At 53.3% G+C, this 64942-nt stretch overlaps 1 long non-coding RNA gene across 3 annotated transcripts; it reads left to right on the forward strand.

Moving 5' to 3' along the window:
- The first annotated feature begins 17680 nt into the window (after window positions 1-17680).
- On the forward strand, window positions 17681-52132 carry LOC131421102 (uncharacterized). Of its 3 annotated transcripts, none has more exons than XR_009223740.1 (6): window positions 17681-17763; window positions 20303-20408; window positions 20622-21338; window positions 27588-27755; window positions 36476-36551; window positions 51758-52132. It is a non-coding gene; the product is annotated as an uncharacterized LOC131421102 (long non-coding RNA). The 3 variants fall into 3 exon arrangements; XR_009223741.1 differs by having other exon boundaries at window positions 20303-20381; XR_009223742.1 differs by lacking the exon at window positions 51758-52132 and adding an exon at window positions 36887-38977.
- The last annotated feature ends 12810 nt before the right edge of the window (window positions 52133-64942 follow it).

The raw sequence follows: 64942 nt of genomic DNA on the forward strand, positions 1-64942 counted from the left end.
CAGGGACTGCCATGAGATTCAATGAAACAAATGCCAAGTAAAGACCCCTGAGATCACAGCAAATTGACAAGGAGGCAGGAACCAGGCGCCCAGGGTCCCTGAAGAGCCCTTCTTAGAGTGGCGCTGGAGCTGGAGCAGGGCTGCCCGCCCCGGGCCCCAGGAGGCAGGCGGAACCTGCCCAGCTCTCAGCCCGGAGATCCGCGGCCCCTGTCCCAGCCTGCGGCGAGGGCGGGGGCTTAGCCCAGGAAGTGAATGGAATTAAACGCCCCCAGGGGATTGCGGTCTTTTGTCCGAGGGGCTGCTCCCTGCTGCTCCTTTAAGAAGGGGAAGAACTCAGGAGTACTGGCTGGAGCTTCCGACAAACAGAATTCAAGTTTTCTGGCCCCTACCTGGTCGTGCTCAATAGAAAATGTCTGATGGGGGTTGGGGAGGGTGGGGGTAGGACTGGAGACATGCGAAGCCCCAGGACTGGGGAATCGGGCTGTAGGTACATACAGGGGCCACGCCAAGGCTACCCGACGCCACTTGGGTGCTTCTTGCCCACTACGCTTACCCTTTGAGCAAACAGAGGGGTCTTGATGCCCAAATGTGTGGGAGGCTGCCTGGTGGCACTGGGGATAAGATGCACTGAAGGCCCCAGGCTCCCAAGCAGCAGCTTCCGTCATTAGGAAGATTGCGAGAAGTGGCTCAACCTGGCCTTGCCGTGGTTTGCTGCCGCGTGCCGCGGTACTCCTGGTCCCTGGGCCATGGGCACTGGCCGCACTGGTCTGGCATGCATTGTCCTGCATTTGTGGTGCCATGGTCACCTGGTTCCCATCACTGGCTGTGCTCCAGTACCCATGCTCTCGCGGTCCATGGGGGGCCCTGTGACCTTGCACGGCCGCGTGCCGCGGTTCCTGCATGGGAGTCCCGCGCCCTCTATGGCACTACCACTGCCATCCTAGCAGCTGCACGGTGCCCCACGCATTTGCTAAGTGGCAGGGAGGGGGGCCTGGAAATTGCTCTAGGCCAATGCCCTGAAACCGTCTGCAGAGGAGATCCTGGCTGTGACGTCCAACCGTTTTCCCCGGGTTTGTATAGCCCAGCCTTCCCCATGCAATAGAGGGACCAGTTTGGGATTCTATAAAACTGGAGACTAGAAGACCCATTTCTTAGGTCTGTGTGTTAAATAAATGTACAGCCCAATAAAGCACTATATGTTGTAAGAGTGTGCAGGAACCAGACCCCCCTGAGGACCCCCGAAATCTCTGATACGCAGAGTGGAGTGTAGGGAGGGAAGGAGGGAGGAACATCGCACTGGCCTCTCCCCAGACAGGAGAAAAGGATTATTTAGCTAGAATGACTTAGTCAGTGTCACTACAAAAATGTGTGGATCCCACTCTGTGGGTCCCCTTAAGGGAGAGAGCACCATGAATTCGTGCACCGCCCACTCCCAGGCTGAACTCGGTCATTTCAATCTTAAATGGCTCCTTTAAACTGCCTGGAGATACTCTACTCCTTTGAGAAGACCTGCTGGGTTGGAAAAGACCACACCACCCAAAGAATTACTGTATTCCTGTATTCTGCTCTGCCCTCCTGCTGCTTGGTAAATGGCTCTGTCTGCCTGAAGCCAGAGTACTGGGATGGGCAAAGTGCCCCCAAAGAATGAGAACAGACTCACCTCTTAGTCAAAGACAGCACAACTCCCCTTTTTTCAACCCTGGGGGCTGTAGAATTGAACTTTGGTATTCCTGATGAGGTTAGGCACCTGCAGAGTTCCCCAGACCTCGAGAGCACTCAGCCCGGGTGCAGGACTGGGCTGCTAGTGGTTAGGAAGTGAAGAGAATTTTCATGCCCCAGGCCCTAAATAGAGATTGCAAAGTTTGCCGGCCTGTGAGAAGCAACTTCCCATGGGCTGTGGTTCGCCAGTGGCCCGTGGCCCAGGGTCCACCAGCACCCAGCACTGTAACCCTGCACACAGGCTGAGGTTCGCTGTGGTTCCTCTGGTCTCCTCGCCCTACCCCACCAGACTGTGGTTTGTGCCCACAGTTCACCATGATTTGCCAGGATTCACTGGCATTTGCTCAAATCTCTGATACTTAGGGTGGCAAGTGACCATTCCCCAGGTCGAGGGGACTGGTTTCCAGTCACACCAAAATGCCCAGGGTCTGCTCTGTGCATCTCTGGCCTAGGGTGACATTGGTAAATTTCTCCCTTTGAGCAGCTCCTTAAAGCCTGTTGGGGATGTCCTGTTCCTTTAAGAAAAGGAAACTCAAAAGCCAACTGAATTCCGGAGGAGACTCTGCACTCCTTTTACTGTTTTGCAAATTACTCTCTCCACCGGAGGCCGGTCTACTGCATACTTCTCCACTTTGAGTCCTGGGGTCCAAGGAATTGAGTTTGGGGTCTCTGGAGAGGTTTGGCACTTACAGCTTCACCCCAAGACCATTAGCTACCCCTTCGGGCAAAGGGCACAACCTACTGTTGGGCTGGGGTCCGCCAGTTGCCCGAGGTCCGCCAGTTGCCCGCGGTCCGCCGATTGCCAGCGGTCCGCCAGTTGCCCGAGGTCCGCCAGTTGCCCGCGGTCCACTGTAGTCATCCTACAGCGCTGTAATGGCCACACTGGGTTTGTCCCGACCCCCTGGGCTTCCCAACCTTCTTTGCTTGGAGCTAGATCTCTGCAGCACAGCTCACTGTGTTTCCCCAACATTTACCCTGGTCTGCGACTTCCCAGGTCTCTGTGATTCTCAGGTACGCGGGTTCTCATTGCGAGGTGCCTGCATATCCTCACGCCAACCCCAGTGGTCCTAGGGCAAGTTTGTGCACCCTCTCGAGGACTTGCTGAAATTCTGCAATGGGAAGTGCTTCAGGCTTGCACCGTAACTTAGGGAAACTGTTCCAGGGTCCTAAAGATCCAGTTCTCTTGCTTAGAGCCCATCCGTAGTCCCAATTCTTTTCCTTTATGGTTTGTGTGGTCCTGGTCCCCACCTGCTGAGTGAGAGGAGCCAGTTTGGGATTCTCCCAAACTGGAGGACAAAAGACCCATTTCCTAGCATTGTTGTATTGAATAAATGAATAAGTGTCATGGTATAGTTCCTGAAAACACTGTGAATTGTATGAGTGTGCCCAAACAAACCCCCTCAGGAACCACAAAAATTCCTGATCCACAGAGGGGATGTGGCTGACCACACTGGCTTCTCTCTGCATCTGGGGAGGATGGTGTAAACATAATGGCATTGCCTGGGCTGCTCCTAGATGTCTTGTGTCCACGCTGTGGCCATCTCGCGCGGGGTGAGGGAGAGGACAAGAAGCACGGCAACTGACCTCCTCGCTAAAAGGAACTCAGTGAATTTCATCCTTAGAGCTGCTCCTTACACAGCCCGCCTGAGGACACCCTGTTCATTTAAGATGAGAAAGACTGGCTAGGGTTGAAAAGACCAACTCGTCTCCCAAACTCCAGGGTGGGGCGGCCCCCCACCTGGTCCTGCAGTTTTGCAAATGGCTCTCCCCTGCGGCGGCCTGAGCAGAGAGGGGCTGCCCTGATCTGTCCCGAGAATGAGATCTGTGGCACCCTTCTCTTTCAGGACTGGGGTCCGAGTTACTGAGTTTTGGGGTCTGAGGAGTTTTGGCACCTATAGTTCCACCCATTGAGCAAAGAGAGCACAGGCTGTCCTGAGGGTGGGCTGCGGGGTGGCTTGGGAGCCAGCACGATATTCATGCCCCAGACTGAAATCAAGGGTTGCCAAGAGTTTGCAGGTCTGTGAGAGGAGACTGCACTTGCCGGGCTGGGGTCCGCCATGCCTGTGGTCCGCCAGTTGCCCGAGGTCCACAACTGCCCGTAGTCCGCCATGCCTGCGGTCCGCAATTGCCCCTGGTCCGCCAGTTGCCCGCGGTCCACCGCGACGTAATCCTAAAGCGCTATAATTGCCACACTGGTCTGCCCTGACCCCCTGGCTTCCCGGCCCTTCTCTGCCTAGATGCATTTCTCTGCAGCACAGTTCACTGTGATTCACCTCAATTTGCTATGGTTCGTGATTTCATGGATCTCCACGAGTCTCGGTTCCGCGGGTTATCTATGGTCCTCGGGCAACTTTGTGCCCGGTCTCAAGTATTTGCTGAAAGGCTGCAGCAAAATTGCTCCAGGCCCTTGTTCTGCACCTCCCCCAACTGAAACTCTGCATTTTAAGAGGAATTGAGACGTGACTCTCAGTCGACCCTCCCCCAAGGCTCTTGGTTACCAGTGAATTGCCAGCCCTGGTGGGGGATGGTGGAGTCTGATGGTGGCGCAGCCTCTGCTCTCACTCCTAGGCGGACTTCAGTCCCCTGGATTGTTTGAGCAGAGGTGGTGGAGGCCTGACGGTCCTGTCAGTGACACGCTGGGTGTCATGCTCCCGCAGGCACAAGCTAGAGCTGTGTCGTGTGCTGCAGCCAGCCTCACTCTCACCCCAACACACGTACACACGCGCATACACTCACACCACTCCATCCCTGTGAGATGAATCTCAACTGTTTCCTAGACCCAGAGGTGCAAGGCTCAAGTCCTGCATTATTCTGAGGAGGAGCCCTTCTTGTTCCCCAGCACTGGGCAGAGCTCTGGGTCCTACTTTTCCGGAAGGAAAAGGCTGTCAGGAGACAGAGATGCTGGCCAGGGGGAGCACCAGGGTTCACCAGGAAGGAGTTCTGCGCCCCCCGAAATTCCTCTCTCACTGGGATGAGGTTTTCACAACACTCGTGTCTCTCCTGGTGAAGAACTCACACCGGGAAGAATTCTCTGCCCCTGAATTGCCCCACTACCCGTGGCTCTCTGCAGCCTCAGTCGTGACCCAGGTCGAGCAGGCCTCTGGTCCTACGCACACAGCAAGCACAGGAAGTGCCCCAGCTAGCTGAATGGTGCCCTTTTCCTTTTGACATTTGACCACTGACATTGGCCTGCTGCCAGTGACGCCAGGAGATACTATCCTGCAGGACCCGGTACGGTGGGCCCCAGCGTCCCACGCGATTCCCAGGCCTCCTTATCTCCTGGCATCTCCTTCTCAGGCCAGCGACTTCCTCGGGAGGAGTGAGGGGAGAGGCCTGGCTGTCCGCAGGCTAGCCCTGCTCTGAGTGTTGCTAAATCAGAGCTGAGAATTCGGGCAAGTGTCTGGGCCTCCCGGAATCTCAGCTGAGGCATCTGTAAAAGTGAAGATCTGGTGGGCAGGATTTGGGGGTAAAAACAAGAATACAGGACCATATTGCGATCCCCCAAATCACAATAAATTGTAAGAGGAGGCCTGTGCTGGTTCCGCAGGGACCCCCAAAGATCCTGCCTCACAGTGGTGCTGGGTGGGCTGCCCGCCCCTTCCCAGGCTCCGGGGGACAGCATGGAACCCGCACAGCCTCCGGGATCTGTGGGCTCCTTCCCCCAGCCTGGAGCGAGGGGGTTGCCACTGAGCCCAGGACGTGACTGGACACGAACCTCCCCCGAGGTGTGGTGGTCTTTGGTCTCAGCCTGCTCCTAGCTGGGGTTGCTCTGTTCCTTTAAGAAGGGGAAGAACTCTCCAGTTGGAGTTTTCAGGCCCCCAGCCTGGTCTTGTTAATTTGCAAATGACTGTGTCTGCGATGGGGGAGGGGTGAGGCTGAGGCTGCCCTTCTCCCTTCTCCTGCTCAGCCCCAAGGACAGAGGAATGGGCTTTAGGGTCTGTGAGTCCCAGAGGAGGCTGGCACCTGCAGGGTTCACCCCAAGACTGCCAGAAGCCTCTTGGGTACTTCTTGCTGGACATGCTTATCCTCTGAGAATATGGAAAGGGGACTTTGGGACGTGACAACGCATGCCTGGGCTGCTCGGTGGCTTTGAAAATAGGGTAATTTAAATGCTATAGGCTCCAAATCAGCGACGAGGAACCTTTTGTGGGTCTGCGAGAGGCCAGGTCACCTGGCTGGTGCGCAACGGTCTGCTGGTCGCCCTCCTCACACTGCTGTGCCATGGCTCAGCAGGACTCACCATCGCTGCCCGTGGTCCCACGGTTGGCGGTGCGTGGGCACCTGCTGCAGTCTCTGTGGGGCCTTTGTGTACACTGCCACTCCCTGAGTGCCACGCACCTCACAGCCACTCGGTCAATGACCCCGGGGCGACCACAGGCCCCCTGGTATTTGCTGACGACTTGGGGTGGGAACAGCTGCAGGCCTTTCTCTCAAGTTGGGAAACCGAGAGTCCCAAAGTTCCTCTGTGGAGAGTCAGCTCAGACTGACCTCTGCGTGGGGCTCCATCTCCCACCGTCCAGCCAGGCACAGCGATGCCCCTCTTCCGTGCCAAGTATGGGGGGCCAGTGGGCCTCATCACATCTGGAAGGGGAGAGATGGATAACTCCCAGACTGGAAAGTCATACCCAGATGACCCCCCCAACCTCCTTGGGGTTCTCTGTCACCCACGTGGCCAAGAATGTGGCCAGAACCACGTGGTCCTGAACCTTTGCGTTCTCTGCCCTCCCGGTGAGTGTGGGGCACGGGCGAAATGTGAACGCAACACAACAGGGAGAAAAGGTGCCTCCTGGCACAAACCCAGGTGTGCTTCTCACAAGCTGTATCTCTTTGCCTCGCTTCCCTTATCTGTAAACACGCATATAGAGTACATTCCTCTTGGCTAAAGATTAGATGAGCCATTAATCGGTGCAAACGCCCTTACAACCCTGCCCAGCATGTAGGAAGCGCAGAGTCAGCCTTGTTTTCAGTTTGCTGATGGACCACAGCTCCACGCCAGATAAGCCCTGTTGCTCTGCATCTTTGCGCACTTGCGCAATCATTTCTGCGGGAATCATTTCTAGAAAAAATGGCTGGGCTGAGACCCATGTCCATTTAAATGTTTGGTCTGAACAGCCAGAATGCCTTCCAGAGAAGTGGTACCTGGTTAGACCACAGACGCAGCACAAAGTTGATGAGAGAATCTGTGTGTGGTGGGGTGGGGGCGGTGTTTGTATGGCATGTTTTTCACTAGGTTAGTAAAAGATTGTAGATCTTAAAAAACAAACAAAAATCCTGCAGGGACATTTGAACCTGGTCCAGATCAACCGTTAACCTTTTTACTTCCTGCAGAAGCCCCTGTGGGGTGATGCTGGCCTCTGGGACCCAGAGTCCCACTGGCCATCACACCTGGCTGCTGGTTGGGGTGAGGGGTGCTGGGCTGGATGCTCACAAAGCTGAACTTGGCCAAGCGAGGAAGTAAAGCAAAGACAGCCCCAGCACACGGCCTTGCTGGGGGCAAGTGAATCCTGGTACAGAGCGGGAGGGATGGGATTTTCACTTTATTCAGAGGGAAGAAGCATTTAAGCATGAAATCCTGATCTAGAGGAACACATCTCTGCATCTGGGCTCTGCTCAGTGTGGACTTCTACTTGGGGGGCTGCTGGGTGATCCCAGATCCTGGTTCAGAGACCCCCTACCCCGGCCTGCTAAAAGTGCGGCCTCTGGGGTGAGGCCATCTTGACTTGACTGAAGGGGCTCTGGCAGCAGAAGGTAAAGTCCTTCACATCTCGCTTCTGCCTCATGTGGCCTTCCACTGGGGTTCGAAATGCAGGCCCAGCATGGCCTTTAACATGTGAGAACATGGCACCCACCTCTACCAAGCACCCAGCCCCCCTCCCTGAGACCCGCCTGAGGCTGTGGGCCTGCCCTGGACTGTCCCTGAAAGCCCGCAGGGTGAGCTGCTTCCTGTCTACTGAGTCAACACAGACCCTCACACATTTCTTGGGTAGGAGGGACACAGCAGGCCTTGCCTTTTGGGCTGCCTTCCTGGACCCCAATCCTGCTCTTAATTCACAGACTGTGCAAGGACCCTAGGGAGGCCCGGAGAGACCAGGTTCCTCCAGCTGTGGGGGTCGGGGCTCCTTTCCTCGGTGCTGAGACAGCCTCTATTGGGGTAGATGACCCCAGGCCTGGGACCCCCATTTCTCCCAGCCTGTGTCGCCCACCGGTGGGACGTGGCACATACATGGGGGTAGCGTGTCCACCAGGTTTCTGAGCACCTGTTCCCTCTTCTGCCATATTCATTTGGGGGTGTTTGTTCGCGGGCTTCATCCTCCGGTGAGCCCTGCTTTATGGACCACGAGAACCCAGCAATGACATGTTCTAATACTAGACGGCAGTGATGGGGATGCGGAAACAGAAGGGGCTTCTCTTAAGAGTTAGAACATCACTTCTCGCCCCCTTCTTGGCCCACATTTCCTCAGCCATGGTCACTCCCCGGTGGGACTGGTCAGCCTGTCCTTCTGATGAGGCCCTGGGATGGGGCAGGAAGGAGCCTTCCCATTCCATATGGACATGCTCTTCCCTTGTGGAAACCCCACCCAGGGAGGGGACATCGAGTGGGCTTGCCAGTGAGCGCCGGTCTGCTTGACCACTCTGCCCCCTCCCCTCATCTCCTCTCTCCACCTCCTGCCCCCACCCTCATCCCGGTTTCCTTTCCAGCCCGGTAGGAGAGGGCAGCTCATAAAGGGCCCCCAGCCACTTCCTGACCCCCCTCAGCCCAGATTCATTCATATTTCTCCAAATTAGGGCCCTGATCTGGGCTGCGGAAACCAGCCATAAGTCCAGGCCTGGGTCTGTGCTGGCTGTTCAGGGCATGTGTGAGGGCCCTGTGCGAACCCCCAAAGCAGGGGGCTGGGGTGCACACTGAGGCCTTTCAGGGACAACTCAGGCAGGGCAGCCAGACAGTTTTGCTTGGATCCTGGGGGCGGCCCCGTGGCCATACGTTCAATGCCCTGTGATGTCTATGCCCTCAGCCCGCCCGAAAGTGACTTATAGGCGAAAGCAGGATTTGACCGGCTGCTGCTGCGGGAGGCCCCTCAGAGTAAACAGTGAGAATTTCTGGGAAACGTACAGAAGGCCAGACTGTCGGGAAAGGACGTGGGCCCAGAATTCCTGATACTCAGACCGGATGAGAGGTGCCAGCCTTTCATGGCATCCCAGCCCCCACTGGGCTCTCTCTTCTGGTTCGTGACAATTCTTCACTTGTTGATTCCTCCTCCCAGGGAGGGGCGGAGTGGCTTGCTCATCTCAGGGCCTGGCCTGAGCACGCTGTCCACCTGAGATCCGAGCAGAGGCAGCTGGGGCTGAGCTTGGCACACAGTAGGTGTGCAGCCCAGCTCCCCTGAGCTGTAGGAGGCAGGGAGCTTGTCCATCACTGGTCATCTTATTTCTAGCACCTAAGACAGTGCCAGCCCTGGGCACCCAGTGTTTCTTGAACTGAATGAATGAATGCATGAATAAAACCATCTAGAATTTGCCTTTCAAAATTGATACTCAGGTTAAAGATGCAAAACCTGAGCTGGTGTGTTTGGGGGGCAGCCAGTTGTGAGTGTGCCCAGCCTGGCTCCCCAGCCCATGTGCCACCTACGAGGTGACTGGCTCAGCAAGAGCCTTCACCTCCCCAGCCGTGGACGTTGACCCTCAGGGTCCCTCCAAACAATGTGGGAGGCTTTTTGTTTTGAATAGTCTGTTAGCCTGTCTTACGCTGTGTTCAGAGCAGACCTATAGCCTGAGTACTGGTTTTCACATGTTTGCAAAAGGGAACCAGAGGCTCAGTGGGGTGATGTGGGCAGGACCCTCCTCAAAGGGCCGGTGTCCCAGAGGCCTCCACCCCCGACAGCTCACAAAGGCAAAGGTGTCTCTGGTTGGGAGCCGGAGGGAGCAAGCTGGCCTTTGAAAGGTGGCTTCTGTTTGCTTTTCTTTATCATCAAATGTGCAAGGGCAGCTCCGTTTACCTAAAGGCGGGCGCCTTTGAGCTCATCCTTTCCGCAAACACCTAAAGGGTATGTTGAACATCCGAGCCGTGTCTCAGAGGGTGAGGCGTTTGCAGAGCATAAGCCTCAGCAAGTTGGTAGAAGGGGCCGAGGTACCAAGACCCTCAGTGACCCGCAGTCACCCCCAGCACCCCGGGTGGTGAAGTTACCTCTAACGGGGGAAACAAAGCTCTTCCGTGGGCTGGGGCTGCAAGATGTGTCGGCATCCTGGCTCTAGAAAAGGCACGCAGCAGGGGCTAGTGTGGAGGTGCCTGGCCACCCTCAGAATCTTTGCCACTGTCCCTATCCTGGGATTTCTGGGACCAAGAGGCTGACAGCTCTCCTCTACCAGGCCCAGAGCTGTTCCTCCTGAATTAGGAGGTGGTGGTGAAGACTTCGTGCTCTGCATTCCTGGGGAAAAGGTGGCACTGTTAGATCTGCTGTCCCTGGGGGCAGCGGGGCTGTCTGCATGGGGTGGGAAGATGCCACCTCCTTTACTGAGCATCTCCTGGTACCCAAGTGAGGGTTTCACATGTATTGCCTCATTTAACTTTCTCAACAACCCCGGGAGGTAGGTACTATTACTATTCCCATTTTACAGATGAGGAAATTGAGACACAGAGAGGCATAAGGGACTCACGCAAAGTCAGGCTGCGAGTAAGTGGTGGCATCGGAATTTACCCAGGGTCTCACGTCAGAGCCTCCAGCCTTACCCACCTTGCCTTGCTGCCTCCTTGCCAAATATTTGATGTCAGCGGCACAGTGTCTGTCCTACCAGGTACAGGAGAACAGCAGGAAAGGGGGGGAGGAGGCAGGCCAAGAGTTCTGGGAATATTTTTATCTTATCAGGAAGATCTGTTTTCCCACTGAGCTTGCAAACCGCATCTCACATTCCAGACTCTGAGACAGGAAGTCATACCAAGGAAGAGGGTTGGCACTTGGTGGAGGTGGGGATGGGGGGTACTGGGCCAGACGGCTGCTCGAGGGGGCCGGCCTGGTCCAGAGAGAGCCCCCCGGGGCTCAGCACAGAGGCTGCGAGCTGGGAGGCTTGTTTCTCTGCTCTGACCGATTGTGGGGACTGGCAGAGCCCATCAACAAAACTGTTGGGGGGGGGCAGGAGCCGAGCTCTCAGCATTTTGGAGAGACCAGGCTTCAGGGCTGTTCCACCCACATGAGAAGGGCGTGGACACATCACAGGCAGGGCGACAGGGTGCACACGTCACAGGCCTTTGCTCACTGACCTAGCACGTATATTGGATTTACTTGTTATTTTTTAATTTTTTTGCTGAGGAAGATTTGCCCTGAGCTAACATGTTGCCAATTTTCCTCTCTTTTTGCTTGAGGAAGATTCGCCCTGAGCTAACATCTGTGCCAGTCTTCCTCTAATTTGTATGTAGGACACTACCACAGCATGGCCACTGACAAGTGGTGTATGTCCACGCCCGGGAACTGAACCTGGGCTGCCGATGCGGAGCGCACTAAACTTAACCACTAGGTCATGGGGCTGGCCCCGGATTTACTTTTTTTAAAAATGGGGCCGGCTTGGTGGCATAGTGGTTAAGTTTGAGTGCTCCGCTTCTGGCGCCAGGGGATCGCAGGTTCGGATCCCAGGCGTGGACCTACGCACTGCTCATCAAGCCATGCTGTGGCAGGCGTCCCACATGTAAAATGTAAAGTAGAGGAAGATGGGCACAGATGTTAGCCCAGGACCAATCTTCCTCACCAAAAAAAAAAAAAAAATTACAAAATGAATTTATGCTTCTTGTAAAATAAATGCAAACAGCATGGAAAACAAAGATGGTCTCTTTGCCCATCCTCCATATCCTATAGCTACCCACAGTGAATACAGCACACGTTTCCCCCCCATTTTATCTTCTCTCCTGAAGGAGGTATTTTATCCCCATTTTACAGATCACAAAAATGAATTTCAAAGAGGTTAAATAATTAACCCAAGGCCACAAAGATAGCAAGTGGACATTCACCTGAGGTCTAACCTCAGGGCTGAAACCCTCCACCACCAGGCAAGACAGCTGGTCTACCCACGAGCTGAGAAGGGCGGCCAGCAGTCAGCGTTGTGACTACGGGGCTGCAATCCCCCCGATTCAGGGGCCAGGTGTTACCGACTTGAGGCAGCACGGGCTGCTGCACAGAGGGGCACCCACCTGCATGCCCTGCTCTGCCTTCGGCTGGTTTCTCATCTCCTTTCAGCCCCAGGATAGCACCAGGCTCTGGGAAGCATCGTCCCGTCTCACGGTGGAGACACAGCCCCATGAGCCCTCGCTCCTTCTCACTTGTAGAGGAGCTTCTGAGCCTTCCCTCAGGCAGGAGTGTGGGTCCTTCTGGCTTTTGGGTGAAAGCTAAGGGGCTGGGGTTCCTAGGTTTGTGGGTGCCCTCCCCGGGGCATGGACTGTGCCACGGACATTGGCAAACCTAGGGTCCACAAGGGAAGACTATGTGCTCCCCATAACGCCTGCCCGCAGCCTCTTTGTGCATGGGGCATCTAACTGCAGAGTCCTCTAGGCGCCCTTGACCTTCCGCGAATCAGCTGGTGGCTCCTGGGTGAGCGCTGAGACACAGACACCACCAGGCTTGGCCCACGGAGGCCCACTGTGGGCTCTGGAAGGATCCAGACCTTGAATGTTGAAATTGAAGGTGTGCTCAAAATTGGCCCCCTTCCCTTCACCGTTAGAAGACAGGTCCTTGCTGGAGTCTTTGCTGAAATCTAGTACAAATGTCTTCTCTCAGAGCCTCTTGGGTGGGGTGGCAGTTTTTCAACTGACAGCGATCTCTTAGTTAAAAAAAAAAAAAAAGGCAAACTTTCCAGTCCTGTTCTACCTTGAATACATTTTCTCCCGGGGGCCCCTCCCCAGGCCTCTGCAGCTCTCTGTCAACAAGGCAGAGCCAGACCCCTCCCTAGCCGCAGGCGGCTGAATGGAGCAGTTCTTTGCTCCTCCGAAGGAAATATTTCCATGGAGTTGGGCCAAGAAAACCCCCCGTGTGATTCTGGGGCTGGCCCACGCCTAAAGCCAGGAGGGCTGGGTGGGGGCAGGGCCATGCCAGGTGGCCACCTTTTCTCGGTGTCGGCATGTGACTTCTAACACCCAACCCATGGTGGTGGCCGGCCTTGTCCCCTGGTGAAAGGGGTTCTCTAGGTCCCTCCTGGAGGAATGCAGCCGTTGAAGTTCACTCTTTTACCAGCTTGGAATTCGTTCACCTCTGCGGCAGGTTCAAGAGGGCCCTTCCAGAAGTCAGGCATGGCTGTGGGGCTCCCCCAGCCTCCCATGCCCACCCCATGCTTGAATTTCTCTGTCTGGGGACTGTGCCTTGAGCTACGCAGAAGGGGAGTCCTGAGTCTCTTGCTTTTTATTTGCTTATTAGAAAAATATTTCATGTTTGAGGTCCCTAAGGAAGAGGCTCAGATGGTCAGCCTTCTTAGATTGTTGCATTTTTAGAAAACGCACATTATAAAACCAATACATGCTGGTAGAGATTTCCCTAAAAGTAAAAAGAAGAGAAATTGCCTGGGATCTATTCACTCAGAACAATGAATGGTTTTTTGGGGCGGTACTTTTGGGGTGTTACCTTCCAGCTCTTTTCACTGGCTCTAGTCATGAAAAGTATTCCCAAAGAGCAATGCCCACCGTCTCTCCCACGTACCAGGGACTCCCAGAGTCAGATATAGCCATACGCTGCCTTGAACCCCAGCAGCCTACCAGGAAGTAAGCTTTATCCTCGGCCTTTTGCGAAAGGCGGTGAATTTTATTTGTCTTTTAATATCTACAATTTGACAAACTCCTCTATGCAAAGTTTGGGGCTGCACCTGGAACTCAGCTTTCAGGGGAGCAGAGCACTCCTGACACTGGGGTCCTTGGTAGGAGAAGTCCAGAAGTGCACAGCCAGCCACGCTCCCCACCTCCCACTCCCAGGATCACGACACACAGCAGGGACCCTCAGGCATCCAGCTCGCGGTAATGTGGGTATGAATTGTGTTTGGATAAGTGACCAGAAATAAGAGGGAGGCCCTTGCACCAGTCATTAAATGCCAGACTGAAAAGGTTAGACTTTCTTTGGAGGGCAAATTCGAGTTCCTGAAGGGTTGTTAGCACAGGAGCAATGGGTCAGTGTGCATTCTGGAAGAGTCACTGTCAGTTCCAGGACCCCAGAAGAAGGGACTGTTATTTATTTGATCACTTCCCCCAAATCCTTGACCTCCTGATACCTGATCTCACACCTTACAGGAGGCTGTACCTGATGACGCCAGGCTCTCCCACCCTAAAACAGCCTCATGGGAAGACCCTCTGTATACCATGCTGCTTCTCTGACTTTGGCTGAAGTCTATGGGTGAATGGCAGGGGGTTCAGGGACATATGATTTTGGAGGGTTCACATTGCCAGAGGCTGGCATTGAACTAGAGGTTAAGAAGGCAGCAACATCAGCTATCACAGCAGCCACCCGTGGGAAGTGCAGAAGAGAGCCTGGAAAGATCTCTGGAGAACACTACCATTTTAGGGGTACCTGGAAATCTGGAAGGTCTACTTAGAGGCCTACTTAGAGGGGCTGGCACCTAGAGGATGCTGTTTTGTAAAAGCCCTCAATACGGTTCTTGAGAAGAGAATACATTTACCCATGCCCAGGAGATGGATATAGGAAGAACTTGTCTTCATTTCTTAGCCAAATCTTAAGATGTTTGTACACTTGCTCACAAGTATGTACATGTGGATATGAGACTGCTCACACAGCTTTTGAGGGTTCCCAAGTATGAATTAAAAAAAAAAAAGAAAAATGTGTGCTTTGAATTAGATCTATGTGAAAAAAAAAAAAAAAGGCAGCAGGCTAAGCCATGCGTCTGGGACACTGGCTCTCCTCCAGGTTCTTCAGCAGAGCTGGGTTCCAGCATGCACGGAGAGAAAGCCAGCCACTTCTCAAACCTGGATTTCCTTGTCTGTTTTGCCCCATAGATATGAATCGAAGCCCTCAAATATCCTTCTCTAGCAAGGAAAGCTCGCTTGACATTGCTCAGATTGAGAAACAGTTTGGGTCCAAATATTACCATCGATTTGGCTCTTTCAAGTTACTTCCTCCAGTGCTTTGGACCAATAAATATTTAAAAAGTTAGGTTCTGAGCCCCAGAAAAGCCAACAAAAACAGTTAAACATATGGATTTTTTTTTTTATTGTGGTTAAACCAGGCTCAGTAGAGATTAGTTTACAGCAGTCTTTTCTTTCTCTCTTTGCTTTTTTTTTCCTTCTATCTTTTTCTTTCTTTCTTTCTTTATTTTAGGAAGCCAGAAGGATAAACATGTTGCCATGGAGTTCTGTTTAAAATAAAATACAATGGAAAGAAAAGCAGCATGATGAAGTAACCACATGGACTGCAGGATACACCTGATACTAATTACTGTCATGCAGAATGTTCTGGAAGACATTTGACTCGCCTGATGTATACATTCAAATCAAGCAGAGCAGGACTGGAAGGCTCCTTGGGGACCATCTTGTCCAACTCTTTCCTTTTTCCAGATGAGGAAATAGGGGCCCCGAGAGAAGGGCCTGGACCTCAGCCTCCCCGCTAGGAGGGAGCGGAGCTGGGATTCAAACTCGTGGCGCTCTTGTCGGAAACACATACTTTCCAGTGTCCTTTACCTTGGCCTTGTCAGTTAAGACCTTGAAAAAGAGTTGGGTTTACTGCTTAGGAACCAGGAAGCCCAGAAAAAAAGGTTGCGATGGGAGGCCCAACCTTCCTCATGGGGCCTGACCTTGAGGAGTGAGAGGCCCACTGCATGCCTGGAGTTTCTCCTTCCAGGGCCTCCCGGGGGCACCCCAACCAAGGCCGGGGGCTCCTACGCATGCCTGGAGTTTCTCCTTGCAGGGCCTCCCAGGGGCCCCAACCAAGGCTGGGGGCTCCTCCGCATGCCTGGAGTTTCTGCTTGCAGGGCCTCCCAGGGGCACCCCAACCAGGACAGGGGGCTCCTCCGCGAGCATCAGCTCACGTCCTTTCGGGGCTGCAAGGCTGACTCCAGGAGGCACCGTCTCTAAGCCTCCAGGGACCCCAACTGCGTACCTACTGAGGCTCTCTGGTGGCCGCCTCAGCTCCCACGCAGGCCTCCCACGCGCGGAGGGCTAGCGGGAGCCCCCGCGACAATGCGCACCTCTCGCCTCTGCCCCCGGGAGGCTAGCAACCGGGCCTGCCGGCGTCTGATTGGCCGCGCGGGCCTGACGACAGGGGCTCCTGGCCGCTGATTGGTCCCGGCCGGCTCCGGCTGTTTCCTAGCTATTAATACCAAGGCTAATAAACGTCCTCCTGTTGACTCGGATGCTCGGAGCCATGATTTTTTGAAGCTTTCTTGACGTCGGCGGCTGGTGCGGGCCTATCCGCCTTGCAAGTCCTCCTGGGGGGCTCTAGTCTCTGGGGCTCCTTGCTTGCTCCCCAGCTGTAAATGAGGTGTTCTCTTTCTCCCTCACATTATCTGACATGTTAAGGTGCCCCCCGCGATGCCCCCCAAAGCCCACTTTATCTTCATCTCCTCAATAGCACACCTGTGCATCTATAAACGAGCCCTCCGCCCAAGGCTCGGGGTCTCGCGTGACCTGGTGGTCCATTTTCATCTCCTTGTTACTTGCTGTGGGGTCACAAATAGCCCCGAATCTCCCGTCTGTGTTACAGCCCCCTCGCAGGGTCGCTGGGCACGGGGGGCTCGCTCTGACGCTGCTTTGAAACTCCCCAAGAAGTGCGGGGGAGCTGTTCTAACTGGGTACCCCCGCGGGGCCCCTCTGCCTTTCCCGTTTGGGACCATCACTCATTCTCACCCCTCTTCTGTCACCAGGCGCTTCATCCTTGCCCTCCCGGCTGCCACCCACCTGTCATCCTAAGATAGATCCTTAGTCCCTTTCAACAGCATTTTGACCTTTGCGAGAGGACATTTGATTGACGGCCCTGCCCATTTTGCCACTCAGTGCCCGGCAGAACTGCCGAAGGCGCCACCTGTTAAGGATTAACTCTCATGTGCCAAGTCCCGGAGCACGAGGCCGCGCAACTATGCTCTGCCGCAACATGTGTTGCTGCCCGTTTCCCTGGGGCGGTGCGTGGGTGGGGGGGTGCTTTTCAAAGCGTATGTGTGGAGAGATCATCTCAGTTTTGGGGGTACCCCATCCATCTCCATGTGGGACACAGTCCTCCTCGGAAAGTACCTTCCCTAGAGGGACAAGGCTCGTGTCTAGATTCTTTTTACAACCCCAGTTAGGGGGTACCCCCTTATTAACGCGGAGGAAACGACTCTCTGGCAGAGAAAGGGACATTGCAGGGTCTGGGTACACAGGTTGTACGCGGCAGAGCCGGGGACTCAAAACCTGTTTTATTCTGACGCGGAGATGCTGTGCCGAGTCTCCCATGTCAAAGATAACCAATCAGAAATGGACGGGTGGGCTAAAAGGGGGGTGACAGCCGCCGACTTACATTTGGGTACCAGTTATCTTGCCTGGGGCATTTTATTTTCCAAATAGAAGCAGAAAGCATCATTTTCTTTCCCTAAGCCGCATCCTCGGATAGCGGTTCCGAAATAGCCAGGTGTGTGATCTGCTGGCCCCAGCTCCCCAGCTTTACCCTCGGTCCGCCTGAGGACAACCATCCCTTGTCCCGTTCTCCCAGCAAATTGTGCACACCAATCGCCCTGCTTGGCGAGTGGGGCTCACGTAGGGAAAAAGCACCAGCGAGCACAGGGTGTTGGTCATGGCGGCGAGGGGCACTGCGGCAGAATTTTTTCCTCTCTTCTTTGCTGCAATCTGGGTGCGGCTAGAGCAATTTGTCATAGAATCTGGGGGGCTCATTTTTCCGGCCAATCACTTTTGGAGAAATGAGCGCATTGCAGCAGAATGCGCTGACGTCAGAGACCACCCCTTCTGCGCCTCCATATAAACCCCACCCAGCCAGCCCCTAGCGCAGACGGCGGAGAGCTGGGATGGAGCGCGCCTTGGCCCGCTGGCCGTGGCTGCAGCTCCTCGGGAGAACCGGGGCGCCCACGCGAGAATCTCCCCACCTGGTGAGTGGTTGGCCATCCTTGCCCAAAAGGATGTGCAAAAGGAAGACTACACCCCCTTCTGGGTTGGGCTCTATCCTTCTGGACATGCCGAAAGACAGACGCCAGACGCCGGGGACCTTCTCCAGAAGGCGGCCACCTCGCCTGGTCCCCAAGGGTCGGCAACGAAATTCTGTCAGGAAGGGAGATCTCGAGGCACATTTTCCTGAGGGGAAATCAGGGCCCCTTACTTGTCCAGTCGTTGAGGTAGGCTGGGTGGTAGGGGCTTAAATTAAGACGAGTAGGAGGAATCAGATCCAACCCCTGTCGGAACCCGAGGTACCGCAGTCATTGAGGTCCAAAACCCCAATTTTCTGTGTTTGAAGCCACCGTTAGAATCACGAATGGTGGGAGATATGGCGCCGAATGTATTTTGCATACCCCAGAATTAGGGGGGAAAAGCACCCGAAAAAAAGAGTTTCCTGGGCATACTTTCCCCTAGTTTTTGGCCAGGTTCTTGGCGGCCCGCAGGCGTGAGGAGTAGAGGTTCCTGTCCGCTAGGGATCCCTAACCCAAGTACACACAGGTTCAGCGCAGATCAGACTCCAGTGACCACTTAGGAGTAAAATTTCCAGCTGGTATCATTTGGCTTCACCCTGATCAACCACTTTAATATTGGGGAGATATGGCGCCCAAGTGCAGACCTGCCCGAAGCCCCCTAGGATCAGTTTCGCAGAGAAGGGCGGCTGGGGGCGTCAAGTAATTGGGGGCGCAGGCAAAATAGAAGCAGGGGGTGGGTTGGGGTGGAGAGAAGGCCGTGTCCTTGGATCTGGGAGAGACTAATCAAGAGAGGAAAGAAATACAGAAAAAGGGGCGTGTTGCGGGGGTTCTGGGCGCTGGGCGCTGGGAGTTGGGGGTCGGGGGTCTTTTCAGTGTTGTGTGATGGTCGCTGGAAGCTTCTGACGTGTTGCTGGTTTTTGATATTTGATAAAGTTGCCTTTTGCCATTTCCTTTGTCCCTGTCAAGCCCCCCCCACGCCGCCCCCTCCCCACTCTAGGCCGGCAGGCTTGGGGGGGGGCGCGGGTTGCTACGTGGCAGGTTTCTGGAAGGTTTTCTTTCTGACCGCCAGAGGGCGCTGGTGGCACTGCGGAATTTTGGGGGGCGGGGTGGGGAGGGGAGATGGCCTTTGTTCTCCTGCTGGAGGGGGTCGGGCGCGGGATTTACTAGAATATTCTGGATTCATTTACCTAAGGGGGAAATGTTTTAAGATGCCAGGATTCCCTGGGGAGCGGCTGCAGTATTCGCGCTGGGCAGAGATGTCGTGATCCGCATTGGTTGTGCGACTTGGGGTGTCGTGGAAGAGCGTGGACGCAGATTAGTTTATTTCCATCGATTTTGGTTTTGGGGGTCTTAGGAAGATGTGCTTCATTTGAGTAGGATAAAGAGGACTGGTAAAATGGTTAATTAGGCGCCATCGTGCGGGGTCTTGAAAATCTTGCTGTGGCGAAGAAGAGAGGCGAGATTTGGGGGGGTCGATGGTGGTCTGGATGATATTAGGCGGTTTTGGTTTTGGCAGCCTTTATTATTCTCTAGCAATACCATATTTTGTATCATGTGTCCTGAGACCACAAAAAGAGTGAAAACTGGGTATTGAGAACTGGGCCTTTATAATTTTAATTAATTTATGTTTAATTGGATTTACCGAAGGTCGGAGCCAAGAGTTCTGTGTTTTTACTTATTACAAGCGGAATCGTGTTCTGGAAAGACCCTCATGGCGAGTGTCTCCTTGATATCCTCATGTCTCTGGTGCAGAGTGACACGCACAGTTAGAGGGGCGCAGAAGGCCCCCTGGGCTTGTGTGGGAGTGCGGCCCGAGGTCCACAGGTGGATTCTGGCTAGTGATGGCAGACGTGGCGTTTAGGGGACGTAGCGGCCCTGCGTGATGGGCTGGGGTGTGCTGTGCCCGACTTCCTAGCCAGAGACCTGTTGGGCAACCCCGCTCATCCTATGCCAGCTGTGTCCCCGGCAGCTGCAGGCCAGGCGCGGGCGGGGGCGCGGGAGGCTCCCGCTGGGCGCGCGCCGCAGGTGGCTGTGCTCTTGGGCTTTGGGTGCTGGCTGTACGCCCCCTAGCGGGCTGTGCCTGCAAATGGTTCTCGGCCCGCTAAACCGGGCTTCAGGTTGCGCATGCGCACATAGCTAACGCTTGTGCCCTGTCAATCAAGTCTTCCTTACCCCCTCCCACTTCTCTCCCTCCTCCCCCTTCCGCTTCTCTCCCTCCTCCCCCTCCCGTTTCTCCTCTTCCCCCTCCTCTCCCGTTTTCCTCATTCCTACTTTCCCCTCCCCTTCCTCTCTCCCATTCTCTCCTCCGCCCTCCTCCCTCCTCTCCCCTCCCTCCTCCTCCCATACCCTTCCCTCTTCCCTCCCAACCCCTCCTTACTCCCTCCTCTCTCCCACTGCCCCCTCCCTTTCCCTCTGACTGCCCCCTCCCTCTCTCTGCTGTTCCTGTGCTGGCCATCAGAGGTCATTAAGACGGTTTCTAATCCCGCCCCCTCCCATGCCATAGGGTCTGTCTTCAGGGATGATGTCATCTGTTCACCTCCTTGTCTTCAAGGACCACCTCTCCAAGCCAAGCTGTTGCCAAGGTGCTTGCTGCTCATCTCCACCTTATGGTACCTAACCCCTCCTCCTGGCAGTTTGTACACAACATGGTGGCCCAGATCCCCCACCCCTGCCACCCTCCTTGCACCACCCCCAGACCCATTAGCAATTATAAGACAATTTTAAATTTTAACTAATTAGTTTTAGTTGTAATTCATGTAAATTATAATTAATACCTAGACTTGGCCTTTTAAGTGAGTCCTCTAACCTTTGATCAATTGCAGAAGACACTAGGAGCACCGATTCGTGGATCCCACCAGCATACACAGCAGCCACGGGCAGAGACCCCCAGGACCAGGATGACGAAGGATGAAGAGGACCAGAACTGACAAGCCAGCTGTCCCTCTTGGCTAAAGGCTTAAACCAGTGCCCTAGTGAGGGGGCATTGGCCGCTAACCCCTGACCTTTGCTATGCTTGTGCTTGGTCTCTGTAAATACTTTCCCATAAGTCCTTGCTGCGTTAATGTGCCAGCGACCTGGAGTGCTTCCCTCAGGAAGGTGTCAGTCTTTCTGAACTGACCCTGCTGTTGCCCTTATGACGTCCTGAATGGAAGGATCCCTTTGGGAACTTTTCAGGAGGGGGACCTGGGCCAGAGGCTCTAGCAGCATCTCACTGGCAATTCCAAGGCCCAGGGTGGGCTTCTGGAATGAGCATGAGCCCTGATGTCATGCTACTGAACTGCCAAGGGCATGCCCACGTCTTTTGAGATCTCCCCGTCCTTTCTGGGAAATGGGGATGAGACGAGCGACCTCCCAGGGCTGTTGTGAGTCTTGAATGAGAGAAGGCAGCCTTGAGCAGGGCTGGGCATAGAGGAGGTGGTTGGCAAATGTTTGTTGAAAAAGTTTGGCAGGTGAGTCCGTTCCCACCCCTCTCACTTGTCTGACTTATTCTCCTACAGCACTCTGGACAGCCCCTGTCTGCTGGGCTCTCTGTGCACCAGGTAGGAGCTCCTCCTCTGGGTGCTGGGCTGACTTGAGTAGGCACACAAATTACGCATGTGGTCATTTGCAGAGCACTTTCTGTGTACTCTGAGTGTTATTTCTATGTCACATGAGTATGTGAAGGAGGCAGCCTCATTTACAGGTGAGAATGAATTTGGCCTTGACCTGAGTAATTTTAAAAAGGTGAGAGAGCTCAGCGCCCCTCCCGTGGGATAGGACTTACTCATGTTTACAGTGAGGACGCTGAGGCTGGAGGGATGTAAGTATTTTGTCACATTGCTGGCAAGAGAAGAGGTCAGAGTTGGATCCTGGGTGCCATTGTAGTCGCCCTGTACCCCCTGGCCCAGAGTTATGCTAAAAACCCTTTGATGTCCAGTCAGACATTTGACAAAGGGACAGTCTGTTTGAGATCCCAGCTGCCCAGGGTGGTCTCGGGGTCTGGGTGGCCCCAATACTGGTACTCTGTGCCGGCTCCACCTCTCAATAACAGTATGACCTTAAACAAGTCGCTTAACTTCTTCGAGTCTCAGTTCCTTTCATGGTCTAAATGGGGATTAAAAAAAAAACACAAAAAACCCCCGAATTTATCTACCCCACAGGGCGCTTTTGAAGACCAAATGATGTAACTCCTGTGAAAGTGCTTTGTAAATTGCTGTGGAAATTGCGAGATACTTAACACCCCGAGGCTGTCCCCCATCAGCCACATGCCCAGCCAGCCCTATTCTCCCTAGTAATAACAGCTAGCACCCAGTAGGTGCTGTGTGTTTGCACTCCATAAATAAATTCCAGAAGAAATAAAACCAGAATGAATTCAACAAACATTTTCTGGAACACCTACAATATGCCCAGCACACCAGGCCTGGTATGTGATACAAAGATGATGAAAACAGTCTCTTGGAAGCTAATTGGGGTCCTCATTTGACTAGCACTTTCTTTCGTCCCCTTTTAAGCCAACCAGTTTTGTCCGGACAAGACAAAAACAACTCCAGCCGCTTTAGAGAAGCCCAGCTTGGTGTAGACAATAGCTCCCGGGCATCTGAAAGGGGCTGATTGGATTATGTGGCAAATGAAGGTAGAAGGATGACTTGGAAGGTGACAAATGAAGTGGGCGGAGATCTGCTTTGAGTTAATCCAGGCTATTAGGAGGCAACCTTTTGTCTTCCAGAGGCTGGCAGGAGCTTTTACCACTGGTTTTTACATCCTTAATGTAAGGACGCATAATTTATGGTCAGTGAAAATCCAGGCCCCAGTGAGATTGGAGTGGGCTGTAAAATTGCGTGTCCCGCGACCAGTGAGTAATTACAGTGAACGTTTCTGTCTCCTTTTGCAGTTTGCAAAGGCCTTTTTGCAACCATCAATTCATTTGAAACTCACAACTCCCTGTCTCGACCCGGGGCTGGCCTGCGCCTTCTAGGGGAACAGAGGCCATCAAGTGGCCTTTCAGATTGGGGTCCCGCTGCACATTTGCACCCCCATTGCCTCTCGCCTGGTAAAGGAAGGGGTGTCCTCTGTGCTGGTCCCTCCTGTGCCAGCCCTGGACTTCCCACCGTCAGTGATTCTCTGAATTCCTAACTTTGCTCTCTCCACAGCCGTGAGCCTCCCAGGTCCCTCCTGTCCTGCTTTCTAGCCACTACAGTCTCTCTCTTTCCTTTCGCAGCCAAGCTTCTCGAAAGGCCTGTCTCCACTTGCTGTCTTCCTTCCTCACCTCCAATTTCCTCTTCAACCCACTGCTACCTGACTTGCTCTACTCCATCGAACGGCTCTCACTAAGGTAATGACTTTTCTGTAGCTTAACCCTGGACGCGTTTCTGGCTTCTGGACACATGGAGACATTTCCATTCTTTCTCTCACGTGGGTTTTCGGCTCCGGTTCACTTCTGTTGACGTACACTCCTCGTAGACTTCACAAGGACACCTGCTCCTGGCTTCCCTTATTCTTAGCTTCCTCCTAGGAACTCACATATCCAGATCTCCCAACTTCTGGAACCTGCCTCTTGCCATCTTGCCCTGGGTTTGAGCCTTGCCTAACCCACCTAGTGCTGAGGCCTTGGGGTAGGTCAGTTTTTTCCAAGCCACCTTTTTCTCAGTTGTAAAATAGGGTTAATCATCTTTCCCTGGCAGGTCAGGTGGGCTATGTTGCAGGTAAGAACCAGACACTATTTAAAAGACTTGAAATAAGGTCAATAAAGTACTCATGAGAAAATACAATTGGAGTCACCATTAGATTTTCTTACAGGTTAAGTTCCCACGGGGAGGACCAGAGAGAGAAGAAAGAGGTGGGGGGGGAGGGGGGGAGTGGGAGAGAAAGAAGAAAAGAATTTAAAGAAAAGCACTGAAGACAAAAAAGTAGGGTAGAGAGACTTAGAAAATATTAAAAGACACCAAAAATACATCCGGAGAAAGGTTTCCTCATGTGTCAGGTTCGGCTGGAAGAAAGTAAACAGGAAAAAGGTTTTAAATTGATGATCCCAGTGACAAATCCCAGGAAGCTTTCAAATCAAATTGCCCCATTTTGGGTTTTTAACTCCTTCTATCAAGTTTAACCTTTTTACCTCCTGCATCCTGGTTAAACCCACCCCCCACCCCTTTGCTGGTGATTAAATCTCGAAGGTACACGGAGTCTTTCAATGAATGAATGGCCAACAGAAAGAGCCCTCCCCCTCCCCCCAGCTGTGTTTTTCAGTTTTATTCCACTTTCCGCCCTTTTCCCTTAATGAACACAGGGCTAATCTCAGGCCTTGTCGAGGAAGAGGCTGCGGACGTTAATGAGGTAGCTCCTGGATTCCAATCTTCGTCTCATAAGGAGCCTTCTTTGTCTGCAAAGGAAAAATACACTGATTATCATAATGAGGTGAACTGCGTCTGCAGGGCAAGGGCGACTCGGTTCTTAGGGCACGCTTCTAGTTTTGGTGCCGGAGCCGAGGTTTCATTTGCTACTCATTTAAGTCTTTGCCTCCGTCCCAGCGCGCAGTCCATTGAGCGGGGTTGAAAGTTGAAGGATTCATTCTCCAAGGGCCGAGGATCGACAGCACACGTTTCCCAGTCCCGCACGCCACCTGGCTTGTTTCAGGACCACTGAACGTGGAAAACTTAACTCAAGGTTGCCAGATGGTAGAAAAGTGCCAAGTCTTGGGTGTAGAAGTCGTGGAATTAGCACAAAGTTGACACCCACAGGATGCTCCATCTAGGTTAAGAAATGGATGGATGTTGGTGCCCCAGAGGGCCCCCCCCGGGAAGGGCATGTTTTGGGGTCCACATTTGGCTCCCACATACTGATGAGAGAGAGGTTCAGAGTCCAGCGATCGCTGTTGGTTAGGATCACTCAGTGAGCCAAGTGCAGAGGGAACATTACAGCTCAGATCTGGCATCAGAACCTGTAGTCACTCCTTTTATCCCGTAAAGTCCCCCCTCCCATATGTCCTGCGCCCAGCCTGAATCCCCTCTTCTGTCCTGGTCCTTGAACTCTCCAGAGCCCATTAATGTCTCTAGCGCAGGTATGCCCCGAGTCTGAAGCTTGTCCTTATGTGTCCCAAGTTCTGGACATTTCTCACCCCAAGGCAGATCAATCAAGATCAGATCACTCCAATTAAACTTCGAGCTCTAGCCAGACCTTCAGCCAAGTGGAAAAACACTAAGGGAGAAGCGAGGTGGTTGGAGCCAGAAAATTTTATTAGAAAACTTCCTCCTTAACTTATCTGTTGGCTGAAGGTTCCTGGCATCATGGATCAGAATTAGACGCGTTTTCCAGGTTAGCAAAACCAACTCTCGTCCAGCATCACAATAAAAACGTCAGAGGATGTCCAGGTGGCCCGTTTGGGCGACTCTACCCCTTTTGGTGGAGGTCACCCAGATGTTGCCCAGCCTGGGGGCCTGGATGGGGGTGAGTACCTCTGAAAATGGGGATCCCACAAAAACCTACCCCTCTCCTCCAGGCAGTTATTGGAGAGTGAAAGAATAGAGCAGTTCCTGGTGTTTCTAAATGAGAGGACTTCTTTTAAATAGTAAAAAAATGGGCAGGACCCTTCCCACCCTCAAACAAATACATACCAATAATTAAAGACAAGCCCAAAAGCCATTAATATTCCAGCATTGGAGAACCTGGGAAGAGGGTGGAAGGTGTTAGTCGGCTAGGATCTTGAGGGTTTTGTGCTCATTCCTGGGACCCTAAGAGTGCCTGGCACATGGTGAAGCTCTCCACCAACCCCGCTCCTGCTTGGGTTTCTGGAAACCAGGCAGTTGTCTTAAACTTTCCTGAGGCTGCCAGCAGAGGGGTCCGAGCGAATTGCCCCCTTGAGTGGAGGGGTTGCCCCTTTCAACTTGTTTCTTGTTTCTGTGGCACCCCTTCCCCGCCTGGGATGGACGCAGCTCTCAGCTGCTTGTGGACCCCTGCACCCCATCTTCCAGCCCAGGGTTGGCTTACCGTGTTGGTCTCCTGACCCCCAGAGCCCGCTGGTCTCAAGATCCATCATTAAGTCAATCCTGGAGGCTCGGGAGATGTGGGAGGAGGCAGCTTAAGCAGATGGGAAACCAGAGAACGAGTGAGGCCAGGAGATGCCCCCCCACTTCTTACTAGTTTGTTTTTCTGCTTTTACTGCCCCCACTTCTGTTCTCCATCTCCCCTTTGTCTCCTCCCCTACTCCTCCCTGATGTCCTAACTCGGTCCACTGGGGGTGCCCTAGGCCGGCCCACACCTCCTTGGGGCGTCCCATCACCAGCCTGGCACAAAGTGGGGTTCAGTCAGAGTATGTGGGATGTCTGTTTGGACAGATGAGTCAATGAAGGAACTCGACTGCCGTCCCTGAGCATCTAGATGGGAGGCATTGGGGGCGCGAGGAGTTTTAGGTCAAAAGGTGGGGGGTGAGTTTCCTTTGACTGAGATGAGTGGGAGCCGCCCCCCCAGCCCCGTTTGAGTGGGGGTCTTGCTGGTCTCGCCCCTTCATTCACTCATGCGTCCATCCCGTCAGCCAACAGTTGATCCTTACTGAACAAGCCCACAGCCCGGTCTGGGCTGGGCGCCCGCCACACTAGTGTGTCCCTTGATGGCCTCTGCCACCCCAGGAGGGGAGGCCGGGGGGTTGCTTCTGCTGAGGGTGGCCTCGCAGCCGTCCCAAGCGCTGGAATGGTGGACCCCGGCTCCGCAGAGAAGGCAGGCAGGAGGGTGCGAGCGGTGGGCTTGGTTTGCCTTCCTTTGGCCAATTGGCCCCCGTGGCCTTTAATTCAAACCTGCCCGTCCCTGCCGCCTGTCCCTGCTGCCTGCCACTGGTCCAAGCCAGCCCTCCTGCCCTCTCTGCCTCCCACACTCCATCCTGTGGCTGAATGCTGATGGCTGTCCTGGATCCCTGGCCCTGAAGCTTGGGACCGAGCTGGGAGCACAGGAACGCTGTGGTGTGTGTCCCCTCAGCTCTGGCCACACAGGTCTCCCTCTTGAGCTGGGGTCTGTGAGCTGGACCCCGCCCTCCATGATGCCTTCCTCCCCCGGGGCTAAAACCAGCTCCTTTGCCCCCCAGTCATTGGCTGGGGCCTGTCCTATGCAGAGGACAGGTGGCTAGGAACCTCCAGGGAGCTCTGCAGGCTCTGCCTCTGTCGGCTGCCCCCCTGCTCTGCTCTGCCTTGCCTGGGGCCCCTCCCCTGCCCTCCATGGCCGGGTTGACTGCCTACTTGGAGCTCTGCTTGCCATAGTCTGTGCCCGGCCTGGCCCGCTTCTCCCTTCTCTGTGCCTGAGTCACCTGGCTCATGCCCTGGGCTCACGTGGATTTTCCTTGCTGAGCCTACGCCTATGGTTACCTGGTCTGCCTGCTGCCTCACCACCTCCTGCCTGCTTGCCCTTTGCCCTGCTACCAGTCCAAATGCCCCTCGCCCTCAGCGATGCCCAGGTTTCCAGCGGGTCCCCAGTGCCCATGGGACAAGCCCCTGCTGGCAAGCACCTGCCCCGGCCCTTCTCAGATGCCTCCAGCCGTGGGTCTAAGTGACTGGGATGCAGGCAGACCTGTCCCCCCGCTCCCCCTGTCCAGACCCCTTGTCGTGTCCTAGCAGGAGTCCCCCCGGCCTGCGCCAGGTCTCCTGGTGGGTTCAGGGGCTGCCACCCGGGCCTGTTGCATTTCTTGCCCGTTGCTCATCCCCATGAGCCACCTCCCTCCACCAAAAACCCGGCCACAGGTGAGACTGGGCTCCACGCCTTTTCTTGGTGTGTTTGTGGCTTTTCTGGGGTACTTGTCTTTCGATCTTTCTAACTTTCTGTCCATCCCCAAGGTTGGCCCCATCCTTGGCACACTGGCTGCAACCTGGCTGGGTCGGCTGAAGAACCGGATAGAAGAGGCAGAAGAGCCCCCGGAGGACCACTGCCCCGGACTACCTCCTCGACGGCTGCCTGGCGTCTCATGCCCAGCCCTGCGCCTCTCGCCTCCTCCCTGGTTTGGGGTGAGTTTCTCATGGTCTTGGGATACCATGATTTCATTAGGTTCAGCTTGTATCTCTGCTCGAGAATGTGCACATTTAACCTGGGGAGGGGCCACTACCAAGGGTAAACCCTCTTCTACACCATCCGGGGCCTGGGGGCCTGGAGGCTGCCTGGAGCTGAGACCCTTGCCTCATGGAGCCGGCATGCACGCGGGCCACCCTGGGCGATGGCCTGCTGTGGCCTGGTACGGTAAGTGAGGAGCATCCCACTCTGCTCTGGGCCCCTGAGAACCGGCTAGGCGCATAGTAGGTTGTCAGCAAAGCTTTGCTGAGCGTGTTGATGAAATGAATGATGGTGCATTCATCCATTTGGAGATGTGGAAGCAAGAGTCCCGGTCTGCTCTGCAGCTAGAAAAACCTTTCTCCCCGCAAGCCGCGATAATGCCAGTCCCGGAGAGAGTGCGTGCTTCCCACGCCTGAGCCTCTGATAATATCCTGTAATCAAATAGTGGTTTTTGAGTGAGTTCTTCTCTTGGCCTCTTTCCCTCACCCCTGAAATTGCAATGAGATGGGAATGTTTTTATAAAATCGGTAATGGTAGAGAAGAAGAAAGCCGAGGATTACAGCCACATGCTTCACCCCAGGACTCGTCCTGTTTCTCTGTGGCTCACTTACTGAAGACGTGTTAATGGAGCCAGGGGGTCTCGGGGCGCCTAAGACCAGCTTTGCCTTAAGGACCAGAGAGTCTAGCTGGGTGCCTTGGGAGGTCCCACATGGTGATGTGGCACATGTGGCAGCTTTGCAAGGTGACAGGGAGAGAGGAGGCTCAGCTGAGGGCACCTTCCTTTCTGGGGTCCCAGTGGCCAAGCCTGTGGCAGGGCCCAGCCCTAGTTTCACGGAGGAACAGTAGGGTATCCACAACCCAGTGAGGCTGTGCTGGTGTGTGGCTGGCTCTGTGCCTGGCATGCCTCAATTGATGCTCTGGAGCAGCTACTGGGGTGAATGGATGAGTGCAGGTCGACTCCCAGGATGGTCCGGGGGGAGATGAGACAGGCCTGGAGGCCGGGGTCAAAGCTGATTCAATTCCCCAGGCGTGTAAGGAACCCCTAGTGGGCCCCAGCACTGTCCTCAGTTCAATGCCAACATCACCCCTTGACACTCACACACGGGTCTCTGTGAGAGGGAAGGTGATGCATGAGCTGCCTGCTGGAGCTGGGGCCCCGCCTCTGGGTGCATCAGCCTCGTGCAGCCCGCCGCCCAGTGGGCAGAGCGGCTGGACCCCTGCACTCCCCGCGGGGTTTCGGGTTTCCAGCGCAGCTTCCGTAATGCTCTTTCATCAAACGGAGGTTTCAGAGACGGCTCTTCCGCAGCCCTGCCCTTCTCCCCTGAAATGGAAATGGGGTGGGGATCTGATTTTGAAACAAAACCCATGAGTGTAGGCAGAGAGGGGCTGCCGTATCCAAACCCAGGGCTGCGCCTCCATCCGCTGGTTTCGCTCTCTGGAGAGCCCATCGGGCCGCAGAGAAGTGAGGAGTGTGTGCCCAGGGCTCCATCCAGGGACCCCTGGGGAGGCTCTGCGCTGTGATATTTGCTCCACAGCTGGCATTTGCTGAGCCTTCTGCAAACACAGTGACGTGGAAGAAGTCCTGGGAGGGGATCTTTACACAAGGCAGGATGCGGGACTCCTGGGGGGGGTGTCATATCCGGAGCTCACCAGACAGATCCGTGCAGTGAGTCTGCACAGCTTCTAGACTGTTCCTCAGGGACATCTCAGGGCTCTATCAAGGTGGGCTGAGCCAAGGGGCAGAGTCAAGGTGAAGGTGAGTCTCTAGCCAGATCAAGACTGCACCGGCCCCCGCTCCTCACCCTCCTCAGCGGATGGGACGGGCCGAGTGATAGTCCAGGGACCCTTGTGAATGTTCAGTCTCAGGTAAACGCGTATTTTGGGTTTTGTATATCCTTAAGCAGAAAATAGATAAAAATAGATCAAGTTCTCAATTAAAGAAGTTGAAACATAACATCATAAATCAGCCTTGCAGCCAATCATCCCAGGAATTACAGAAAGGCCATTATTAAGTGATGAAAGAAATTATCGTTTTCGGGAAAATTCTTTTTTGATGGATTGGCCCATCCCTGAGCAGTAAGCGGTGGAAATGAGACACTGACCGGCCAGACAGGCAGAGGACCCGGTCACCGTGGCAGGAGGGGTTCTCTGGCTGTTTGTCATGGTGCTAAGCTGTCCCCTGGGGTCTGCCTCTAGCTGGACGCTTCTGGGTGGGCACAGACATCAGGGAACAGATGGTGGTCTGGTCTGAAGGCTGGCCCGCCTGTCCAGCCTGCCTCCACCTGAGTGGATGGGACAGGGAGCCGAGAGCGTAGCTCAGCCTCTGTGCTCGTGGAAAGGAGAAAACTGCCCCCTCTGTCCCCTGCACTTCCCACCTGCAGGTTGCTTATGGGGCTGATTGCGGCTTTCAGGGCCTCTGACCTTGTGCCTCCTGACTTGTGATTCAACCCCCAAATGTATTTCTAAGCACATTTCTCCAAATAATGTCAAAACCTGGCGAGACTTAAGGGCAACAGGATGCATGTGTTTCTTATTCGTTCATTTACATGAAGTAACATAAATGTGTTTTTATGAGCAGTCTGACTTCCAGAAAGAAAAAAAACTGCCCATCTTTAATGAGCTTGCTAATGAACTTTTCCTTGAAAAGAGAAAGGTGGCTTTACATAGAAGGGGATGTGGAGGGAGATGCATGAAGGTCCCGGATGGTTATAGGACAGTGGACAGTGTAGAAACCGGCGTTGTCAGCTGAATTGGGAAAGGTCTGGGGCCCTGGGAGCGTCTTCTTTTTAGAAGACTAGAATTTAACAAGTTGTGAATAAGTCCCAAGAATGAGGTCCCCCTTCCCTCTGCTGCTTGAGCCCTGTCCCCTCTCCTAAAGGAGGAATAAGGAAGTACAGCCTAGTCTCCCATCCCCAGTTTGAACCGATGGAAAATTCTGCAAAAGAGTTGCATCTTTCCTAACGACGCCATCTCAAGTGTGGGGTTCCCATCCTGAAAGAGAGAGACAAGACTAGGTAGGGAGGGAGGGAAGGCTCTCACTAAGGTACCTGGTTCCAACAGGCAATTTCCAGTCCTGGCTGCCCTTGTGGGGCTTCAAGAAGCCAGGCCCTTTGGGAAGCCTGAGGGAAGGGATGTCACAGAGGCAGGCTCGCCTCCTTGGTGTGGAATGAGTCAGTTTCAGAGCCAGGAAAGGTGCGAATGGAGGGAGCCCTTGGGACTTTGTTGGGAGGAGGCCTGCCCCCAATGGTGTCCCCTCCTAGCCACCCTGCAGGCCCGGCAGTGGGACAGAACAGTGCCGGGGAGAGGGGTCCCAAGTTCAGTTGGATCCAGCAGAGGTGGAGGAACCCCTTATCTGTGCCAAGGCAAGCTGCCCGGCACCCAAGAGCCCCAACTTTGAGTTGCCCACACATCCTGGAATTTCTAGTTCCTTCTGGATTTTAGACACTTGGTCCCATATCCTAATCTTCACTGTAGAAAGCTGATCCCTCTTGCCACGCCTTTGGGAACTAACTGATGAGAGAGTCTCCAGACATATCTATATTTGTCGTCTCAGCTCCCTTCACCCCCAAGTCCTTGGCCATCGTGGAGATCAGTGGGCAGAGCCGGTGCTGGGGAGCTGAGGCCCGGGTAGGCCCCAACTTGGGGGATGTGTGTGAGAGAGGAATTCATTAGGGGAGAGGAGGATGGTGGAGGGTGTAGTCATGACTGTCCTAATTGCTCTCCAATTTCTTTGGGCTTGAAAAAAGATCCAGATGGAGAGTTCTTAAGTCCCCCACCCTGGGAGTCGGGGAGAGGAAGGCTGCCCACCACCTTTTGCCTGGCTTCTCTGCGCAGTGAATAGGGTCTTTGGCAGGGGCTTAAGGAGGAGACTCTTAGCCTGGGAGCTCCCAGGGCCGTTTCAGATGGAAACAAAGACGCAGGCAGAAAGGAATGTGGGGAGCCCCCATGGAGTACAGCCACCTGGGGATAATTGGGAGGGCTGAGCACAGACGAGTTTTCCCAGGTTCTGTGAATACATTCTTTCAATAGAAGGTGCCTTTTCTTCAGATGAAAAGAAGAAAACCTCAATTACCTTCCCCTGAAGCGGAGTGTGTGTGTGTGTTCCCTCTGGGACTGACGTGGGGCCCCTTGCCGTTGTGTGCGTGTCGGGAGCTCCGAGGCGCAGACAAGAGGCTGCACAATGGCGCTTAACCAGCCACCCCGTCAGCGTGACCCTGGACCTGCTCATGTCCTCTGTTCTAGGGCTTTCTTTTTTGCAAGTTTCTCAGGAGGCAGAATCAGAGTGGCTGTGCCTGTAAACAAGGATTGGATCAAACTGGGCCTGATGCCCGAGGGACAGCCAAAGAGACAGAATGGGGCCAGGGAGACAGAACTCCAGAACGGAAAGCCGGGGAAGGAGGACAGTCGGAGGGGCCAAAGACTGACCGCACGCCTGTGCTGGCCATCTGGGGCTGCAGCTGTGCTCCTTCTCTGGGCCATCCTGTGGGTGGAGATAGTCATTCCTCCCAGGTTAAGAAATGCGGGCTGGGGGCTCGGAGATCTCTGGGCCGGCGTTTTTGGTTAGAGAGGATGAGTGGGGCGGTCAGCATGGCCCGCAGGGTCAGGGGCAGCCCTGAGCAAGGGGTCCTTGAGTTAGAGGGGAAACAGTTTGCAACAACACTGCCCCAAACTGCCCAGAGGGCTCCAGCCCCTCTGGAGGAACCAGAGCCAAAGTCCCGGCCCCGAGAGGAAGGAGTCCTGGCTCTCAGTCTTGGCCAAGTGTCTTTGTTACTGCTGGCTTCTGGGCCTCAGTTTCCCCATCTGTAAAATGGGACAGTAGCCTGTCAGGTCTGCATATTCTGTGAGGCAGAAGCAACACAGGATGCCGGGAAGGCAAGGACCCTGTTTCACCAGAGGAGGGGTCGGAGGTCCCCAGGTGTCCAGATTGGGCCCCTGTTAGCCTCCTGGCTGGGAGCAGGGCACACTCCCTGCTCTTCAGGACTTGTCAGTTGGAGGAGAGAGTTCTAAACGGGTGCTCTGGGCACAGGGTCAGGCAGCAGCCCTGGAGCAGCCTTCTGGAGACCTGGCTCCAGCCCATGTTCAGCCCCAACTATGGGTGTGACCTTGGCCCCTGTCTCCAGCCCTCTGGCCTCAGTTTTCCCATCTATGAAATGGGGCAGTGCAGGATCACGGTCATCTGAGGGCCCTTGGAACTCTGGGTTCCTTCTGGCTGCCTCAGTGGTCATCTGTGGTTGGTTTGTTTGCTGGGTCTTTAGAGTCAGGGGGCTGGAGATCCCCGTGGTCCACTGCCTTCCAATGCCCTCTACTTTAGAGACGAGGAAACCAGAGACCCAAGAGGGCTGGCGCCTTGCCCGAGGTGGCAGCCCCTGGACGTGAAACCCAGTGCACGGGTACTGGGGTTGAAGTCATTAGCTGGTCCCCCTGGTCAGCTTTTGGTGAACAGATCCTAATAGTGCCCACGCCCCGAGCCAGCTCCCAGGGGCTGCCGCATGCGGTGGGTCAGGGATCGCATTTTATGGGGTATCCTTTTAACAAGGCGGGCCACCGGCCAGGCCTGGAAAACCTTTCTGGGCTGTGGAGCGATCGCCGTGTAATGAGCCTGCCAGTGGCCGCAGTCCCAGGAGGGTGTGGCCACTGTGCCGTCTCCTGTGGCTCACCCCGTGCCTTTTGGTCACGAGACCCTGGGCAACACCTCCGCTGGCGCCACGGCCCGCTCAGCGGAGAACTTCCTGAAAAAGCCATCAGGGTGGCAACTTCTGGAAAAGCGATCAGTAACCAGGCCTGTGCTGGCGGCCCGGCTTGGCCCCAGCTTTGAAAACATCTCGAGCTCTCTCTCTGTGCTTCAGTGTGCAGGAAGAAATAGCTCACAAAACCCTCGGTCAGGCCTGCACCGGGTTATTACCACGGGGGGGCTGCAGCCTTTGTTTCCTGACCTTGGTCGCGACAATACCTGCGAGCTGAAATGAGGAATCCAAAAATTGCCAGCTTCAATTAGACCAGCAGACTGCCGTTCCCGAGGCTGCCTCCGCCACTCGAGCCATTAACGGTAAACATACGCCAAATAGGCCCTAATTCTCTCTAATTGCCCACTCCTGAAGCAAAGAGTGAAATTCCAGGAAGAGGCATATGTAAACATCCTCCATAGCCTGGCCAACTGAAATTAGAGGGCTGATGGGGCCGGCAAGAGAGAGGGGACATGATTTCAAAAGATGTCCCAATTACCTCTCCCATTTTCATAAATGGGCCCATAATGTCCAGGGCCCGGGCCTTCACAAAGGTACAGGAAATAAGCTCTGCAAAGAGCCTGCATTTGTAGGGGGAATTTGTAAGAGAGTGGTCTTGACTCAACAGGTAGGAAGCGTAAGATCTGAGGCTGATTATTTGTATAAAGTACAGGCTCTATTTCTGAAAATCACCATTTTATTAAAAATAATCCTTTTACATCTTTCCCTGCTCTCAACACCCGTAAGTTATTTGTACCGAAGACACGACAGATCAATTAGGTCCTGTTTGCCTCCAGAAAAGAGTAACTTTTAAAATCTTGAGATGCAGAGCTAGACTTTTCTAATCCTATTAAGCTGTGGAGGATGTTTCTGGGGTGTTCACCGGGGCTTCCTACGTGGATCATCGCTCAGTGCGCGAGTTTATGAGGTCTTCAATCAGATGCTCATGGCAGTTGTTCCTCTGGACCCCGTAAGGAGGTCTTGTGCTTTCCTTGGGTTCCAGACAGGGACTCATGTCTGCAGCTTCGCTGACACGTGGTACAATTCCAGCCCGGCGCTGCGTTGTTAATCCATCACGGCAAACCCAGAGCTGGGACACGCAGCTTTGAAACCTAGGCATGACTTTGCCCGGGCTGCGTCTTCACAGAGCAGCCTGGGGTCTGCACAAAAGTTAATCAGGGACAATCAGGAACTCCAAGGGTTCATGGGGCTCCCAGGGCAGAAGGAGGAAAAACCCCGAGCTGCTTTAGATTTCCCCGGTCCCATTAAAACACCAAAGAGAACCAAACCAGAACAGCAGCCCGAAGTAGTTTCCTGGCCCTTATTCCCTTGGGAAGTGGCGGTGCCTGTGGTCTTGCTGTGTGTTCAGGGTCTGGAGTCCTGTTGTCACCTTAGGACCGTGGCAATGATGAGAGGGCCGCCCCAGGTGCTCCCGGGCTCCTGGGGCAGGCTAGAAAGTATCTCGGGTGGTATCCACACTAAACGGGGATCTCAGAGCTTTTCGATAACCAGAGTCTGCCCTTAGTCCCCCATGAACTGATAACTGCTTAATAACACTTACTTTTTAAAGACTTGTTTCTTGGTTATAAAATCAACCAATTAGGGGAAAACTGTGTTTGGGAAGCTCGAGGCCAGGGAAGGAATTTTTAGGAGGATTTGGAAGTAAGAGGAGTGCCCTGGCCAGGTCTTGGGTCCCCAGTAAGTGACTCGACTGGGGATGGAGGGGCAGAGGCAGCTGTGGGTGTCCCAGGTGGCTTAGGTCAGGGCAGGGGGCTTGGAGAGGGCCTCTTCCTTCCTTGGTGTTCCCTGGAGGGCCAGGGGCAGCCTGCGCCCTTTCATTCTTGCCCGGGTCTCTGGCTCTGCCCTGGCCCACCTTACAGTGCAGTTCACACATCAGCCTCTGCAAACCGCCTCTTACCTTCGCTAGACTCAACTGAACATATGTTCAAAATCAACTCATTTTTTAAAAATATTTTTTCAGTGAATAGACTTTTGTTTTTCCTGAGTAGTTTTAGGTTTACAGAAAAAGTGAGTGGCAAGTACAGAGAATTCCCATGTCCCCCTGCCCTGTTTCCCTTGTCATTCACATCTTGCATTAGTGTGGCACATTTATACAATTGATGAACCAATCTTGATTCATTATTATGAACTAATGAACCCATCATTTGCATCGTTAGGGTTCACTCTTTGTGTTGTACAGCCTGTGGGTTTTGACGGATATATAGTGACATGTGTCACTTCACTTTTTAGTGAATTCACTTTTAGTCAATTCACTTTTTCTAAACTTTAAGGCAGATGCTTGAAGTCAAAAGCTTGATGTGCCTGGTCATGGCTTTTCATGGTGCTGATTAAAATTTGTACGTAATTATGAAAGGGAAGATGTCTGTCCAGGTGCCATTCTCTTCCATCTAGTGACGTGTGTGCCATGGCTTCAGGACACACTTCCCATCAAAGACCCCATAAGCCTTAGCGTGGCCCACAGCCCTCTTCTCTAGTCTCACCTGGGGCCAGCTGCCCAACAGGCACATACTCGCACCACGTCGCACTGCTAGCTTCTCCCTGAGCACGTGTGAATGCTGGCATGGCTGTGCCTCTACAGTGCCCTTCTTTCATGGTGGAGTGCCCTTCCAGGGAGCCATTTCTCTACCCTTTTAGTGTCCAGCTCAGCTCTCATTTGTGCTGTGGCCCTAAACCTGTGGGTTCCGTCAAGCAGCACTTAGCCTCATGGGTCGCACCCACCCAGAGCTCTTGGGTGGGAGCCGTGTCCCATGCCTTGCGCCTGCCGCCATCCACTCCGTGCGGAGCTGGAGCTGGGGTGGGAGCGAAAGCGTGAGCCGGTGTCCCGAAAAGAGAAACCCTTGGTTTCACCAGTTCCGCACTTGCCAAAAGTTGGGGAGTCTCTGCGTCAGTCGGATGAGGTTCTATTTCAGTGACCCAGCGCTCTCTCATTCTAGCTGAAGCCGTCATCTGGAATCTTCCGTGGGAAGGGACCTCGGACATGGGATCCCAGCACCCTCCAGCTTTAAAATCGTAAGTTCCTGGGGTGTGGGGAGCACATCTGTGGTCTCATCACTGAGGATGGGGGGCTGCACCTGGAGCACGTGGTGAGCCTCGTGGGAGGGACTGGTGAACACTGGTCGGTGGTCTGCTCACGGGGAGGTGGGTGCCCAGCGAGCCAAGCTTGCTGCGTTCTAAGCGGGGCTTGTGTTCTAAGGCAGGACCCCCAGCCTCCTCGTGTGTCTCTGTGGCAAAAGAATTCTATAGGCGGCTTCGAGGGCCAGACCCCCAAAGACTTTCTTCTCTTTCACTCCTCTGAATGAATGGCCCTTTCATTACTGAGTCTCCCTTTGGCTCTTGTGCCGCAGGGCAGACTAGGATGGAAGTGCCCTTGTGAGCTCGGGGGCCCTTCAAAGGGCCAAGGAAAAGCGCGGGCCAAGGGACCAGCCTCTCAAATGGGCTTCGAGCTCCAATGACCTTCGCTCACCCCCTTGAAGTGTCTGGAAAACAGAATGGGCAGATTTTCTGTCTTCAAAGTTTCCGGCTAAACCTCTTCAAGTTCTTTATTGTTTGGGACTGAGACACTCAGCAATGGTAATGGGTCGTTTCTTTTGTATTGGCCTTGAAAGGCCAAAATATTTTTATATTGCTACAGACAAAGCCGTCTATTTAAAAATGAACTCCGTGTCCGTCGTTTCCCACCGGGGGACCGTGTACAACGTGTGTGTCTCTATGTACTTGAGGGTCTTGAAACAGGTTTCTCATGGGGATGGCCATTCACAGGGGTCCATGGGTGTCTGCCTTGCCCAGGGGGCTAGGGGATCTGGCCCTAATGGCAGGTCTGCCCCCCATTTGTCTGGGATGTGAGCCCCACAGGGTCTAGCTGCACTGACATTAACTCTGCCTGTGCCTGCATCCATCACGCGTATGTGTGTAAGGACTGTGGGTGTGCACACCTTGGTGAGAGGAAGCAGGAAGGTCTAAGATATTGTGAATGTTCTCTGTTTCTTGTTGGGAGGTCATTTCACTGATATCTGTTGCGTGATCCACCTAGTGAATGGATGAATGAGTGAATGAATGAATGAAAGCACAGGGGAATGAATAAACAAATAAATAGGTAAATAGGTAAAATAAATACGCAAACCAGGATGAGAGTGTACACTGAACAAGATCCAATTTGCTGTATAGATCAACATGTAAATCAATAAAATATGGAATCGATATGTAAATAGGGCCACACAGGAACCAATGTCAGATCATCATGGATGAAGGAATATGTGTAATTCAAATATATAGCACTTAAAGTTTGTCAATCAAAGAATAAAACCTAAGTAAAAGAAAGAATGAATAAAAAGTGGAAATGCGTGAACTCATGGTGACAATACTGTATTGTATACTTAAAAATCTGCTAAGAGGGCAGTTCTTACGTTAAGTGATCTTATCATAAATGGTAGTAATAATAATAAGAAATAAGAGTGGGAGGAAACTTCTGGAAGCTATGGACAGGTGTATGACATGGATTGTGGTGATGGTTTCACGGTATAAACTTATCTCCAAACTCATCGAGTTGTGTGCATTAATTATGTACAGGTTTTTGTATGTCAAAAAAAATTAAAAAAATAAAGAGAAAGTAACTGTGGAAAAACCCCACAAACCAATGGTGAGGATGAGATTATGAGGCACGTTGAAATGAACAGACACAGGAGAGAGGGGTCAAGTGATTGAAAGGGGGAGGCAAGAAACAAAGTCATAAATAAAAGGGAGAAAGATGATTTTTTTTAAATTAGGGGATGAGTAAATATATAAGGAAGGCCACACTGGGTTATCACAGGCTAACCATTAGGATTGATCCAAATACATGCTCCTGGCCTAGAAAAATAGACAAGAGAGAAACAGTTCAGAGTCAAAAACGAAAGAAGACCTAGGGGACCAAAGATGAGAGTTAACTTTAACCAAAAGCTTTCTAACTCTGGGCATGCATTAATAAATAAATACTGACATGAAAGAAAGCCAAAAGAAAAAAAAAAAAAGAATGATAAGTGAGCAGTGGAAATACCTGGACCCAGGTAGGAGCATGGCAGGAGCTGAGGTCTGTTATATGAAAGGATAAAAGGAAGAGAATAAAATAAAATATCTAAATAAAAATCAAGAAATATGGAAGGAAAAGTAACAAACGTTAAGTCTAGAAATACACTCCTGGGTGAATAAATAAATATGTAAAAGAAGGCAATGGTAGGCGTGGTGGTAAAAGACCGTCAGGAGTCAAGGATATGGTCAGTCCAATTCTAAAACCCACAGATCAATAAATAATAAGTATCTAAATAAACAAGTAATGAGAATCTAAAGAAACAAAGACAAGACCCGTGACCGGGGGGGAGGAGCCTGGCCCTCAGGCGCTCCTGATGGGCAGGCTGGGAGGGTTGTAATTAATCCCATCTGGGCACTGAAGCTCCAAGAGAGTGAAAGAAGGCAATAAGAAAGAGGGAGAAAGGCGGAGATGTGGAGAGCTAACAAAAGAGAGAAAGGAAGGGTAAAAAGGTGGTGATGACTACATGGGTAAATGGGTAGGTCCACCGGGAGGGTTAGGCTAGGACTGATCATAAGGGACCCTCACAAACTGTGGGTCGTAACTGGTCAAAATCTGAGCCCTCAGTTCCATGAATAAAGAGTAAACACACAATACGAAGACAGAAAACAGGAAGGAAGAATGGTGTGAAGGAAGGAAGGAGGGAATGAATGAATGAATGAATGAATGAATGAGAAGTGGAGCGGCAGGAGCCAGGGAGGGGTGTTTATAGGTGGCATTAGGATTCATCACTGCATGGCCACTGAGCTCCAAAGAGGGAAAGGATGCAAGAAAGAAAGAGTGAGAGAGTGGAAGAGAGAAACAATGAAAATTGGAAAGACATTAAAAATTACCTAAATAAAGAAGAAAGGTAATATATTAACAAACAAATAGATAAATACATGTATAAGAGAGCTGTTCTCAGAATGAGAAGGGGAGGGAGTATGCACCAAGCATGCTGATTAATTCACATCCGTGCCTCTGAGATGGGCAACCACCCACCCAACCAGGACGCAGTTCAGAGCTGAACTATGGGATGGAGGACCTCAGAGGGGCCAGGGAGGGGAGGACCCATTGACTATAGATTATCATGTATCCAATTAGGTGCACCTGCCATCTAGAAGTGTAAAAATAATTATTCAAATAGAAAGAAAGACTGAATGGATGCATGAATGCCTGAATGAAGGAATGAATGAGTAAAAAGAGTTGCATTGACCGATGAGGAGGGTGTTGCAGAAGGGGTCAGGGTTCATCCGATCCCTGGCGCCTGATCTCCAAAAGAATGAAAGGCAGAAAGAAAGAAAGCAAGGTTGAAAGACTGGTAGAAAAAAACAATTAAGATGGAGAATATAATCAAAATAAAAAAAGAGGAGTAAAAAAGACAATAAATAATAGGTCAAACAATGAAGTCTATGAGAGGGGTCTGGTTTGGCACAGACCATCCACATGAATTTAAATCTGGGGCCCTGAAGTTTATAAATAATGGAAACAATACCATCAATAAAAGGCTGAACGAATAAATGTGTATGTTCCATGAGAACGCAAGAAAAGGAGTTTGAAACATTGAAGGAAAGACCTGGAGAAAGATCTAGGAAAAGAAATTAAAATAGACGTGGAAGAAAAGGCCCTTACTGGATAAGTACTTAAATATAACGAACAGTATTGTTCATTAAATATAATAAATAGTAAGAGCTGAGGTTCATCAGTAAAAAACCACATACCTAAAAGAAAGAAAGAATAAATAGAAGAATGGCTGTGTGAATGAATGAATGAGAAATAGTGATTTTCATTAATTCACTTCTGCACCTGAGGCTCATAAGAATAAAAGAATGCAAAAAAGAGAAAGCAAGAAAGGAGGGGACACAGAAAATGATGACAAGATGGATATAAGCAATAAAAGCATATTGAATGAATAAATAAATACATAAATATATGAGAGAGAGAGGGTCATGACCTTCAATACCTTCATGCCTTCCTATCATTCTTCCTACCAAAAATGAGAAGGCATCATGAACCAAGAATTATGATGAGTTCAAAACTGGGCTCTTGAGATAGTTAAATAAATCCTAAATCAATCACCAGTACACGGAATTAGCGAACAAAAGGGGGCCCCACGTGGACTGGTGTTGAGAAGGCTCCGGGAACCACAGATTAGGGTTAATCCAATTCTGTGCACCTGAGGTCCATAAATAAAAGAATAAATGTTGAAATAAAAGGGTAACAGAAAGAGTGAATGGACACATGAACGACTGAATTAGAAATGGAAATGCCTGGAACAGCCAGGAAGGGTGACCCGTGGGATTGTCACTCATCTCCCTCCAGGCACCTGAGGTCCGTGCACGGGAAGAGATGGAAGAAAAAATGCATTACAGAGTCAGAGAAAGATGAAGAAAGGCAGAATGAAGCTAAGTGAAAGAGAAAGGGAAAAAAACCCATCCAATAAAGAGAAGACCAACCCTAGGTGTGTCTGAGACAGGGGTATCTGTTAGGATTGGGAATGAGGTCGTCATTAATCCTAAAGGTGGATGAGGTCGTCCAGCCCCTGTTTCTAGGGCCAGGGCAAATGGAGAGAATAAAAAAAGAAGCAAAAAAGGAAAAAGGAAAGATACTAAACGAACAACTGAAGTGATGAATGGGTAGTTAAGAGAGGTTGTCTGAACGGAGATTGTCATCAGTTGACCTCCGCACTCCTTAAATAGATGAATACATCATGCCTTTCAAAGGATAAATGAAAAATAGAAGAAATACCTGGCCCAAAGAAAAGGTTGCATCTTCCAACACTGCAATAAAGTATATGCAATCAAAGTCCATAAATAAAAGAATAAATACCTACACGTAAAAGGTGACTAAATGCAGGGAAGAAGGATTGTACATGCAAATAAATAATGGGGCAATGATGTTTATTTTGCACATGGGGTTTTGGCTAATATGATTATTTCACAGGAGACTAATAAGTAAAAGAATACCCAAAATAAGAAAGAAAGGAAGGACAAATGAATGAGTGAGTGAATGAATGAGTAAGAAATGGAGCTCACCGACCAGGGTTGAGGATGTTGGATGTGAGATCCCAATTCATCCTTCTGTGCGCCTGAGTTTGTAAGAATTAGAAAATGTAAGGCAGAGTGAGAGAAAGGGAGAAAGATGAAATCTGGGAAGAAAAAAAAAAAAGAAATGAATGAAAATAACAAATGAATGAATAAATAGGGCTTGCAAAGGGAGGGCTTCGTAACTAAGGGCTGTGGTTGATTTAAAGCTGTGCTACCACAAAGTGCACCAATAAAGGAATCAAATCTGAATGAATGAATGGATGAGCGACTGACTGGAAGGAAGAGAGGAAGGACGGAAGGAGGAAGATAAGAAGGAAGGAGGAAGGGAGGGAGGGAGGAAGGAAGGAAGGAGAAAGGAAGGAAGAAGGAAGGAAGGAAGGGAGGAGGGAAGGATGGATGGAAGGAAGGAAGAATCAGCCTCCATGTTTTGTGGCCCCTGTGTTTTAGCCAGCTGAGTGAAGTGGGTACCAGGAGAGGTGGCTCTTGGCATGCTGTGTGCTTGTTACATGCACTTTACCTGGCAGGGAGGAGCTGGCTCAGGAAGAGCCTGGCCTTGGAGTGCCATTGTCACATCCTGGCTGTGTGGGCCACATCATTTCCTCTCTCTCATGCTCAGTCTCCCCATCCGTAAAGTTGGAATGGCATCAGCTCCCCACTTGGACTGATCATGGGAAAAATGCTCTCCTGCCCCTTGGCAGTGCCCTACCTATAGCCCCGAAAGGAGGAAGAGCTTAGGTCCTGGGCCCTGTAGAAGGTTGCGTGGACAAGGAGTGTTGGGCCCGGTGGGCGTCTTGGCCTCTCCCTGGGCGTGGGTCACCTGCAAGGGAGGCTTTTCCCACCAGGGGGCAGCAGAGGGCAAGGGAGCAGGAGGCCCTGGGTGGCGGGTGGCGGGTGGGCCCCGCCCGCTGCGCTGTCCTAGTGTGGCGCCGCTCACATCCAGGGGCCGTGCAGGAAAAAGGCAGGCCGGCCAGAAAGTGGCCAGGAGCGCTTGAGAAAGGTGACCTAGGAGCCCAGTGACCCAGGCGCCCAGAGGCAAATCACCAGAAACCTTGTTCCTGCAACTTTCTGAAATGTGCCCGGGAGTCCTCCAGCCGGGTGTTCTATGGGGCAGCGGTCCGCCCTTCACAGCTCAGGGGGTGCTGGGGCAGGTGCACCTCAGCCCGGGTTTGCAGACGTGGTCTCAGGATCCCGGCCCCCTTGACATGGCATCCCCAGAGCCCGTTTCAAGGCCTTCCTGTCTCCTTGACTGTTTTCCGATGTACTGTGTATTTCTGCGGAAGGCGCGTTTGCACGATGTGTGGAATTGTCCTCTCTCTTGACCTGCCCTCCTGGGGCCGCGGGCAGGTCTGGGGGCAGTTTGTACTCATGTTTCCAACCCCAGGATCTCCGTGGTTCTGTCCAGTCTCTCTTCTCTGTAGAGGACAGGACTTGTGCAGTTGTGTGTGGTGTGCCTGTGTTTGTCTGTAAAAACAAGGATCAAAGTCCCTCTCAACTTCTCAATTCCTATTTGGGACATGAAGGAAAAAAAACCTGGATTCTTAACAAGTGCCCTGAGCAGGAGGAGCAAGTTTGGCTGGACCCAGGAGACGTGGCTGGGAGCACGCAGAGCCCAGGGAAGATGGGTTGGGGTGGGGCTCACGTTCTCTCTGGTGGGCAGGGGGGAACATGGGGACAGTATGTGGCCCGGGGGGGTTACACTTTGGAGGTTACACTTGGAGTGACTTTGGACCCTGGGTGAGAACAGGGACTGTCGGGTGGAGAGGGGGCACAGGCACGAGGTGGGGCTGTTCTGCCTGGTGTGCGCTGAGGACATGAAGTGGGGGCTGCAGGAATCAAAGCTGTAGGTTTGCAGACAGGATGCAAGGAGGGAGTAGGGGGATCAGGGGTGACTCCTGTGCTTCTAGTATGGGCCCCGAGCTAGAAAACGGCATTTAGAAGATGGAGGACACGGCATTCACGTGTCAGGAGCCACCCTTCCGTGCCTCCAGCACCACATGTCTGGGCCATGTGAGCAGGGTCACATGGGCCCGATGTGGTGCTGGGGGCGGCAGGGCTCTGCTCTTCTCTTCTTTTGGAATCTGGGGGCGTCGCACTCTGCCTTGGCCAGCCTGAAGCCTGGGAGTGTTCTTATTACCCCTGGAGACACCTGCTAACATGGGGTCCCTGAAGAGCCTCCTCAACCAGCCAAGTGTCACTGGGTGGACAAGGGTGGGGGCAGGGGGGGCCCAAGGCAGGTAGAGACTGGGAGGATTGTTTAAAAAGTCCACTGAGGCTCAGGAACACTTCAAGTGTTGGGTGTAGAATGGAGGGAGGCACAGCCATGCGCCCCCAGAGGAAATGTGGAGGAATGGGAGCAAACCTCAGGCAGCCTTCTCCCGCCTGAGGGGCTGCCGAGGGCCCACGGTGGGTGGAAATGGGCCAATGGGAGAAGCTGCAGGGAGACCCACTGGTGCCCTGATGGGTGGGCGAGTTGGGATGGGGCGAACTCTGTCTTCTTGGAATGCAGAGGGCGTGAGGGTCGTCAGGTCAGGGCTCTTAGAGTTTGGGATCTGACGTTCTAAAGGTCTCCATTTCTGGGATGCTGAGATTCAGGACAGGGTTCCTGACGGCTACAGAAGCCAGGGGTGGAATTCCCCCATGGGGCCCCGTCGGGTTCCTTCCGTGCCCCACCCACAAGGCCCGAGTGGGGATCTCAGTGCTCCTCTCTGATCAGGGCCTATCTTAAGTGTGTGTTTCTTTCTTTTAATTTTTCAAAACAAAGACAAATTTTGTGTCTTGACTGTGACCTTTGCATGCCCCCCAAGCACAAATCCTTCTCCTGGTGCCACCAGGAGCTTCAAAGCTCCTTGGATTCCCCTCAACTCCAGACTCCACATTCCCTCCTTGGGAAGCTTGGCCTCAGGGCTGGCCTTCCAGAGGGCGGAGGATGGAGACTGGGCCTCTGGGGCAGACGGCCCAAGGGGTCCTTTGTATTCTTAATGTAAACCGTGTGGATGGTGCATGACCTGGAGCAGGAGGTCACCCATCACTCTGACACGTCACCCATCTTTCACCCCTTCAGATTCTTGTCTATGGGCACACTTATTTTTTAATGGACATCAATTTTTTTTTAATGAACATCCATTTCTTAAACCTAATTGCCATTCTTCACCACGTACACTTTTTTTTTACATCTTGCCTTTTCCATTTAATATTCTGTTGTCAACGTTTTTCTTTTTTCCATAGTCTTCATCACCTCACTGGCTGAGTCGTGTCCCATTGAGCGGCTATGCCATCATTTGCATCACCGACCTGCTAATGTTATGCATAACTCATTTTTTTTTTTAATGTTATAAATTATGCCACAGCTAGTGGCTTAGCACACTGACTTTTTTTCATTCTTACAAATTACTTTCTTACACCCACAGTGGTCATTGCTTCATGGCATGTCAGTTTCTCCTGCTAGACTGTGAGCCCCTTGAGGGCAAGGAGCTTGTTGATGTGACCTTTGTGTCTTCGATGCCTAACATGTTGTAATGTTCATGGATGCTTGCTGGATGAGTGGATGGAAGGATGGATGAAGATGTGAGTGAGTGGGTCAGTGGTTGGCTGATGGATGAGCCAATGGAAGGATGGAAGGATGGATGAATAAATGGATTGGTGAATGAATGAATGCATTAGGGTTGAGCTTCTTGAGTGAAAGGCCAGGGATTCTTGTATGAATATTGACTAATTTCAGAAAGCTCTCAGCATTTTACAATGTCCAGCAATGTATTAGCATTTTGTTAAGATATTGCTAGTTTATCTCTGTTAAAAAGTGTTTTTATGTCATTTTAACTTGCATTGCTTTGATTACTAATGAAGGTTGAAGATTTTCACATATGTTTGTTAACAGATTGTATTTTATCTTCTGTGAACTGTTTGTCCAAGTCCACTGGGTCATGGCTTTCTGATGAGACTGGTCAAGGCTGGAATGGACATCCTTGGGATGTAGCGAGCCATCCGTCATTGGAGGCATTTAAGGGGCAGGCCAGGCAGACACTCAATGACGGTAGCTGTAAGGAAATTCAAATAGTGGGTGTGGAGTTGACTTAGATGGCTTTGCTTCTCCCTGGGAAATGGTTGGTGGGGATGACATCTTCCATTTGGCATCCCAGCGACTTTTAAGGTCACATCCCTTGGGTGGGCTCGTGCATTTATGATTTATAAACTCTAACTCACCCTCTGTAACTCTTGTGGGGCAGGAATATCTCTTTGACCCTCCAAGGCCCAGACAGCCTTGCCCAGCATCTTGTATAGTTAGCTGGCGGACTTCCCACCAGCCCTGTCCCCGAGCCCCCCCCGCCGCCCCCGCATTTCACCTTGAGGAAGCCAGACCCCTGCACCACCACTTACCACCTCTTAGGGCAATCAGGTGAGGCGATCTGCTGCCCTTTGTGCTCCCAGTGTCCTGTGATGTGTGAGCAAATGTCCCCTAGGCCTCCATGGTGGCCTTTAGGGTATCATTGGTTAATGGGACATGTTGGATCGGGACTGATGGAGAATCCTTTGGTTTTTCTTCAATCGGGGCAATTAAATTCTGCGATCCAGGGAGCAGAATGGACCCCATGCTCTTCTCAGACTTTCCCTCATGCCCCATTCCAAAGCTAGCAGGGTTCAAAGGTCATCATGGCCATTTGGGGAGGGCGTATTACCCATGGAGGGCTCGCCCCTGCTTCTTCCCACCGACCCCTCTACTATAGCACTGAGTGCTGTTTGCCTGCATCAGAGTTACTCACCCACATGTCGATCCCAGCATCAAAGCCTGGGAGGCCAGCAGTGGTGTCCCACAGTAATTTAATCCATCCGTCCATCCATGCATTCGGCCTCCATTTCTTGACCTGGTGCTTTTGGCCTCTCCCTCCCCCGAAAGCAAACCTTTCCCTTTTGGGCGGGCTGTGTAGCGCCATGGGCTGTGGTGATGAGGTGAACGCCCTTATTTGTAGCTTTCTCCTCCGGGGTCACTGCTCTGAGCACGTCCCAGCTGGATCTCATCTGCCACCATCACCCACACGGCTTCCTCCCCATGGCGCTTTCCCATGCATCACGCACCGCGGCAGATCCAGGCCAGGGTCCGAGAGCGACTCCCCCCCCCAGTGAGCGGAGATGTCCCCCCCAGGCCACCCTGCCTGGTGCATGGTCCCTGCCATGAGCTTTGCCTTCGGCCTGTCAGCTTCCTCCACCAGACGGCAGTGGTTGCAACTCATCTCTTCATTCCTTCATCCCTCCATTCCTTCACTCAGTCAACAAACATTTTTCAAAATCAGCTAGTGCTATACTAGAGCTGGCTCACAAGGACTTATTGAAAGAGAAGATGAGCATGTTTGCAAGGGGCCGTGTTTGTGTGTCAGTGACAAGGCGAGACCCTTGATTCAACTCCAGCTTCTAGATCTGAATTCTGTTGAAAGTTTGATTGCCCTTTCCAACTTTGTTCCTTACAAAACTAGGTTGATTAGTAATCAGCAGACTGTGTTCTCTGGGTGCTCAGAAATCATTGCCCATATTCTCAAGAGGCCAGAATGAGAGCTGGGAGGTCTGAGATGATGGCAGATTCTGGCCGCGAGCAGGCTTTCAAGTCGTTAAAACACCCTGATCTGCCCGGAGGCGGTCTTAGAGCCATTCCCGTCCCTTACGAGATTAGTTAATGCCAGGCTCTATTTAGAGAAAATTGGAAGAGATGATTGCTCGTGTGGATGAGAAGGATCACGCCCGGTGTGGGGGTCTGTGCAGAATGATCCACTGACAGAGCTGGATGTCCGAGGCACAGGGCACTTTGCAAATCCTGGATGCAGCCCTGAGCATCAGTGTGGGTCCCAGGCCAGGTGAGGCCCCCCTGTAGCTCACTGCTGCCTGCGTGGGGCAAGGCATAGGTCTTAGGGGCTCTGCTTAGAATTCTGCATTTTTTTTGTTGCACTGGAGAGTGAGTGTCATGGATAAAGCCAGGACCCTGGAGCTGGACAAACGTGTATGGTTTAAATTTACGGCGACATCTTGAGTCTGTCTTCTGGGGAGACCATAGTACCCACCTCGCAGGGCTGTTGTGAGGATCTATGTAACCAGGATTTAGAACTGTGATTCTGAAAGGCTGGGCGTGTGCCCCTGGGGGAGTGCTGGAGGCGAGATGAGAGGCCAGGAGGGGCAGCCTGATTTGGGCAGGTTAGTGGGAAACTGTTTTGCCAAACTCTGCAGGGGGATGTTGTGGGATAGAATGCTAAATTTGGATGACAGTGTTAGATTAGAGAGGAGTAATTTTGGCAGGAACCTTCATGCTGGGGCATGGGCCTTTTTGGGCAACGCCCCTGGACTCCCCTGGGGTGTGCGTTCACCATCGCCTCTGTAAAAGGTTGGAGGTGCCTGGCTGTCTTGCCTACCGCTGGGTCTGGCCTGTGGGCAGCGCTTAACACACGTCCCTCCACAAGAGGTCCCCCCCAGCAGTGTCCTCCCCCCAAAATATTAGGCACCAGCCATCAAAGACACTGCACGACCCCTCCCCAGTTAACGACATTTGGGCTCTGACGCCCACAGCCTGGGTGCCTAACACAGGCCCAGGCCAGTGGTAGGGGTTGCCTTCCATTTTTGTTGAATGGATGGATGGGTAGATGGTCAAATAACGAAATTGTAACCAAATGCACGTGGTGGATGTTTCTAACCTTTACTAAGAGATTGTGTTTTGCTCCTGATTCACCTGTGAACAATCGTTGTATTGTATCTTATGGACTTTTGTATGACGTGTGTTGTTTGAAAACTAGGATTCTTGTTTTGGGTGTCACGAGGTGGAACTCGAGCTGTCCAATTAACGAGTCAGTGTTTTGTGTTAGAAATTAGAATCTGGCAGACCCCGGGGCCGCTTAACTGTGCAGTGTGCAAGTTGCTTCTCCTCTCTGACCCTTGGTTTCCTTTTCTCTAAGTTGTGGGTCACCAGAATGCTCACCTCACAGGGTTGTTGTGAGGGCCGAGGGCTGGGTAAACTGTAAAGTGCTCATCAAATGCTGGCTCTTACTGAGAATGGTCAGATGTTAGGGGTTGTCTCGAAAAGACCAGTGAAGCCTTTGCTGCTTCTAAGTGAATAAAAAGTCAGCCTATAATCTTATGCTAAGATTGTATTTCCAACAGTCAATGGAACGTGTAAGACAGAGACTGAGCAGTCTGCAAGTGTTTAGCGATGTGGGCCCAGGGTAAATATTGGTTTGATTAAATGAGTGATGGCTTTCTTCCTTCTTCGGAACTCCCCCTCCCCGCCCCCAGGCTGCTGCTTCTCACATGCAGGTTAAGCTGGCTGGGGTGACTGCTTTGGGTTTGCCATACCTGTGGGTGCCGTGTCTGCTTGGAGGCGCTTCTGCAAACGTCTGTAGATGCACTGGTGTGGTGTGTCAGGGAGGAAGGGGGAGGCGGTGGAGAGAGGGTGAGGAGGGGCTTCTGGGTACCCCCTGGGGACTAAACTCTTTCTTCTGCCCTTTAGGGGAAAGGCCTGTGCCCCTAATTTCCTCACGCCCCTCTTCCTTCTCTCCCTGGCTGTAAGGTAAAGGAGTTAGTCTTCAGCCCCCTCTGTGGGCCTGGAGCCCAGCTCGGGGCTGGTATGCCCCCTAAGGTCCCCGCTTGATGGGGTGGGCCCCCTTTGGAGATGAGCAAGTGGAGTATCAGGGACAGCGGGCATGCGCCGGGACTGAGCAGTCCTGCGTGAAAAGCCGGTGCTCGTTCGACGCCAGCCCCGAGCCCCACTCGCAGTCACTGTGGCTGCCTGTGCCAGTGTCCCCGTCCCCACCGTGCGCCTGGCCGTGCTCTGGCAGAGGTCATGCTCCTCCAGAGCTCAGTCGGGTCTGAGTCAGATGCGGAAACGCGGCTGCACTCAGTAAGACATCGCGCCTGCTCTGGCAGAAGTCTCGGGGGACATCCCCTCAGGGCTCAGTTTGGATCGGGGGTCTCTTCACGAGACCACTGACTTCCTTTCCTGGCCCTTGTCTCTGGTGTGGGGAGCAGCATTCTGCTCTAGCGTCCCCCAGTTCTGTCCGAGGTGGGGTTGAGCTGGGTATCCGTTCTGCCCCGCCCCACCCTCCGTCACTGGCCTCCCCTTTTTGCCTCCGGCTTTCACAGCCGCAGTGGGCAGGCCTTGGCCCGTCTCTGTGGTCCCTGCTTCTGTCAACCTGGCCACTTCCATCAGCAGCCTAAGCTTTTCTTCTGTGTCTGGCCTCCACACCTTTGCGCCTGCCATGCCTGCCACCGGGAGCCCCCGCGCAGCTTCCTTGACGCTCCCCTCCCTTGGGCTTTGCTGAAGGGGCCTTGCAGTATCCCCTTTGGTGTCTGAACCGTGGCCATCCCAAGTCCTGAGAACTTGTCTCAAGCAGAGGGGGCCTTACCTCGGTGCTTCTGAGGGGCCCCACGGTAGGGACAGTTAGGTAGGGCCCTCCTCCCAGGGGACTGTGGGTCTGTGTTCAGGTGACTGCTCCCCGAAGGGCCTTGGGCTCCTTGAAGGCCAGGCCTGTGTGTGACCCAGGGATGAAGGACTCTCAGGTGCCCAGTGTTTCCACGTCACTGTCCCCTTGAGGTGGGCAGGACTGGGTCCCTGTCTCCTGAGGGCAGGTGAGAAAGTGGAGGCTCGCTGAGGTCATGGCTAGGCTGCACGTGAACCCCATCCCTTACTCCGAGACCTGTGTTTCTTGGACCCTTTACAACGCTGTTTCCTGCACCAGTAGCCACCTAATAGATGTTCACTGACTGATGAGGCAGGGTTTTTAATGGTTGTGAAGAGCTGGCTTGACAGTTGGCTGATGTACAGGCTGAATCCACCTGCGTTTCTCTAAGAGGAAAGGGTATGTTTTCTCGGCAAAGACTTCACGCAAATCCTGTGGTCCCCTGGTCCTTGCCCTGGGGAGGGGAGGTCTTCTATCTGAAGTCTTTGTCCTCGTCATTGGTGACAGTCAGTGTTGGCGTGTGAGGCACATGCCAAGTCTGGGATGCAGCCATGGGCACCAAGGAAACTAGGGGGATCGGACCCCAAACCTTGATTCTTTTCATCCATTTTCGCCCCCCAAAGAACAGCGCATGGGCGCACGTGGAGGGAGGGGCTCTGGAGGTCTGGCCCATTTGAGTTCTGGTCCTGGTCACCATTTGCCAGCATAGTGGCCTTGGCAGGTTCCTTGAACCACCCTGAGCCTCGGTTTCCCCACCTGTAGAATGGGTACTTACTGACAGTGTCCGCTCAGGGGATGGCGGTAAATAATGACCGTGCTGGCTTCATGCCTCTCTGCACTCCATATGCTGGCTCCCGAGAATCAAGGTCTGGGTTCGAGGCCACCCTAGTGCCTCTCTGTGTGTGACCTGGGCGAGTTTGCTCACCTGTAACCTGGAAATAGTCACATCTGCCTGGCATGGTTATTGTGGGAGTTAATGAGACTGTTTATGTGAAAATAAATGCTTTGTTACCTGGTGCACAGATGCCCTTGTCCTTTGCTCTCCCGGTGGGCCCTGGGGCTGGTCACAGAGCCCTGTGCTCCCGGGAACCAGGGTGGCTCAGACGACTGCTGGGTGGAGTGGAGGGAGTTGGGGAAGCACCCGGCCAGCTCTGGGGAGACAGTGAGAGAAGGAAGGGTTTGCTTTTAAATACAGAGATTTAACAGACTCGGAGGGGAAGGCCTTGAGGCTGGAGTGGGGGGATTAGGGAGAAATTTTAGAAGCCCCCAGAGGAAGAGGAGGAGGCTGATATTTTAGAAAAGACCCAAGTTTGGGGTTTTGGGTTGGACAGGAGAGCTGGGGTGGTTTTCAGAAGGGCCAAGAGTTCTGGATTCTGGGTTAGGAGGTGAGACCCATCGGAGGGTACCGGTGCAGGAGGGAGCCAGGACTAGAGTTGTGTATGCTTCCAGAAGGAGACCGGGGAGGGGCTGACTGTGGGACACCAGAGGTTGAGGGGCACTAGGTAGAGGGGCAGGAGCTGGTGGCTGGGTATGCCCCTCACCCCATGGCTGCTGGGGAGCCGGGCCCTTCTCCCCATGCTCTCCAGGCTCTCAAGTGCCCAGTCTCCTCTCCTCGTCCCCGGCCTGCTGTCTGCATGAGAACTCGTGTCAGCCAGTGAGCCCGGGAGCGGAGGCCTTCACCTGCACCTGTGTCTCTCTCAGCCTCCACAGCCACAGGGACACCCGCGCACGTTCCCGCGGGACAGGCTGGACCCAAAGACTCTGGACCCGGGCCGCCCCCTGCGAGGAGGGCCGTGCCCTCCCTGACCTCCCCTCCAGTAGCCGCCCATCCTCTGACTGATGGACTTCACTGATCTGAGGGTCAGACACGCGGGCTTGACCCCTGCCTGCCCCTCGCGAACCCTGAGACTTGGGGGAGCCACCGAGCCTTCGTTGTCTGCATCTGTGAAGTGGCCTCGGACACCTACCTCACAGGGTTGTTGTGAGGAGCATGTGATGAGGTTTGAAAGTGCCCGACCTGGGGCTTGGCACACCCGATTGTGCTCTCAATAAATGTATTTCTTGCCTTAACAAACAGTGATGGATGTGCTACTAATATGAGGAGGGTGAATGTGGGGTGTCCTGTCGCTGGGGATTCCCTTCACCTCGGGCAGTATGATGGGTGGGGAGGGGCGGGGGAGCCAGCTCCACTCCCAGGAAGCTGCCTGTCCCCTACCCATCGGGCAGGGTGACGGGATGCCCTGCAGCAAAGCTGGCCCGGTGGGAGCCTTGAGGTTCAGGTATTGGATGAACTAACTCGGGCTGGTCCCCCTCCTTCTAACGGTCAGAGGATGCCAGGTGTCTTTCCAGAAGGGAATGTAATCAGGAGGTGGAGGAAGTCTGAGCTGAGCTCACTGCCCCCAGGGCTGCGACTCTTCCTCTCCCTCCTCACACATTTCCAGGGCCCTGGCCGGGACCTGGCTGAGCAGTCGCCATGCTTGAACTGCCGGCGAGTGGATGGTGGAGAGGGTCCAGCCTGGCTGTGACCCAGCGCTGACACTCGTTCCACAAGATGGTTACTGGGCAGGGCCTTGAGGAGCTGCCAAGGTAAAACCTTGAGGGAGAGCCAACGGGGCAGGGGCACTGAGCCTTGCACCCCCGCCACCCAGCTCAGGAAGGTCAGGCTGTGGCCAGCAGCATGTGGCTGAGGCTAAATGGGGCAGAGGGAAGGACAAAGGAGCTGTGGACCCACGTCCGCATGGAGTCCTGGGGTCGGCACTCCTGGCTTTGCTGGAGCAGATGAGCTGGACATGCAACCAGTGGGAAGGGAAAGCTGCTGTCACCGCCACTGTCACTGTCAACGCCAAAGCCACCACCACCGCTGCCGCCATCTCCTGCTCCTCCCCCTCCCTCTCCTTCCCCTCTCTCCTTCCTCCTCTCTCCTTTTCCTTCTCCCCTCTTCTCCTCCCTCCTTCCTCCTCTTCTTCCTCCTCCTCTCTCCTTCCTCTTCCTCCTCTTTCTCCTCCCCTCCACCCGCCTCAGGGAGATGCCTCAAGAGAACTACAGGCGTGTCCAGCCGTGAGTGCCTGGGGCTGAGCATGGCCTCTTTGCGGAGAGAAAGAACCACCTTGGGGACCGTGGCCATGTCCAGCCAAGGAGACCTGACCCCAGCCCTGATGGAGATGGAGACATGTTGGTGCTGAGTGATGGTCCAGGCGGCAGTGAGAGGAGGAGATGGCCTCTAGAGTGTGCCCCACCCAGATGAATCCATGCCCAGCCAAGAGGGGGCTGAGAATCCAGGAGAGTCCTGAATGTGGTGGGCAGAGCCCGAGCCTCTGCTGAAGCTCAGGCATCCAGAATGAGGGCCCCCTCGATGTTCCAGAGCCGAGACTCCAGCTGCAGCCTCCAGTGAAGCTCAGACATCCGGAATGAGGGGTTCCATTGAAGTTCCAGAACTGAGACCCCACCTCAAGCCTCCAGTGAAGCTCAGATGTCTGTGGGGAGAGGTCCCCGTGATGTTCTAGAGCTGAGATCCCAGCTTCAGCCTCCAATGAAACTCAAGCTTCCAGAATGAGGGCCCCATTGATGTTCCAGAGCTGAAATCCCAGCTCCAGCCTCCAGTGAAACTTGGGCATCCAGAATGAGGGTCTCCTCGATGTTCCAGAGCCAAGACCCTAGCTCCAGCCTGCAGTGAAGCTCAGATGTGCATGATGAGAGGCCTCCTTGATGTTCCAGAGCTGAGATCCCTGCTCCAGCCTCCAGTGAAACTCGGGCATCCAGGATGAGGGTCCCCTCGATGTTCCAGAGCCGAGACCCCAGCTCCAGCCTCTACTGAAGCTCAGATGTCCATGATGAGATGCCTCCTCGATGATCCAGAGCCAAGAACCCAACTCCAACCTCCAGTGAAGCTCAGATGTCCATGATGAGAGAGAGGCCTCCTTGATGTTCCAGAGCCAAGAACTCAACTCCAGCCTCCAGTGAAGCTGAGATGTCCCTGATGAGAGGCCTCCTTGATGTTCCAGAGCCAAGCACCCAACTCCAACCTCCAGTGAAGCTCAGATGTCCATGATGAGAGAGAGGCCTCCTTGATGTTCCAGAGCCAAGAGCCCAACTCCAACCTCCAGTGAAGCTCAGATGTTCATGATGAGAGGCCTCCTTGATGTTCCAGAGCCAAGAACCCAACTGCAGCCTGCAGTGAAGCTGAGATGTCCATGATGAGAGGCCTCCTTGATGTTCCAGAGCCAAGAACCCAACTCCAGCCTCCAGTGAAGTTCAGATGTCCGTGATGAGAGGCCTCCTTGATGTTCCAGAGCCAAGAACCCAACTCCAGCCTACAATGAAGCTCACATGTCCATGATGAGAGGCCTCCTTGATGTGCCAGAGCCAAGAACCCAACTCCAGCCTCCAGTGAAATTCAGATGTCCGTCATGAGAGGGCTCCTTGATGTTCCAGAGCCGAGACCCCAGCTCCAGCCTCCAGTGAAGCTCAGATGTCCGTGATGAGAGGCCTCCTTGATGTTCCAGAGCCGAGACCCCAGCTCCAGCCACCAGTGAAGTGAAGATGTCCATGATGAGAGGCCTCCTCGATGTTCCAGAGCCAAGAACCCAACTCCAGCCTCCAGTGAAGTTCAGATGTCCATGATGAGAGGGCTCCTTGATGTTCCAGAGCTGAGACCCCAGCTCCAGCCTCCAGTGAAGCTCAGATGTCCATGATGAGAGGCCTCCTTGATGTTCCAGAGCTGAGTCCCCAACTCCAGCCACCAATGAAGCTCAGATGTCCATGATGAGAGGCCTCCTTGATGTTCTAGAGCCAAGACCCCAGCTCTACCCTCCAGTGAAGCTCAGATATGCAGAACTGGTGAGAAAGCCTCAAGGCCGTGGGCTCGCCTGGTCAAGACTGGATGTGGCCGAGGTTTGACTTGCGAGTGGAGATGATGGAGGAGACTGCTCACCACCCATGGTCTGCGGTGCTCCTCACTAGCAACACCAGAGATAGCATTTGACTCCTGTGGGAGCCTGGGTTCCAGATGCATAAGCAGCTGTGGAGTGGGGACTCCTGATAGGAGGAAGAGTGTTAGGAAGAGCACAGTCATAGATTGTGGGTGGGACACCGCCGATGAAGCCTGCCCCTGAGTGTGTATCTCTGCAGCAGAGTGCTGTTTTATGTCTTTTAGTAGTGCTGGACTCATGGCTGGCTGCACACCAGCCTTGATCCACGGAGCTGCCAAGTTGGCTGGACCCTGGAATGTAACCCAAGCTTGTTTCTGCGGCTTAGCTCCTCTCCCAGGGGAAGGTGCTAACCGCCCACTCGCCAGCCCGGCGTGAAGCTGCGACCTTGGGGCTGCTCAGATCTGGTTGCCTCTTTCCAGCAACGGAAGTTCATCGAGGTTGGGACTGGGACAGGGCCAGGCCATCATGATGGGTGTGAAGATGGCATAGATGGCAAAGGAGGCCCCCAAATATATGGGGACAAGATGGCAGCTTCCCACGTGCAGCTGTGTTTTGGGCTGGGACCCTGCCCCGAGCACATTGACCATAGCTGTGGTCCTTCAGGAACTCGGTTGACACCAGACTGTCCACTAAGCCAGAGAGAGATGATGGTCAAAGAAATAAGGCCAAATATATTGACTTGCTCACAAACCATAAGGAGGTCATGGGTAGATAGCATCGAAGCAGTGAAAAGTATAGACTTTGGGAGGAGACTGCTGAGCGTTATCCTGGATGTGCTGACTCTGAAATCTCTAGACTGGGAGGTTCTGAGAATCTGATATCATCAGTTATGACATTCAGACACAGCTACAATAATATGTCCCAGAAACTGACTTAGTTTTTGCAGTTGGAGTCTGCAGGAAAAGGGAGCAGCTAACAAGAGTTCTTGAAAAACACATCCTAGCGATGCCAACATCATTTTGGTGATATTTCCTGGAAATTCATTTGAATTTGGAACTATGCACACAAAAACTTCTTTTATGAGTAACTAGGACTCGAGGCCTGGGATGGAATGGAGGAGAAATTCATCTTAGAAGACTGCCCTGCCCGCCTCACCCCCACCCTCGTTTGGCCAAGTTATTTTAGGATATTTCCAAGAACAAGTAATTATTAAACTCTCTCATTGCTGATTTCCTAGAAGTCCTCACAACAAACTCTGAGGCCAAATGCAAAACGGGTGAGCTGGGCTTGTAATGTCTGTGAAGAAAATGTGAAGTCTCCTCCTTAATGTCGTCAGCCTCAGGGAGCTAGGCTCAAAGTAGAGCCACAGGAGTGGCAGTAAGGACAGGATGGAACTTCTAGATCATCAGGCAGAGCCCCCTGACTTAAGTGAGATAGGTCAGAGATTATTCTACAGCCCCTTCCAGGAACGTCTTCGAGCTCTCAGATGTTTCTAGAGTGTGCCAGGCATTGTGCTGAGACTCAGGAGGAAGAGATGAATTCAATTCAGCCCCTGCCCTCCAAATGAGAAAGGCCAAATTCCAAGTGTGGCTGTCATGGTCTCAGCGTAGGGCTCACAGTGGTCTCCCAGTCCGCTCCCCCATTTTACAGATGTGGACACTGATGCCGGGAGAAAGGTTGGTTCCTTGATGCCCATTAAGACCAGACCTCTCTCTCGAGGCCACGGCACTATTCCCTACCCCAGGCTGCCTCTGATTGTACCAAGATTCAGGAAGAGCCCTCAAGGCTGAGTGGATTGCTGCGGTCACCGGTCGAGAGAGCAGAAGTGGGAAGGCTTGGTGCCAGAGCCCCCGCCTCCTTGTGCAAACTGTCTGTGGTGGTACCCAGAAGCCCAGCCCAGCCCCAGTGCCATGCTGGAAGATGAGACCAGAGGGAGCGAGGATGCTCTGGAGGGTGTGGGGGTGAGGTGACAGGAGGAGCCTTGTCTGGGAGTCCAGGGAGCTAGGCCCAGCCGCAGTTTGTCTCCGACTCTCCCCCTCAGGGCCTCAGTTTGTGGCTTGCTCTCAAGCGCCCCTCACACGGAGGGCTTTTTCCTGAGCCAGCCGTGGGAGACAGTGCTCCTAACAGCGCCTTCCTGTACTGCTCAGGGGACACTTTGGATTCGACCCTGCCCCTGCACCCAGCAATCATTTAGGGCCTCTGGGGAAGCCAGTCCCAATAGCAGCAATGCCCTCTGTGGAGGCTGGGCCCACCCGTAGGTGGGTGGGAGGACGAACGGGCAGGCAGTGGGTGGCAGGACAGCAGCCAACTGGCCCAGAGAGTCAGGCCAAATTCAAGCCAGATGTTCCTGGATTAGTCAGCAGAGGGGGAACCCCCCACCCCAGGGAGACATTTATTAGGCTAATTTGATAGCTCTGCATTTCCCAGACAGCCCACAACCCCATATCTGCCTTCACCTGCACTGAGGGGTCTCTATGGGTAGAGCCCCCCAGGCCCCAAATTGCCCTGGGGTGGGTTGGGTGGGGGTCGGGGTGGGGGCTGGCAGGGTGTTGTGGAACGTTGCCTATATACCTGCACTTTACAAAGCACTTTATCTGTTTGCGTGGTGTTGGCTGATGGTGGAAGGAACGGATGGAAGTGTGCCTGTCAGTGGGCTGGGTGCTCATCATGTGAGAGGGGGAGACCCTGGGCTCGGAGACAGGCAGAGGCGGTTCGGGGATACTCACATGTCCGTGGGGGATGGGGATTCGCCCTCCTGGGGCCAGGAGGGACCTTTCCTGTGATGCCATGGCCGGGGCCCCCAGTGCCCCGGAATCAGAAGGCCACACTGCTGGGAGGAAAGCCCCCCAGTGCACCCCCAGACCTGGCCTTCTGGGATTATTACCCAGGCTGGCACTTGCCTCCCTTCGCTTACAATTGACTGTGACCCCAAAGGGCTAGGCCTTAGCCAACACCCCCAATGCAGCTAATACTGATGTCACCTGTGATCACGATGCTTCTGGAGGGTTTCTGCAACCTGGGACCCCTGGTCCAGGGATTAATGGGCACCCCTTCACCCCAACTCCCACACAGCCCCCAGTGCCAGGTAGGGGCCCGATGTTGGTGTCGAGTGACTGGCCCAGATTAGGCTCCGGTGTTGTCCTGGCCCAGGGAGGGCTCAGTGCGTAGGGTCGGGGCTGGATGTGTGCCTGTGCCTGCCTGTGTGTGCATGGGTGTGCATGCCTGTGCGTGTGTGCATGTGAGTGTGCATGCACGTGCAGTCTGTGCTTGCATGTGCACGCGTGTGTGCGAGAGACGGATGGTGGAGAGTGACTGGAAGTGAGAGACAGAGTGGGTCTCTCCCTAACCCCAGACGTCCTGAGCACAGATTCCCCCTCGGCTTCTCCTGAGACCTGCTCCCCACAGTCACCCCTGTAGCTTTGTTACCAGCCCATCTGTGTGTCCAGCGCTGCCGCAGTGGGCGGAAGAGTGGCAGCCTTGGTTCTCCACCCCCTACCCTTCATTGCCGCCCCCCCCATTTCCTCTCTTTGGCAATGCTGTCACAGGTGGGGGATCTTGCCCCCATCAGCTGCCGACACCCCCTCTCACCACCTCTGCCCAGTCTACGCAGTCAGCTCCTCCCTCGTGTGTCTTGGAGTGGAGCTTTCCCCTCCCAGAACCGCCCCCCCAGCTCCTACCCCCTTGCTGGGGTTCTGACCAGCCCCTACCCCAGCCCTTAGACCCCAGCTTCTGGGGCAGCTCCCAGTAGAAGCTCAGCCACCTCATGGAGAGGGACAAGAATGGGTTGAGCAAGGGTCCTGTGCCCAGCCTCCCCAGCCTCCCTGGCCGCTGCCTGGGGCATTTGCCGCTTGGAGATGCTGGCCGGGGACCACGCCCTCGACAGAGCCTGGGACCCGAAGGACGACTGTGCCCCCCATGGCACTCGGCCCAGATACCGCCTGATCCAGGTCAGTTCCCAGCGGTGGTCTTTGCGAGGCATGGCCAGGTATCGGCTTGGATTGAAAAGTGCGCCAAATGACGTCAGACTTTTTCTGATGAAAGTCTGTCGTGTCAGATTGGTTTGCCAGCGAGATTGAGAGTGGACAAATCGAGGGAGCTTCACCTGCAGCTCTGAGGTTTTGGCAAAAATATACAGTTTACATGTCACATGTATATTATGATATGCAGGAGGTTACATTGTTGCAACTCTTTAAACTTTGTTGCCTGTTGAAATATGCGCTGGGGGAGGGAGAAATGGGGGCTTTTCAAAAATTCCTTTTGGGATATGCAAGCACAAATGTTTGCTGCACAACCCCCTCCCCCCCCCCCCGCCCCCTGGTTCTGGGGCATCTGCTGTTTCTCACTGGCAAGGTTCTCGGGCTTGGTAATTGTTCTCTGAGCTTCGCACATGATGGGTATGCTGTTAATGCAAGTGGGCAGGGCGGGGTTGTTGAGCTGGCCGCTGGGCTGGGCTGCAACTGTAAAGGCTCTTGATTTATTTCTCACCTGAACCCTCAGAGGTGTCCAGGCCCAGCTCGTGGGTCCTGGGTTCCTCCTCCTCCCCCTCTAGTCTTTTGGGGCTCCATCTCATGCATGTCTGTCACCATGGGCTCCATCTTCGTGGCTTCCTTCACCCAGCACTGCTTCACTGTCACCTGCAACTGCCAGGTGCCAGGACCTGGCCCATCCTTCCTGGTGGGCTGGTCATCTCCAGCTCCCGTCACCTCCACCTGGCCTCTGTCATCCTGGGCACAGCATCTCATCTCTATCACTGTGGACCTGGCCATCACCCATCCATCATCTGCCTCACCTCCATCGCTTCGGGGCTCCCTCTGGCCTCCAGGGCCTTGTACATGGTAGGCTTTCATTCATTCGTTTGCACATTCGGTGAAGGTCTACCGTGTACCAGGCCCTGTGCCAGGCATCAAGTAAATGGACGTTGCCCTTGGGAGTGCACGCCTCGGGGAGACGCACAAGAGCCAGCGGATGGCAGAGAGCCTGGGCCAGGGTGGCTTGCGGACATGGTGCTGAGAAGGGCGAATCTGATTGCATAGGGGCAGGGGGTGGGGGTGCTCGGTCAAGGTCCTGCTGAATGGTGTTGGGAAGGAGAGGTCACAGTGCCCTCTGTCTTACCTGCTGGTGGCCGACATCTCAGAAATGACGCCAGGAGCCCAGGGCCTCCCAGCTTGCCCAGGGGGACTTTGCTCCTAGGCCCCTGACATGGTTCCTGTCCCTCCAGGAGCCTGGCTCCTTGCACTCTGCACCCTGTTCTCTGGGTCAGCCTCCTTGCTGTCCCCTTGTTGGAGATCATCCAGTCCTATCCAGATCCTTTGATGTCATTCCCTTTCTAGATGGTAAAACTGGTGCTCAGACAGGTTCCCTGAGTGTCACACGTCAGAACTCACATGGAAGGTTAAGGACCAAATTTTGTGCTCTTATCACCAAAGTTGAAATGAATGAATAAATGAATGAGTGAATGACATGACATGAGAAAGTGGAAAATGGAGCAGAAGAAGACCTTACTTCTCATTGCTCAGCCCTGGAGTGGTTTCAAGGCAGAGTTAGACCACACTGGAGGAGGAGGAGTTATTGAGGGGAAGGAGTGGGCCTAGTCTGTGATGGAGTATTCATGCTTCTGGAGTAAAATCAGAAAATGGTGGACAAGCCAGTGAATTTTGTGTAAAGCAAAATTTATTCCATTGTAAAATTCTGAGCTATGTCTTTGTTACTTTGGTGCTGTTGCAATGTACTTCTGTTCTTTAAAATGATGGTGGTCAAGGATGGGAATTGCTTTGTTTATTGACTTGAATGTCTTTGGTTGGCCAAGTGTTCGTTGTCAAATAACCATTTTGGAAATTTCTAGGTCTTGGAGGGCCAGAATCTGGGACCCTTGTGTGTCCATGAAGACCCTGTGGATGTTTTAGGGAGAGGGGAGGTGGACTTGAGGGGTATGATGGTGGCTCAGATGTCTTAATGGTCCCCTTCAAGAATTGGAGTGGACTCAGTTTTAGGGGACCTTGGTGGTCTTCAGGAGATGTTTCAGGTTTGCTAATTTGGAATTGTACCTTTGGTGCATGAAATTCTGTAACTCGCACGATTGTTTAGTTGCCTGTTTCAATTAGATTCTGAATCAGAATTAATGTGGTGTGTACAGACTGCCTTGGGGTCTGTTAGGATGAGGTGGCCCCCTGGGTGTCCCACCTTCACCCCAGGACGCCCATCACGCTCAGTGGGATGTTCATGGGATGTTCATGAGGGTGAAAACCACTGCTACGTTCATGTGTCAACCAAGCCCCTCCTTGAACATGTGTCACACTGAGCCCCTCCTCCACTCATATGTCACACTGAGCCCCTCCACACTCATGTGTCATGGATCCCCTCCCCCCTCATGTGTCACAGAGCCCCTCCTCACTCATGCGTCACACGGAGTCCTCCTCCACTCACGTGTCACACTTGTGTCCATTCCCTACTCATGTGTCACATTGAACCCTCCCCCTACTCATGAGTAGCACTGAGTCCTCCCTCACCCACATGTCATGTGGTGCCCTTCTTCCACTAACATGTTACACTGAGCCCCCTCACGTGTCACATTTGAGTCCCTATCCCACTCATGTGCCACATTGAGCTCCATCTCCGCTCCTGTGTCACACTGAGCTCCTCCCACACTCATGTGTCTCATAGAGCCCCTCCAGCACCCTTATGTCATACTGAGCCACTCCCTAACTCATGGGTCACATTGAATCCATCCTCTACTCGTGTGTTATATGGAGCCCCTCCCCCACTCATGTGTCACATGAAGTCCCTCCCCCACCTGTGTGTCACACTGAGCCCCTGTGAGACCCATGTGTCACACTGAGCCCTTCCCCTACTCATGTGTCATATGGACTCCCTTGCCTACTCATGTGTCACATAGAGTTCCTCCCCCACACACATCTCATACAGCACCTCCATCACCCATGTGTCACACCAAGACTCCCCACTCATATGTCACTCTGAGCCCCTCCACTAACCTGTGTCACACTGAGTCCCTTCCACACTCATGTGTCACATGGAGTCTCTTCTTCACTCATGTGTCACACCAAGACCCCCACTCATGTGTCATACTAAGTCCCTTTCCCACCCTTGTCACAACTGAACCCCCCACTCATCTATCATTGTGGAGTCCTTCCCATTTAATGTGTCACGCTGAGCCCCTTCCTTCCTCCACTCATGTGTCACACTGATTTGTTTCCCCACCCATGTGTCACATGGATCCCCTCCCTGGTCATGTGTCACACGGAGCCCCTCCTCTACCCATGTGTCACACCCAGGCCCCTCACTCATGTGTCACACTGCGCCCTTCAACTCATGCATCACACGAACCCCTCGTCCACTCATGTCACTGAGCCCTTCCTCCACTCACGTGTCACACTGAGCCTCTTCCACACTCATGTGTCATATGGAGCCCCTCTTCCTCCCATGTATCACACTGATCCCTTCACTCATGTGTCACACTTGAGTCCATTCTCCACTTATATGTAACACAGAGCCCCTCCCCCCACTCCTGAGTAGCACCGAGCCCTCCCTCACCCATGGTGCCCCTCTTCCACCCATATGTTATACTGAGCCCCTGCACTCAAGTGTCACACTTGAGTCCCGTTCCCATCCATGGGCCACACTGAGCCCGTCCCCTACTTATGTGTCACATAGAGCCCTTCCAACACCCAGATGTCGTACTGAGTCCCTCACCCATTCCTGTGTCAACTGAACCCATCCTCTACTCCTATGTCATATGGAGCGCCTCTCTGACCTGTGTGTCACGTCAAGTCCCTCCCCCACCTGTGTGTCACACTGAACCCCTCCAGCACCCATATGTCACACTGAGCACTCCCTACTCATGTCACACTGAGCCCCTCCCCTGCTCGTGAATCACATGGAGCCTTACCCACTCATGTGTCACGTAGAGAAACTCCCTTATCCATGTGTCAAATTTAGTCCCCCTAACTCTTGTGTCACCCTGAGCCCGTCCCTTATCCATGCATCACATAGAGCCCCTCCCCCACTCATGTCATGCACAGCCCCCGACCAATGTGCCACATTGAGTCCCTCCTCCACTCATGTGTCACACTGAGCCCATCCCCCACTCATGTATCATATGGAGTCCCTTGACCACTCATGTGTCACAGAGTCCCTCCCCCACTCATATGTCACAGTGAGCCCCTCCCTCCATCTGTGTGTCACAGTAGTCCCTTCCCCACTCATGTGTCACATGGAGCCCCTTCTCCACCCGTGTATCTCACCAAGATCTCCCACTCGTGTGTCATACTAAGTCCTTCCCCCACCCGTGTGTCACACTGAGCCCCTCCCCTACTGATGTATCATATGGAGTCCCTCTCCTCACTCATGTCACATAGAGCTCCTTCCCTACTTACGTGTTACACTAAGCCCCTTACTCCACTTGTGTCACACTGATCTGCTCCTCCCTTCCATGTGTCACATTGAACCCCTTCTTGACTCATGTGTCAAACTGAGCTCCTTCCTCCACTCATGTGTTACACTCATCACTTCCCCTGTTCATGTGTCACACTGAGCCCCTTCACCTACCCATGTGTCACACTGAGCCCCTCCTCCACCCATGTGTCACATGAAGTCCCCCCACTCATGTGTCATACTGAGTCCTTCCCCCATGCACATGTCACACTGAGCCTTTCCTCACTCATGTGACACACTGAGCCCTTCCTCCCCCCATGTGCAACACTGAGTCCATCTGCTACTCATGTGTCATGTGGAGCCTCTCCTCCACTCATGTCACACATATGCCCCTCACCATTGTGCCACATCCAGTCTCTGATCCACCATGTGTAACACCGAGCCCCTCCACTCATGTGTCACACTGAGTCCCTCTCCCTACTTATATATTAAACTGAGTCCCTCTCTCACCCATGTGTTACACTGAGCACTTCCCCCACTCATGTGTCATACTAAGTCCCTCACTCATTCATGTGTCACAGAGTCTCTCCCCCACTCCCCCACTACGTGTGCCATGTAGAGTACCTCCTTCACCCATGTGTCACACTAAGCCCCTCCCCTACTCATGTGTCGCACAGAGCCTCTCCCCCACTCATGTCACAAAGAGCCCCCTCCCCCACCTATGTGCTACACTGAGTCCATGTTCCACTCGTATGTCACACTGAACCCCCCCAACCTGTGTGTGACTCACTGAGTCCCTTCCCCACTCATGTGTCACATTGAGCCCCTTGTCCACTCATGTGTCACATAGAGCCCCTTTGTCAAATAGAGCCCCTATTTCACCCATGTGTCATACCAAGTACCCCCACTTATGTTTTATACTGAGTCCTTTCCCTACTGTGTGTCACACTGAGTCCTTCCCCATTCATGTGTCACACTGAGCCCTCTTCCCACTCCTCTGTCACACCAAGTCCCTTCCCCACTCAGTGTCACATTGAGTCTTGCCATTCATGGGTCACACTGAGCCCCTCCTGCACCCATATGTCACACTGAACCCTCCCTGACTCATGTGTCCCACTGAACCTCTTCCTTCAATCATACACTGAGTCCCCCTCCCACTCATGTGTCATACTGAGTCCCTATCCAATCATTTGTCACACCAAGACCTCTGCCACTCATGTATCATTTGGAGTCCTTTTCCCACCCATGTGTCACACTGAGCCCCTTTCCCTACCCATGTGTTACAGTGAGCGCCTCCCTCATTCATGTGTTATCCTAAGCCCCTCCTCTGCTCATGTGTCATATGGAGCCCCCTCCCCACCCATGTGTCACACTGAGTCCGCCCACTCATATGTCACACGATCCTCTCCCCACTCGTGTGTTACACTGTGCCCACTTCCACTCCTGTGTCTCACAGAGCACCTCCTTCATGCATGTGACACACCAAAATCCCCCATTCATGTGTCACACTGAGTCTTTTTCCTTCTTATGTGTCACATTGAGTCCCTTCTCTACCCATGTGCCACACAGAGCCCCTCCCCTATTCATGTGTCATGCTGAGCCCCTTCCTTCTCTCCTGTGTCACACTGGG

This window comes from Diceros bicornis, chromosome 24, assembly GCF_020826845.1.
Source record: "Diceros bicornis minor isolate mBicDic1 chromosome 24, mDicBic1.mat.cur, whole genome shotgun sequence".
Lineage (NCBI taxonomy): Eukaryota > Metazoa > Chordata > Mammalia > Perissodactyla > Rhinocerotidae > Diceros > Diceros bicornis.